The 54,318-nt window shown below is 34.8% G+C and overlaps 2 protein-coding genes across 2 annotated transcripts; both read left to right on the forward strand.

Annotated features, from left to right (window-relative positions):
- Nucleotides 1-28,334: 28,334 nt before the first annotated feature.
- LOC125828775 (uncharacterized) lies at nt 28,335-38,621 on the forward strand. Its single transcript, XM_049508100.1, has 6 exons — nt 28,335-28,855; nt 35,964-36,108; nt 36,716-36,976; nt 37,346-37,427; nt 37,657-37,850; nt 38,192-38,621. The coding sequence occupies exons 1-6, from the start codon at nt 28,578-28,580 to the stop codon at nt 38,516-38,518; spliced, it is 1,287 nt and encodes a 428-aa protein (XP_049364057.1). The 5' UTR covers nt 28,335-28,577; the 3' UTR covers nt 38,519-38,621.
- Nucleotides 38,622-43,151: 4,530 nt separating this feature from the next.
- LOC125828774 (pollen receptor-like kinase 1) lies at nt 43,152-45,555 on the forward strand. The gene is given in 3 exon segments (XM_049508099.1): nt 43,152-44,055; nt 44,139-44,888; nt 44,975-45,555. Coding segments are annotated over 3 exon segments (2,184 nt in total). The 5' UTR covers nt 43,152-43,202.
- Nucleotides 45,556-54,318: the final 8,763 nt, after the last annotated feature.

Consider the following 54,318-nt stretch of genomic DNA (forward strand, 5'->3'; position numbering starts at 1 on the left):
AATCTTTTTTTTGAACCTTCGTATTTTTTGAGATCTATTTGAGAAACACATCGCGTTGTTTGAATTTTTTATTTTTTTCATCATATGTTCCGATTGTATAAGAATCAGTAAAAGGTGGTTTTTGGGAAAATCGGCGCGCGCAAACCGCATTTTAGGCAGTTTTGGTTGCGTAGATCTTGAAAAAAAATACGCGGATTCAAAATTAAAAATCGCCTGAAACGGACAACCGAGGCCCGAGTTAATGGCCGTTTAAAGTTCCATAAATTCCAAAGCTACCTTCAACCTTTAAGATGCTGAATTTCAAATGGTCGTAACTTTCGGCTCGAACGTCCGTTTAACGCAATCTTATTTTTGACACCTCGTATTTTTTCGCGATCTATTTGAGAAACCCATCTCCGTTGTTTGAATTTCCTTTTATTTTTTTCATCATATTTCCGATCGTATAAGAATCAGTAAAAGGCATATCTGGGAAAATCGGCACGCGCAAACCGCCTTTAGGTAGTTTGGTTGCGTACATCTCGAAAAAATACGCGGATTCAACAAAAAAATTGCCTGAAACGGACACCCGAGGTCCGAGTTATGGCTGTTTGAAGTTAAATAAATTCAAAGCTACCTTCAACCTTTAAGATGCTGAATTTCAAATGGTCGTAACTTTCGGTTCGAACGTCCGTTTAACGCAATCTTTTTTTTGAACCTTCGTATTTTTTTGAGATCTATTTGAGAAACACATCGCCGTTGTTTGAATTTCTTTTTATTTTTTTCATCATATTTCGATCGAATAAGAATCAGTAAAAGGTGTTTCTGGGAAAATCGGCACGCGCAAACCGCCTTTAGGCAGTTTGGTTGCGTAGATCTCAAAAAAATACGCGGATTCAACAAAAAAATCGCCTGAAACGGACATTCGACGCATTAGTTATAGCCGTTTGAAGTTCCATAAATTCAAAGCTACCTTCAACCTTTAAGATGGTGAATTTCAAATGATCGTAACTTTCAGCTCGAACGTCCGTTTGACGCAATCTTTTTTTTGACACCTCGTATTTTTTCGAGATCTATTAGAGAAACCCATCTCCGTTGTTTGAATTTCCTTTTATTTTTTTCATCATATATCTGCTCGTATAATAATCAGTAAAAGACGTTTTTGGAAAAATCGGCACGCGCAAATCAACGTTAGGCAGATTGGTTGCGTAGATCTCAAAAATATACGCGGATTCAAAAAAAATCGCCTGAAACGGACATCCGAGGGCCGAGTAATGGCCGTTTGAAGTCCATAAATTCAAAGCTACCTTCAACCCTTATGATGCTGAATTTCAAATGATCGTAACTTTCTGCTCGAACGTCCGTTTGACGCAAATTTTTTTTTTGAACCCTCGTATTTTTTCGAGATCTATTTGAGAAACCCATCGCCGTTGTTTGAATATCCTTTTATTTTTTTCATCATAATTCCGCTCGAATAAGAATTAGTAAAAGGCGTTTTTGGAAAATCGGCACGCGCAAACCGCCTTTAGGCAGTTTGGCTGCGTAGATCTCAAAAAAATACGCGGATTCAACAAAAAAATCGCCGGAAACGGACACCCGAGGCCCGAGTTATGGCCGTTTGAAGTTCCACAAATTCAAAGCTACCTTCAACCTTTAAGATGCTGAATTTCAAATGGTCGTAAATTTCGGCTCGAACGTCCGTTTGACGCAAAAAAAAATTTGAATCATCGTATTTATTCGAGATCTATTTGAAAAACCCATCCCATTTATTTGAATTTTATTTTATTTTTCTCATCATATTTCTACTCGTATAAATATTAGTAAACGACGTTTCTAGGAAAATCAGCACGCGCAAATCGCCTTTAGGCAGTTTGGTTGCGTAGATGACGAAAAAATATGCGGATTCAAAAAAAAAATCGCTTGAAACGGACAACCAAGGCCCGAGTTATGGTCGTTTGATGTTTCATAAATTCAAAGCTACCTTCAACCTTTAAGATGCTGAATTTCAAATGGTCGTAACTTTCGGCTCGAACGTCCGTTTGACGCAATTTTTTTTTGAATCCTCGTATTTTTTCGAGATCTATTTGAAAAACCCATCCCATTTATTTGAATTTGCTTTTATTTTTTTCATCATATTTCTAATCGTATAAAAATCAGTAAAAGGCGTTTTTGCGAAAATAGGCACGCGTAAACCGCCTTTAGGCAGTTTGGTTGTGTAGATCTCAAAAAAATATGCGGATTCAAAAAAAAAATTGCTTGAAACGGACACCCGAGGCCCGAGTTATGTCCGTTTGAAGTTTCATAAATTCAAAGCTACCTTCAACCTTTAAGATGCTGAATTTCAAATGGTCTTAACTTTTGGCTCGAACGTCCGTTTGACGAAATTTTTTTTTGAATCCTCGTATTTTTTCGAGATCTATTTGAAAAACCCATACCATTTATTTGAATTTGCTTTTATTTTTTTCATCATATTTCTACTCGTATATAAATCAGTAAAAGGCGTTTTTAGGAAAATCGGCACGCGCAAACCACCTTTAGGAACTTTGGTAGCGTAGATATAAAAAAAATACGCGTTTTCAAAAAAAATCGCCTGAAACGGACACCCGAGACCCGAGTTATGGCCGTTTGAAGTTTCATAAATTCAAAGCTACCTTCAACCTTTAAGATGCTGAACTACAAATGGTCGTAACTTTCGGCTAGAACGTTCGTTTGACGCAAAAAAAATTTGAATTCTCGTATTTTTTTGAGATCTATTTGTAAAACCCATACTCTTTATTTGAATTTGCTTTTATTTTTTTCATCATATTTTTACTCGTATAAAAATCAGTAAAAGGCGTTTTTGGAAAAATCGGGACGCGCAAACCGCCTTTAGGCAGTTTGGTTGCGTAGATCTCGAAAAAATATCCGGATTCAATAAAAAAATAGTTTGAAACGGACACTCGAGGTCGGAGTTATGGCCGTTTGAAGTTTCATAAATTCAAAGATACCTTCAACCTTTAAGATGCTGAATTTCAAATGGTCGTAACTTTCGGCTCGAACGTCCGTTTGAAGCAAAATTTTTTTGAATCCTCGTATTTTTTTGTGATTTATTTGAAAAACCCATCCACTTTATTTTGATTTCCTTTTTTTCTCGTAATATTTCTATTCGTATAACAATCAGTAAAAAGGAATTTTTTGAAAAATCGGCTCGCGCAAACCATCTTTAGGCAGTTTGGTTGCGTAGATCTTGAAAAAATACGCTGATTCAAAAAAAAATCGCATGAAACGGACATCTGATGACCGTGTTATGGCTGTTTAAGTTTAATAAATTCAAAGTTACCTTCAATCTTTAAGATACTTAATTTTCAAATGGTCGTAGCTTTGGGCTCGAACGTCCATTTGAAGCAATTTTTTTTTTTGACTCCTCTTATTTTTTCGTGATCTATTTGAAAAACCATCCCTTTTATTTGGATTTTCTTTTTTTTTTTGTCGTCATATTTCTACTCGTATAATAATTAGTAATAGGCATTTTTGGAAAAATCGGCTCGCACAAACTGCCTTTAGGCAACTTGGTTGCGTAGATTTCGACGAAATACACGGATTCAAAAAAAGAATCGCCTGAAACGGACATCCGAGGCCCGAGTTATGGCCATTTGAAGTTTCATAAATTTAAAGTTACCTTCAATCTTTAAGATGCTGATTTTTCAAATGGTCGTAACTTTGGGCTCGAACGTCCATTTGACACAATTTTATTCTTGATTCACCGTATTTTTTCGAGATCTATTTGAAAAACCCATCCCTTTATTTGGATTTCTTTTTTTTCTCGTCATATTTATACTCCTATAAGAATCAGTAAAAGCGTTTTTGCAAAAATAGGCTCGCGCAAACCGCCTTTAGGCAGTTTGGTTGCCTAGATCTCGAAAAAACATGCGGATTCAAAAAATAATCGCTTCAAACGGACATCTGAGGCCCGAATTATGACCGTTTGAAATTTCACAAATTCAAAGCTACATTCAATCTTTAAGATGCTGAATTTTCAAATGGTCGTAACTTTGGGCTCGAACGTCCGTTTGACGCAAAAAAAAATTGACTCATCGTATTTTTTGAGATCTATTTCAAAAACCAATCCCCTTTTATTTGGATTTCCTTTATTTTTTCACGTCATATTTCTACTCGTATAAAAATCAGTAAAAGATCATTTTGGAAAAATCGGCTCGCACAAACCGCCTTTAGGCAGTTTGGTTGCGTAGATTTCTAAAAAATACATTGATTCAAAAAAAAATTCGCTTGAAACGGACATCCGAGGCCCGAGTTATGGCCGTTTGAAGTTTCATAAATTCAAAGCTACCTTCAATCTTTAAGATGCTGAATTTTCAAATGGTCGTAACTTTCGGCTAGAATATCAGTTTGACGTAATTATTTTTTTGATTCGTCGTATTTTTTCGTGATCTATTTGAAAAACCCATCCCCTTTATTTAGTTTTCCTTTTTTTTCTCGTCATATTTCTACTCGTATAAGAATCAATAAAAGACATTTTTGGAAAAATCAGCTTGCGCAAACCGCCTTTAGACAGTTTGGTTGCGTAGATCTCGAAAAAATACACGTATTCAAAAAAAAATAGCCAGAAACGGACCTCCGAGGCCCGAGTTATGGCCGTTTGAAGTTTCATAAATTCAAATCTACCATCAATTTTTAAGATGCTGAATTTTCAAATGGTCGTAAATTTCGGCTCGAACGTCCGTTTGACGCAATTTTTTTCTGATTCTTCGTATTTTTTCGTGATCTAATTGAAAAACCCATCTCCTTTACTTAGATTTTCTTTTTTTTTCTTGTCATATTTCTACTCGTATAAGAATCAGTAAAAGACATTTTTGGAAAAATCGGCTCGCGCAAACCGTCTTTAGGTAGTTTGATTGCGTAGATCTTGAAAAAATACAGTGATTCAAAAAAAAATCGCCTGTAACGGACATCCGAGGACCGAGTTATGGTTGTTTGAAGTTTCATAAATTCAAAGCTATCTTCAATCTTTAAGATGCTTAATTTTAAAATGGTCGTAACTTTGGGCTAAAACGTCCGTTTTACTCAAAAAAAATTTTTGATTCCTCGTATTTTTTTGTGATCTATTTGAAAAACCTATCGCCTTTATTTGGATTTCCTTTTTTTTTTCGTCATACTTCTACTCGTATAAAAATCAGTAAAAGGCGTTTTTGGAAAAATCGGCTCGTGCAAAATGCTTTTAGGCAGTTTGGTTGCGTAGATCTCAAAAATATACGCGAATTCAAAAAAAAATCGCCTGAAACGGACATCCGAGACCTGAGTTTTGGCCGTTTAAAGTTTCATAAATTCAAAGCTACCTTCAATCTTTAAGATGCTGAATTTTCAAATGGTCGTAACTTTGGCTCGAACGTCCGTTTGAAGCAAATTTTTTTTATTCTTCTTATTTTTACATGATCTATTTGAAAAATCCATCCCATTTATTTGGATTTTTTTTTCGTCATATTTCTACTCTTATAAGAATCAGTAAAAGACATTTTTGGAAAAATTAGCTCGTGCAAACTGCCTTTAGGCGATTTGGTTGCGTATATCTTGAAAAAATACGCGGATTAAAAAAAAATCGCCTGAAACGGACATCCGAAGCCCGAGTTATGGCCGTTTGAAGTTTCATAAATTCTTAGCTACCTTCAATCTTTAAGATGCTGAATTTTTAAATGATCGTAACTTTGGGCTCGAACGTCCGTTTGAAGCAATTTTGTTTTTGATTCCCCGTATTTTTTCGTGATCTATTTGAAAAACCTATCGCCTTTATTTGGATTTCCTTTTTTTTTTCGTCATATTTCTACTCGTATAAAAATCAGTAAAAGGCGTTTTTGGAAAAATCGGCTCGGGCAAAATGCTTTTAGGCAGTTTGGTTGCGTAGATCTCGAAAATATACGCGAATTCAAAAAAAATCGCCTGAAACGGACATCCGAGGCCTGAGTTATGGCCGTTTGAAGTTTCATAAATTCAAAGCTACCTTCAATCTTTAAGATGCTGAATTTTCAAATGGTCGTAACTTTGGCTCGAACGTCCGTTTGAAGCAATTTTTTTTTTATTCTTCTTATTTTTTCGTGATCTATTTGAAAAACCCATCCCATTTATTTGGATTTTTTTTTCGTCATATTTCTACTCGTATAAGAATCAGTAAAAGACATTTTTGGAAAAATCGGCTCGTGCAAACTGCCTTTAGGCAATTTGGTTGCGTAGATCTTGAAAAAATACGCGCATTAAAAAAAATCGCCTGAAACGGACATCCGACGCCCGAGTTATGGTTGTTTGAAGTTTCATAATTTCATAGCTACCTTCAATCTTTAAGATACTGAATTTTCAAATGGTCGTAACTTTGGGATCGAACGTCCGTTTGAAGCAACTTCTTTTTGATTACTCGTATTTTTTCGTGATCTATTTGAAAAAGCCATCTCATTTATTTGGATCTCCTTTTATTTTTCTCGTCATATTTCTACTCGTATAAGAATCAGTAAAAGACATTTTTGGAAAAACCGGCTCGCGCAAACCGCCTTTAGGCAGTTTGGTTGAGTAGATCTCGAAAAAATATGCGAATTCAAAAAACAATAGCCTGAAACGGACATCCGAGGCCCGAGTTATGGCCGTTTGAAGTTTCATAAATTCAAAGTTATCTTCAATCTTTAAGATACTGAATTTTCAAATGGTCGTAACTTTGGGATCGAACGTCCGTTTGACGCAAAAAAAATTTATCCCACGTATTTTTTCGAGATCTATTTGAAAAACCCATCCCCTTTATTTGTTTTTCCTTTTTTTTTTTCTCGTCATATTTCTACTCATAAAAGAATCAGTAAAAACCATTTTTGGAAAAATCGGCTTGCGCAAACCGCCTTTAGGCAGTTTGGTTGCGTAGATCTCAAAAAAATAAGCGGATTCAAAAAAATAATCGGTTGAAACGGACACTCGAGGCTCGAGTTATTGTCGTTTGAAGTTTCATAAATTCAAAGATACCTTCAATTTTTAAGATTCTGAATTTTCAAATGGTCGTAACATTGGGCTCGAACTTCCGTTTGATGCAATTTATTTTTTGATTCCTCGTATTTTTTCGAGATCTGTTTGAAAAAACCAATCCCCTTTATTTGGATTTCCTTTTTTTTTTCTCGTCATATTTCTACTCGTATAAGAATCAGTAAAAGTCATTTTTGGAAAAATTGGCTCGTGCAAACCGCTTTAGGCACTTTGGTAGCGTAGATGTCGATGAAATACGCGGATTCAAAAAAAAAATCGCCTGAAACGGACATTCGAGGCCCGAGTTATGGCCGTTTGAAGTTTCATAAATTCAAAGTTACTTTCAATCTTTAAGATGCTGATTTTTCAAATGGTCGTAACTTTGGGCTCGAACGTCCGTTTGACGCAAAAAATTTTTATCCCACGTATTTTTTCGAGATCTAATTGAAAAACCCATCCCTTTACTTGGATTTCCTTTTTTTTCTCTTCATAATTCTACTCGTATAAGAATCAGTAAAATGCGTGTTTTGAATGATAGGCTCGCGCAAACCGCCTTTAGCCAACTTGGTTGCGTAGATCTCAAGAAAATACATGGATTCAAAAATAAAATCGCCTGAAACGGACACCCGAGGCCCTAGTTATGGCCGTTTGAAGTTTCATAAATTCAAAGCTACCTTCAATCTTTAAGATGCTGAATTTTCAAATGGTCATAACTTTGGGCTTGAACGTCCGTTTGACGCAATTCTTTTTTTGATCCCTCGTATTTTTTCGAGATGTATTTGAAAAGCCCATCTGCTTCATTTGGATTCCCTTTTTTTTTCTCTTCATATTTCTACTCGTATAAGAATCAGTAAAAGGCGATTTTGGAACAATCGGCTCGCGCAAACCGCCTTTAGGCAGCTTGGTTGCGTAGATCTCAAAAAAATACGCGGATTCAACTAAAAAATCGCCTGAAACGGACAACTGAGGCCCGAGTTATGGCCGTTTGAAGTTTCATAAATTCAAAGCTACCTTCAATCTTTAAGATGCTGAATTTTCAAATTGTCGTAACTTTCGGCTTGAACGTCCGTTTGACGCAAAAAAATTTTATCCCTCGCATTTTTTTGATATCTATATGAAAAACCCATCCCTTTTATTTGAATTTCTTTTTTTTTTCTCATCATGTTCTACTCGTATAAGAATGAGTAAAATGCGTTTTTACGAAAAACGGCTCGCACAAACCGCCTTTAGGCAGTTTGGTTGCGTAGATATGAAAAAAAATACGCGGATTCAAAAAAAATCGTTTGAAAGGGACATCCGAGGTCCGATTTATGGCCATTTGAATTTTCATAAATTCAAAGCTATCTTCAATCTTTAAGATGCTGGATTTTCAAATGGTCGTAACTTTCGGCTCGAACGTCCGTTTGACGATTTTTTTTTTTTGATCCCTTATATTGTTTCGATATCTATTTGAAAAATGCATCCCATTTGTTTGAATTTCCTTTTTTTTTCTCATCATATTTCTACTCATATAAGATTGATTAAAAGGCATTTTTTGAAAAACCAGCTCGCTCAATCTGCCTTGTGGCAGTTTGGTTGCGTAGATCTTGAAAATATACGCAGGTTCAAAAAAAATAATACCTGAAACAGACATCTGAGGCCTGAGTTATGGCCGTTTAAAATTATCCATATTCAAAGCTACCTTCAATCTTTAAGATGCTGAATTTTCAAATGATCGTAACTTTGGAGTCGAATGTCCGTTTGACGCAAAAAAAATTCTGATTCCTTATATTGTTTCGATATCTATTTGAAAAACGCATCCCCATTGTTTGAATTTTCTTTTTTTTCTCATCATATTTCTAATCATATAAGAATGAGTAAAAGATATTTTTTTGAAAAATCGGCTCGATTAAACCGCTTTACGGCAGTTTGGTTGCGTAGATCTCGAAAAAAGACGCAGGTTAAAAAAAAAATCGTCTGAAACGGACATCCGAAGCCCGAGTTAAGGCCGTTTGAAATTACCCAAATTCAAAGCTACCTTCAATCTTTAAGATGCTGTATTTTTAAATGATCGTAACTTTGGGGTCGAATGTCCGTTTGACGAAAAAAAAATTGATTCGTGGTATTTTTTCGATATCTATTTGAAAAACGCATCCCATTTGTTTGAACTTCCTTTTTTTTTCTCATCATAATTCTATTTATATAAGAATGAGTAAAAGACGTTTTTTGAAAAATCGACTCGCTCAAACCGCCTTACGGCAATTTGGTTGCGTAGATCTCGAAAAAGGACACAAGTTAAAAACCAATCGCCTAAAACGGAAATCCGAGGCCTGAGTTATGGCCATTTGAAATTACCCAAATTCAAAGTTAACTTTAATCTTTAAGATGCTGAATTTTGAAATGATCGTAACTTTGGGCTCGAATGTCCGTTTGACGCAAAAAAAAATTTGAATCCTCGTATTGTTTCGATACCTATTTGAAAAACACATCCCATTTGTTTGAATTTCCTTTTTTTTTCTCATCATATTTCTACTCATTTAAGAATGAGTAAAAGGCATTTTTTGAAAAATCGGCTCGCTCAATCCGCCTTACGGCAGTTTGGTTGAGTAGATCTTGAAAAAATACGATGGTTCAGAAAAAAATCACCTGAAACGGACATCCGAGTCCTGAGTTATGACCGTTTGAAATTATCCAAATTCAAAGCTACCTTCAATCTTTAAGATGCTGAATTTTCAAATGATCGTAACTTTGGGCTCGAATGTCCGTTTGACGGAAAAAAAATTCCTGATTCTTGGTATTTTTTCGATTTATATTTGAAAAACGCATCCCCTTTGTTTGAATTTCCTTTATTTTTTCTCATCATATTTCTACTCATATAAGAGTGTGTAAAAAGGATTTTTTTTGAAAAATCGGCTCGTTCAAATCGCCTTACGGCAGTTTGGTTGCGTTGATCTCGAAAAGATACGTTGTTTCAAAAACAAATTGCCTGAAACGGACATCTTAGGCCCGAGTTATGGCCGTTTGAAACTACCCAAATTCAAAGCTACCTTAAATCTTTCAAATGCTGAATTTTCAAATGAACATAACTTTGGGCTCGAATGTCCGTTTGACGCAAAAAATTTTCTGATTCTTGGTATTTTTTTTAATATCTATTTGAAAAACGCATCCCCTTTGTTTGAATTTCCTTTTTTTTTCTCATCATATTTCTACTTATATAAGAATGAGTAAAAGAAGTTTTTTGAAAAATCAGCTCGCTTAAACCGCCTTGCGGTAGTTTGGTTGCCTAGATCTCGAAAAAAGACGCATGTTAAAAAAAATTGCCTGAAACGGACATCCGAGGCCCGAGTTATGGCCGTTTGAAATTACCCAAATTCAAATCTACCTTCAATCTTTAAGATACTAAATTTTCAAATGATCATAACTTTGGGCTCGAATGTCCGTTTGACGCAAAAAAAATTATAATTACTCATATTTTTTCGATATCTATTTGAAAAATGCATCCCCTTTGTTTGAATTTCCTTTTTTTTCTTCTCATAATATTTCTACTCATATAAGAATGAGTAAAATACATTTTTTGAAAAATTGGCTCGATCAAACCGCCTTACGGCAGTGTGGTTGCGTAGATCTCTAAAAAATATGCAGATTAAAAAAAAATCGCCTGAAACGAACATCCAAGTCCCGAGTTATGGCCGTTTGAAATTACCTAAATTCAAAGCTACCTTCAATCATTAAGATGCTAAATTTTCAAATGATCGTAACTTTGAGCTCGAATGTCCGTTTGACGCAAAAAAAAATTTGATACCATGTATTTTTTTATATCTATTTGAAAATTGCATCCTCTTTGTTTGAATTTCCTTTTTTTTCTCATTATATTTCTACTCATTTAAGAATGTGTAAAAGACGTTTTTTGAAAAATCAGCTTGCTAGGCGGTTTGGTTGCATAGATCTTGAAAAAATATGCAGGTTCAAAAAAAGATCGCCTGAAACGGACATCCGAGGCCCGAGTTTTGGCCATTTGAAATTACCCAAATTCAAAGCTACCTTCAATCTTTAAGATGCAGAATTTTCAAATGATCGTAACTTTAGGGTCGAATGTTCGTTTGACGCAAAAAAAATTCTGATTCCTGTAATTTTTTTGATATCTATTTGAAAAACGCATCCCCTTTGTTTGAATTTCCTTTTTTTTTCTCATCATATTTCTACTCATATAAGAATGAGTAAAAGACATTTTTTGAAAAATTGGCTCGCTCAAACCGCCTTACGGCAGTGTGGTTGCGTAGATCTCTAAAAAATATGCAGATTAAAAAAAAATCGCCTGAAACGAACATCCAAGTCCCGAGTTATGGCCGTTTGAAATTACCCAAATTCAAAGCTACCTTCAATCATTAAGATGCTAAATTTTCAAATGATCGTAACTTTGAGCTCGAATGTCCGTTTGACGCAAAAAAAAATTTGATACCATGTATTTTTTTATATCTATTTGAAAATTGCATCCTCTTTGTTTGAATTTCCTTTTTTTTTCTCATTATATTTCTACTCATTTAAGAATGTGTAAAAGACGTTTTTTGAAAAATCAGCTTGCTAGGCGGTTTGGTTGCATAGATCTTGAAAAAATATGCAGGTTCAAAAAAAGATCGCCTGAAACGGACATCCGAGGCCCGAGTTTTGGCCATTTGAAATTACCCAAATTCAAAGCTACCTTCAATCTTTAAGATGCAGAATTTTCAAATGATCGTAACTTTGGGGTCGAATGTTCGTTTGACGCAAAAAAAATTCTGATTCCTGTAATTTTTTTGATATCTATTTGAAAAACGCATCCCCTTTGATTGAATTTCCTTTTTTTTTTCTCATCATATTTCTACTCATATAAGAATGAGTAAAAGGCATTTTTTGAAAAATTGGCTCGCTCAAACCGCCTTACGGCAGTGTGGTTGCGTACATCTCTAAAAAATATGCAGATTAAAAAAAAATCGCCTGAAACGAACATCCAAGTCCCGAGTTATGGCCGTTTGAAATTACCCAAATTCAAAGCTACCTTCAATCATTAAGATGCTAAATTTTTAAATGATCGTAACTTTGAGCTCGAATGTCCGTTTGACGCAAAAAAAAATTTGATACCATGTATTTTTTTATATCTATTTGAAAATTGCATCCTCTTTGTTTGAATTTCCTTTTTTTTTTCTCATTATATTTCTACTCATTTAAGAATGTGTAAAAGACGTTTTTTGAAAAATCAGCTTGCTAGGCGGTTTGGTTGCATAGATCTTGAAAAAATATGCAGGTTCAAAAAAAGATCGCCTGAAACAGACATCCGAGGCCCGAGTTTTGGCCATTTGAAATTACCCAAATTCAAAGCTACCTTTAATCTTTAAGATGCGGAATTTTTAAATGATCGTAACTTTGGGGTCGAATGTTCGTTTGACGCAAAAAATATTCTGATTCCTGTAATTTTTTTGATATCTATTTGAAAAACGCATCCCCTTTGTTTGAATTTCCTTTTTTTTTCTCATCATATTTCTACTCATATAAGAATGAGTAAAAGACATTTTTTGAAAAATTGGCTCGCTCAAACCGCCTTACGGCAGTGTGGTTGCGTAGATCTCTAAAAAATATGCAAATTTAAAAAAAAATCGCCTGAAACGAACATCCAAGTCCCGAGTTATGGCCATTTGAAATTACCCAAATTCAAAGCTACCTTCAATCATTAAGATGCTAAATTTTCAAATGATCGTAACTTTGAGCTCGAATGGACGTTTGACGCAAAAAATATTTTGATACCATGTATTTTTTTATATCTATTTGAAAATTGCATCCTCTTTGTTTGAATTTCTTTTTTTTTTCTCATTATATTTCTACTCATTTAAGAATGTGTAAAAGACGTTTTTTGAAAAATTAGCTTGCTAGGCGGTTTGGTTGCATAGATCTTGAAAAAATATGCAGGTTCAAAAAAAGATCGCCTGAAACGGACATCCGAGGCCCGAGTTTTGGCCATTTGAAATTACCCAAATTCAAAGCTACCTTCAATCTTTAAGATGCAGAATTTTCAAATGATCGTAACTTTGGGGTCGAATGTTCGTTTGACGCAAAAAAAAATCTGATTCCTGTAATTTTTTTGATATCTATTTGAAAAACGCATCCCTTTTGTTTGAATTTCCTTTTTTTTTCTCATCATATTTCTACTCATATAAGAATGAGTAAAAGACATTTTTTGAAAAATTGGCTCGCTCAAACCGCCTTACGGCAGTGTGGTTGCGTAGATCTCTAAAAAATATGCAGATTAAAAAAAAAATCGCCTGAAACGAACATCCAAGTCCCGAGTTATGGCCGTTTGAAATTACCCAAATTCAAAGCTACCTTCAATCATTAAGATGCTAAATTTTCAAATGATCGTAACTTTGAGCTCGAATGTCCGTTTGACGCAAAACAAAATTTGATACCATGTATTTTTTTATATCTATTTGAAAATTGCATCCTCTTTAAAAAATACGTAGGTTCAAAAAAAAAATCGCCAGAAACGGACATCTGAGGCCCGAGTTATGGCCGTTTGAAATTACTCAAATTCAAAGATACTATCAGTCTTTAAGATGCTGAATTTTCAAATGATCGTAACTTTGGGCTCGAATGTCCGTTTGACGCAAAAAAAATTTTGATTCCTCGTATTTTTTCGATATCTATTTGAAAAACGCATCCTCTTTATTTGAATTTCCTTTTTTTTTTCTCGTCATATTTCTACTCATATAAGAATGAGTAAAAGACGTTTTTTAAAAAATCGGCTCGCTCAAACTGCCATAATGCAGTTTGGTTGCGTAGATCTTGAAAAAATACGCAGGTTGAAAAATAAATTGCCTGAAACGAACATCCGAGGGCCAAGTTATGGCTGTTTGAAATTTCCCAAATTCAAAGCAATCTTCAATCTTTAAGATGCTGAATTTTCAAATGATCGTAACTTTGGGCTCTAATGTCCGTTTGATGTAAAAAAAATTTGATTCCTCATATTTTTTCGATATCTATTGTAAAAACTCATCCCCTTTATTTAATTTTCTTTTTTTTTCTCATCATATTTATACTCATATAAAAATGTGTAAAAGGCATTTTTCAAAAAATCAGCTCGCTCACACCGCCTTATGGCAGTTTGGTTGCGTAGATCTCAAAAAAATACGCAGATTGAAAATAAAAATGGCCTGAAACGGACATCCGAGGCCTGAGTTATGGCCATCCGAAATTTCTCAAATTCAAAGCTACCTTCAATCTTTAATATGTTGAATTTCAAATGATCGTAACTTTGGGCTCGAATGTCCGTTTGACGTAAAAAAAATTTGATTCCTCTTATTTTTTCGATATCTAATTGAAAAACTCATCCCCTTTATTTAAATTTCTTTTTTTTTCTTATCATATTTTTATTCATATAAGAATAAGTAAAAGGCATTTTTTCGAAAAATCGGCTCTCTCAAACCGCCTTACGGAAGATTGGTTGCGTAGATCTCAAAAAAATACGTAGGTTGAAAAAAAAATAGTTTGGAACGGACATACGAGGCCCGAGTTATGGCCGTTTGAAGTTTCCAATATTCACAGCTACGTTCAATCTTTAAGATGCTGAATTTTCAAATGATCGTAACTTTGGGATCGAATGTCCTTTTGACGCAATTTTTTTTTGATCTGTCGTATTTTTTCGAGATCTATTTGAAAAACTCATCCCCTTTATTTGAATTTCCTTTTTTTTTTGTCTCATCATATTTCTACTCATATAAGAATGAGTAAAAAACATTTTTAAAAAAATTGGCTCGCTCAAATCGCCTTATGGCAGTTTGGTTGCGTAGATCTCAAAAAAATACATGTTGAAAAAAAATCACCTGAATCGGACATCCGAGGCCCGTTTATGGCCTTTTGAAGTTTTCAAAATTCACAGCTATCTTTAATCTTTAAGATGTTGAATTTTCAAATGATCGTACCTTTGGAATCGAATTTCCGTTTGACACAAATTTTTTTATGATTCGTCGTATTTTTTTGAGATCTATTTGATAAACTCATCCCTTTTATTTGAATATTTTTTCTCATCTTATTTCTTTGAAAAATCGTCTCGCTCGAACTGCCTTATGGCAGTTTGGTTGCGTAGATCTCAAAAAATACACAAGTTGAGAACAAAATTGCCCGAAACGGACATCCGAGGCCCGAGTTATGGCCGTTGAAGTTTTCCAAATCTACAACTACCTTCAATCTTTAAGATGCTGAATTTTCAAAAGATCGTAACTTTGGGTTTGAATGTCCGTTTGATGTAACTTTTTTTTATTCGTCGTATTTTTTCGAGATCTATTTGAAAAGCTCATCCCCTTTATTTCAATTTCTTTTTTTTTTCTCATCATATTTCTACTCATATAAGAATGAGTAAAAGGCATTTTTTGAAAAATCGGCTCGCTCAAACCGCCTTACGACAGTTTTATTATGTAGATCTTGAAAAAATATGCAGGTTGAATTTTTTTTTTGCCTGAAACGGACATCCGAGGCCCGAGTTATGGCCGTTTCAAGTTTCCCAAATTCACAGATACCTTCAATCTTTAAGATGCTGAATTTTCAAACGAACGTAACTTTGGGCTCGAATGTCCGTTTGATGCAACTTTTTTGATTCGTCATATTTTTTCGAGATCTATTTGAAAAACTCATCCCCTTTATTTGAATTTGTTTTTTTTTCTCATCATATTTCTACTCATATAAGAATGAGTAAAAGGCGTTTTTCAAAAAATTAGCTCGCTCAAACTGCCGTAGGCAGTTTAGTTGCGTAGATCTCAAAAAAATACACAGTTTGAAAAAAAATCGCCTTCTCCCATGCTTGTTTGGTACTTCTTCCTAAAGTAGAACACCCAAACAAGTTAAATGAATTCTGTCAATCAGCCTTAGCAACTTCACCAACAAGATCATATCTAAGATATTGTGTTGCCGACTTTCCCCTATCCTTCCTCTGCTTATATCTTATAATCAATCAGGATTTGTCAAAGGCCGGAGTATGTCGGAGAATATAATGCTTGCCCAATAGATCATTCATGACATTAAATGGCCCAATGAAGGAAAAAATGTTGTTATCAAGCTTGATATGGCCAAGGCGCATGACAGAGTTTCCTGGTCTTTTACTTGAATTGTGTTGAGAAAAATGGGATTTGGCGAAATCTGTATCGACACTGTTTGGCGTATTATGAGTAACAATTGGTATTCGATTATTATAAATGGCACTAGACATGGATTTTTTCATTCAACCAGAGGTCTCAAGCAGGGAGATTCGATTTCTCCGGCCTTATTTATTTTAGGTGCGGAGGTGCTTTCTAGAATGCTTAACCTTCTTCATCAACATCAATATTATAAAGGTTTCCAAATGGAACCTAGGGGGCCTCAGATAAATCATCTCAGCTTTGCGGATGATGTCATTATCTTCATAGCTACTAACAGATCATCTATTCAACTTATTATGAAGACTTTGGAGAATTATGAGGCAATGTCTGACCAACTTATCAACAAAGACAAAAGTCATTTCATGGTTACTAGCAAAACTTCCCCGGAGACTGTTGATATGATAAAGAATGTTACAGGTTTCAATCAGAAAAATAGTCCTATTATATACATGGGATGCCCTCTGTTTATGGGAGGACATAGAACTATTTACTACTTGGATTTGGTTGAAAAAGTCATAAGAAAAATAAGTGGATGGCAATCCAGAATTCTTAGCTTTGGGGGCAAAGCTATCTTAGTGAAACATGTGCTTCAATCTATTCCAATTCACATCATGGCATCCATCTCACCTCCTAGAGCAACTATTAGATACATTAAATGAGCAATTTCGGACTTTTTCTGGGGATGGGATAAGGATAAAAAGAAGTATCACTGGGCCTCTTGGGAAACACTTAGTTTTCCTTACGAGGAAAGAGAAATAGGGGTAAGCCATTTAACTCATATATGTACTTCCTTCCAGTACAAACAGTGGGGGAACTTCCGGACAAAAAACTCTCTGTGGAGCCAATTCATCAAAGCAAAATACTGTCAAAAAGCCAACCCAGTGGCAAAGAAATTTGATACAGGGTAGTCCCTAGTTTGGAAGTACATGAGCAAAAATAAACATCTTATGGAACCTCACATCAGTTGGAAAATTAATTCGGGAAGTTGTTCTTTTTAGTGGGATAATTGGCTAGGAGATGGCATACTAGCTAATTATAGTCCGGAGGTGTCCAGCCTTGATAATACCAAGGTCTCTCATTTTTTAATGGGAGGAAAGTGGAATGAAACATGGGTTAGGCATCATGTTCATCTTTTGATGGTACCTAAGGTCCTTAACACCAAGATTCATTATCAGGAAAACCTTACAAATGAAGCTATTTGGACTTATGCTGATAATGGCAAGTTCACTTGTTCTTCTGCATGGAGCTTGATTCGAAAGAAGAAAGTGCGGACTGCTTTCAACATCCTTAACTGGCATAGGAATATCCCATTCAAAGCTTCCTTCCTTCTTTGGAGGGCTATAAGGGGAAAAATTCCTACCTATGAGAATCTGCAAAAAACTGGAGTGGATCCAACTCAATGTTACTGCTGCCGTGTTCCAGGGTGGGATAATATTGATCACAATTTTGTTGCGGGCAATTTTGCTAACTATATATAGTCCTACTATGCAACTATCTTTGGCCACCATCACCTCCATCTTCCTTTTAGAAATATTATCATGAAGTGGTGGAAGTTGAAACACAATAATGAGGTTCACAAACTCATCATCCAGGCCCTTCCAATCTTTATTTGTTGGAACCTATGGAAGGATAGAGTTGCAGTCAAACATGGGGGCAACAGTCGAGTGTAGTGCGAGTCAAGTATCTTATATTCAAGGACATTTCTCATCTGCTCAACACTGCCTTTTCTTATCTCAATTGGACAGACATCTGGAAGAACTTGGTTACAATGGTGGATGGGTGTCAACATGAAATCAAAATCATTTCTCTTAGTTGGGACAGACCTCACAACTCGATTTACAAGCTAAATACGGATGGAAATGCTCTTTCTAATCCTGGAAAAATTGGAGGGGGAGGAATCTTGAGAAATGATCAAGGTAAGATGATCCATGCTTTCTCAATTCCTCTCGGAACTGGTACAAACAATCAAGCAGATGTGCAGGCTACTTTTAAAGGAATACATGATACGCTCAAATTACACCTCCTTTCAGAAGCATAAGCGATCGTTATCAAGTAAAGAACCCAACTTGTAGGTTGGGATCGATCCCATGAGGAAAATGGTTTAGACTTTACTTTTAACCAACAATTATATTCAATTAGTCAAATTATTTCCAGAAACAGGTAATAAAAAGGGGGGTTGTGCTTGTGTGAAACAAATAGCAAGACTTAATATTGTAATCAATAATTAGATTCAACTTTGGTTGTTATCAAGATAAGAGAAATAACTAGGGTACACGTGTTGCCCATAATCTCATAATGCAGTAATCCTAGTAATAGCAATCATTTTTTAGTATATTACATGCAAAGTGATAAGTTAGGTATCTCTAAATCCTTGGTCCGGCATCTAGAGAATTTCACCCCGCACCTTGGTCCGGCTACGTGTGTATAATTTACTAACCCTTACCTTTACCTCATATTAGACATCATAATCGATGTTTGGCTTAGTTATTACTTCGCACCAATCGACACTAGCCTATTAGATAGTATCACACTAAATCTATGTTGATAATTCTTTTCTTGTTAATTACCTCCTTGGTCCGGCAAGTAGTAACAAGGCGAGTTCTAACGTTGGCCACCGTTAAAAAGACTTCTAAACGAAAGAATTATCAATGCATGCAAAATACTAGTCAAGAATTGCTTATTTACTATTCATACTTTGTTAATCGATCATGGTTCCCACAACTCTAGTTGTGGATTTAGTTACTCATATTAGCAAGAACACAATTCATAATTGTAGATGGAGAAATCATGAACTTACGTAAAGAGAATAATAAACCCAGAGAATTAACTTGAATTGCAAAGCCAAAATCTTCAAAAACGAACTTGGGAAATCAATAATTGCTAGGGTTGCAAATTAATCTCCAAAGTTACAAAGCAAAAATAGAATAATAGTCTCTCACCCCCAAAAACGAGGTTTACATGTCCTATTTATAGAAAACAAATCCTAAATAAAAAAGGAAACAAATTAAGGAAAGTTTTGTTCAGGTACGCGTCTTCGATCCACGAGACTGACTTACGGACCGTCGATTGATCTACGGTCCGTAAGTCCCTTCCGTCACTCGGGACTTAGAAAATATTTCAGCATCCAAAAATCAGCTTCTCTGAAGCAAACGACGGACCAGCAGCACGGACCGTAGATCGACCTACGGTCCGTCAATCCCTTCCGTAGCTCCATACTTAGCATCTTCAAAAATCAGGTACTAGAACCCTCGCAGTCTCACTCTACAGATCAACAGTACGGTCCGTAGATCAATCTACGGACCATCAATGGGCACCGTGGTTCCACACTTGGTCAGATTTCCCTGATTTGTCCTCAACACATTCCTGCTGATCTACGGTCATCACCTACGGACCGTGAATGGACCTACGGTCCGTAGATGACCTCCGTGGATGCCTTTTTCTGCATTTTCTTCAGCTGTCTCTAAACTTCCGCGCATGAACATCTTTCCTGCAAAACATGATAAAATACATAAAAACCAATATAAAAAGGCCCTAGACACACACAACTTGTAAGTGAAATGTATTAGAAATACCGTAAACTCACGGTATATCAATACACTGGTGTGTCCAGCATGGATACAGAAGAATACACCTCGAGATTGACTCTGAACTGCTTGTTAAATGGCTCAATGCTAGTAGCAAGCCGCCATGGAAGATCACTCACTATATTAAGGAGCTTCAAACAATTACCAGCCAGCTGGAATTTTTCCAGTGCAATCACACGTTCAGAGAAAACAATGGTACCGCTGATCTGTTGTCTAAATGGAGCCACAGATTCGACACTACACAACATTTCTACACTGCCATCAGCTTCCGAGGATGGTAAGAGGAAGTTGCATGCTGGAAAAAATGGGAGTAATCAATTTTCGAAGGAAAAAACTCAAAAGAATCAAAAAGCCCCCTTGATCGTTATTTTTATTTGTATAGAAGTCTCTATACTTTATGATATCCTTTTCATTCCAACTATATCTTCGAGTATAGTTTTTTTGTTTAGGTTTAGAAGTTTTCTCTTCTTACTTTGTAAGGGGAGAGTCTCCCTTATTTACTTTTTCTAGTATCTTTGTATCGAGAGAAGTCCTCTCATAGGAGTTTTAGAAACTAGGATTCATCTTATTGTAATGGGGAAGAGTTAGTTACCCTTAGTAGGGAAACCGACTTTTGAACTATCATAGGTTTGGAGGTAAGGTTTATGTCCCCCTCTGTGTATTTTTACTTTTTAATTTATGTTAAGGCCTGGGGGTGTTGCTAAGCCCCTGACCCCCCCCCCCAAGGGTCATTAAAATAATAATAAAAAAAGCCATAGATACGAAACCCTAAATCCGAAAGCCCAAACCCAGACCCCTAAAAAAAAATTCAACACTAAACCCTAACCCTAACCCTAATCCTAACCCTAAACCCTAAACCCTAAACCTTAGCCCGTAAGCCCCAAACCCCGAATCGCGAGTGCTATACCCTAGATATTAACCACTAAGCCTTAGATACGAAACCCAAAATTTGAAACCCCAAACCCAGACCCCTCAAAAGTATAAAAAAAAATTCAACCCTAACCCTAAACGCTAACCCGCGAGCCCCAAACCCCGAACCGCAAGCGCTATACCCTAGATATTAACCTCTAAGCCATAGATACGGAACCCAAAATCCAAAACCCCAAACCCCGACCACACAAAAAAATAAAAAAAAATTCAACCCTAAACCCTAACCCTAACCCTAACCCTAAACCCTAAACCCTAACCTGTGGGCCCCAACTCCGAACCGCGAGCGCTATACCCTAGATATTAACCCTTAAGCCCTAGATACGAAACTCAAAATCCGAAACCCCAAACCCCGACCCCTTAAAAAAAATTCAACCCTAAACCCTAATCCTAACCCTAACCCTAACCCTAAACCCTAAACCCTAACCAGCGGGCCCCAAACCCCAAACCGCGATCACTATACCCTAGATATTAACCCCTAAGCCCTAGATACGAAACCCGACATCTGAAACCCCAAACCCCGACACCTCAAAAAAATAAAAAAAATTCAACCGTAAACCCTAACCCGCGAGCCCTAAACCTCGAACCGCGAGCGCTATACCCTAGATATTAACCCCTAAGCCCTAAATACAAAACCCAAAAAGCAAAACCCCAAATCTCGACCCTACAAAAAAATTTAAAAAAAAATTCAACCCTAAACCCTAAACCCTAAACCATAACCCGCGGGCCCCAAAGCCCGAACCGCGAGCGCTATACCCTAGATATTAACCCCTAAGCCCTAGATACGAAACCCAAAATCCAAAACCCCAAACCCCGATCCCTAAAACAAAAATAAACCCTAAACCCTAACCCTAACCCTAGACCTTAAACCCTAACCCGCGGTCCCCAAACCCTGAACCGCGAGCGCTATACCCTATATATTAACCCCTAAGCCCTAGATACGAAACTCAAAATAAAAACCCAAACCCCGACCCCTAAAAAAAAAATCAACCCTAAACCCTAACTCGCAATCCCCAAACACCGAACCACGAGTGCTATACCCTAGATATTAACCCTTAAGCCCTAGATACGAAACCCAAAATCCAAAAATCCAAACCCTAACACCTCCAAAAAAAAATCAACCCTAAACCTTAACCCTAACCCTAAACCTAACCCTAGACCCTAGATCCTAAACCCTAACTCGCGGGACCCAAACCCCAAACCGCGAGCGCTATACCATAAATATTACCCCTAAGCCCTAGATACAAAACCCAAAATCCGAAACCCCAAACACCGACAACTAAAAAAAATAAAAAAAATTCAACCCTAACCCTAAACCCTAAAACCTCACCCGCGGGCCCCAAACCCCGAACCGCGAGCGCTATACCCTAGATATTAACCCCTAAGCCCTAGATACGAAACCCGAAATCCGAAACTCCAAACCCGACCCCTAAAAGAAATTCAACCCTAAACCCTAACCAGCGGTCCCCAAACCACGAACCACGAGCGCTATTCCCTAGATATTAACCTCTAAGCCCTAGATATGAAACCCAAAATCCAAAACCCCGACCCTCAAAAAAAAAATCAACCCTAAACTCTAACCTTAACCCTAACCCTAATCCTAAACCCTCAAACCCTAACCCGCGGGCCCCAAACCCCGAACCGCGAGCGCTATAACTGAAACGACCCCCCAAAAAAAATAAAAAAAAAATGCCCGAAAATTTGCTTCGAAAACACCTATAATTGTAATTCCCATATATCTCAAAATCCGTGCATGATTTCGGAAATTCGACTTCATATTCTTATTCAGGGGGTCAAATTGAGTGGGAAATGGGTCTAACCCGAATTTTAGAGCAACCGTATCAAAATTCAAAAATCGCAAAAAATGCGATTTGGAGGGTCAACTTTAAAGGGGCATATCTTTTAGCACACAAGGAACTGGAAGGGACACCACCTATTAAATTAAAGCCCTTTGAGTTAGCTTTCCAATGCACTTGGTTTCACCTCATTCCGAGTTAGGATGAGGGAGTTATGACCATTTTCGTAAAATCTGTCTCGGCAGAATTGCAAATTCCAGTGAGCAAAGTTACTGTAGCGGCTGGAGACGTTTTTCTTTTATAAAAAGAGGATATGTCCCATACTTAGTTATAAATTTTTCTAGCTCCAAAACACTCAAAACCACTCTCTAAGCCCTCTTCAAAATTTCACCAAGATCTTCAACCAAATTCAAAGATCTCAAGCTCTAATTCCGGATTCAAGACTCAATCTCAAGCTTCAATTCTCCATTCCAATCTTCATCAAGGATTCTCCAAAGTTGAGGTATGTGGGTTGATTGTGGAAACCTTCCTTTCCACAAGTCCAATCATTTATCCTCTATTTTACTTCAAGTTTATGGGTCCTTATGATCATTTATGAACTCTTGAATTATGGAATTACTTCTACACATTCTATTATGGTCTATTTTTGCATATTATCATGAAATGGAATTATTATGTGATGTTTATGGTTTTCATGCTTCCATGATCAAATTATGAAGGTTGATATATATATGTATGTTGTTGGTGGGCTGATTTATATGTATTTCAGAATTGGTTGGACTTAGTACTCTTGAAAGACATAATTTTATCTACATGAACAATAGCCCACCATGTGTTTGATAAAATGTCATTTATAGAATTCTTAGGAAATGGAAGGTCCAATGTACATCCTAGGAGTCGGATGATTATATAATTATTGAAATGATGATGAAAGGGATACATGTATATGATTTCTCTATATAGTGTTGTGAGTCGACCAAGCCTAGTACAGGGGGTAGTAGGCCCGTATAACCGTATCGAGGGGTTGGTACCTTGGTTGCCTAGTACGGGGGATAGTAGGCCCGTATAACCATATCGAGGGGTTTGTACCTTGGTCCCTAGCTCGGGGGGGTGGTAGGCCCGGGTAACCACATTGAGGGGTTTGTACCTCTTTCGCCTCTCCAAGGGGGTGGTAGGCCTTGGAAATACTATATTGATGGTCACTCGCCACACATGTACTACGTCCCACTAAATATGATTTTTATGTAAGCGTCATTATATATATCATTTCATTAATGTGCTATCTATCGGGTATGATTATGCATTTTTCCTATGATGTCCATCTATTGTAGCATTGCATTGCATCCCATATACTTAGTACATTCAAACGTACTAACGCATACTCTATGCCTACATGATGTCACTATGTAGGGATCGGAGCACCGCTTGACCATCCTCATCCGCGTGGCTAATACGATTTCCTATCAAGGTTATTGGTGAGTCCTCCATTCCGGGGACGTTGCTCATGATCTTTTGCTATGTATAAGACTTTTCTTTTTAGTTATGTTTTGACTATGAGGGTGAGCCCGGTAGTTTGTCTTGGCCCCCGCTAAGTACTCATGTTTAGAGGTGGTGTTGGACAAGTTGTGTATTATGCTTGAACTTGACTCATCTATGGTATTTATGTATCATTTCTTCTTTTTTTCTCTTGCTCCCTTAGTCCCGATTTCCCCCTTTGATTATGCTTATTGCTTATGGTCATTTTAATTGCTTTTGCGACCAAGGGTGTGTAATGATACGCTATGAGGCTTGTTTGGGGTTCCTTCGGGTTCCCCATTCGCCGGTCACGTCTAGGCCCTAGGCTTGGGTCGTGACAATACCCTAGATATTAACCCCTAAGCCCTAGATACGAAACCTGAAATCCAAAACCCCAAACCGTGACCCCTCAAAAAAAAAAAAAAAAAATTCAACCCTAAACCCTAACCCACGGGCCCCGAGCCCCAAATCGCGAGCGCTATACCTTAGATATTAACCCCTAAGCGAGAGTATTATGTGATGTAATAACATGTACTCCCTCTGTCCCTAATTACTTGTCTACTTTTGAATTGACACACCTATTAAGAAACCAATTAATGACATAATATTTACCATTTTACCCCTATTAATTATGAAGCGGATGAAAAGTTCTACATTTTTCAAAGTAATTAATCATTTAATTGAGGGTATAATAGGTAAAAAAAAATATTCTTTCTTGATTTGTCAAAATTGACAAGTAATTAGGGACAACTATAAAAGGAAAAACGGACAAGTCAATAGGGACAGGGGGAGTATGTGTTAATAGTGATGTCAATAAGAATTGCCATTAATAATTGATTTGTTGGCCGCAGAAATAAATAACAAAACTAAAAATAAAGTGAAGAGCAAAAAAATGATTAAAAATTATTTATTTTGTACTTTATTTTATTTATCGAATGTCAGGTGGACAATAAAAAAAGATGTTGGCATATTGATACTTTATTTATTTCTTAGAGAAAATACATAAAAAAAAAACCACTCAACTTGTTTAGATAACTTACTTTAGTACTTAAACTACACGGACGTTAAAATACCCCTTATCATTTTTTAAGTGAATGAAAAATCACCATGAGATTATTATACCACTCTCACTTATCACATCATAGCCATGTAAGTGCCACAACATAGCCATGTCAACACCACATCATTGATTAATTTTTTTATTAATTATTTTCACAAAAATTTTTTTAACACTTCTTAAAATTAAATTACACTAAGTAATTAATTACAAATGCAATTTCTAAAATTAAAATTTAAAATAGGAATCCATTTTTATTCCCTCATACCCACCCCCTTTTTATTTTCCCCCATACCCACCCCCCACCCCCCTTCACTTCTTTCTTCCTCCTTCTTCTTCACCATTTCTAGCTCTCAACTGTTCATTGTTTTCCTCGTCATATTTTCCAATGAGCTCCACCACACATTCTGTTTCTCTTCCTTTCTTCGTCTTATTTGGTGAACCAACAAGTTTTTTTAGCTCCAATGAAAATCAACAAAATTTATAGGTGTGGAATTGACGTCAATAATAAGATGTTGGTGTTGAATTTTGTGGATAACTAAAGATGGTGAAATTGAAGTAGTTGATAGAGTTGAAGATGAAGATGGAGGAAAAAAGGATGCTTCAATGGAGAAGAAGCTTATTGGGGAAGATAATAAAATGAAGAGAAAAAAATTAAAAGTTTTATGGCCAACAGGAAAATTCATAGAGTTTAATAAAAGTTAATACATTATGAAAATAATATTTAAAATATAATTATATATGGACCTATAAAAAAATAGCATGTGTATGATTTTATAATTTTTTATTTCCTTTTTTAACTCCTTCACACGCTATTAGGTGAGTGAACTCACTCTCTTTGTCACGTCATCCCTTAGGTTTGCATTTAATTCACTTCAAAGATGTTAAGGGGGTATTTAAACGTCAGTGTAGTTTAAGTGCTAAAGTAAGTTATCCGACCAAGTTCGGAAGGGGGTTATGTGTTTTCTCTATTCCTTATGTTATACTGTAAGTATGTTATCTAAGAGGCTTAATGATAATGAAAATAAAGAGCACATTATTTAGCATTTGAAAAGGCTTTAACGTATGGATGAAAGAAGAACTCAATAAATAGTTGTCATTTACATTTTTATAATGTTTTCGACTCATCTAAATATCAGTAATTTCTTCTTTTCCTACCAAATCGATTTCTAATTTTATTGTAAAAATCACACTTTGTATGAAAGTTATCATGTCAAATTTTATCAAATACAAATTTGGTTATTGATAGTTTATTTTGGTTAAAATATATTCATGTATATTTAGGTGATGAACGAAAATTAAAACAATTAATAATTTTTTAATATTAAAAAATTCTTAAAAGAATTATAGTAGTAAAAATAAGTTTTGATTTTTTAATTAAAAACAAATTTATCAAACAATCATTTATTTCACGTGAAGCGCGGACAAATTCACTAGTTATGATATTGATAGTGGACTCTAAAACCTATAAAAATAATATTATATTTTATTAGTTAAAAAGGATGAGAAGTTATAGGAAGATTGAAGATTAAAATAACAAATTTTCAATTTATTTCAAAGTCGTTGATATTAATTCATTTATATATTTTTAAATAAGTATCCATGTACTAAGGTATTTAAATCAGATCAACACTGATCATTTTCAAAAACGTATTTTTTAATATTTATTTCGTAACTCAAATATATTGCTTAGTACATGTTTGTGCAATATTTCAAAGTTTATGTACTCAACGATACAACTTACATATATAATATTTTTATTTATTTTATTAATTAACGCAATACGCACGTGCGAAACATATATGCTAAATTAGTTAAAATTATAAAAAAAAAGTAAAATAGAAATTTGAAATCACTAGAGAACCGAGTGTCTAAAGACTAATAATTTGAAAGTTTATGACCAAAAGCATCCTTAAACAATATTTCAAACTTAAATTACATCCTTAAAATATCTTTTTGGCAGAAAATATCCTCCAAGTATTGTCAAAAAACTAAGGGATACTAAAAAACACGTGCAATTCACAAGACTATCAACAACAAAAATGTTGGGAAGATGTGAGAATAATGATTTGTTATTCTTCTCATTTACGAACAAAAAAAGTGGAACTTAATATTTTCATCTTTTCAAAGCCAAATTGTAGTTAGATTAATAACTTTTTGGGGCAATCAAATATTGAGGTGATCAAAATTTTGATCGTGTCTCGCAACAAACACCACTTCTAACAGATTCAATTGAGAACACATATTTTTCAATTGATAATTTTTTAATATTAAATCACATGAAAAGTAAATGAAATAAAATTTTGTTAATTAATTTTTTTTTGCATAATGTTAAACTCAATTGCCCCAATAAACTATGATAATATTTAGAGCAATTTTCACATATAACAAACAAAAAAATCATATTTGTATGTCATAGCAAAGTTTGCATAATTGCGCTCCATAACAAACATATATATGTATAATTCGCTATACATATACAATTAAAAGTTATGTCTATTTCGCTATACATATATACAAAAAGAAGCAGTTGTATAATTCGTTGGTTCCTCTTCAGATTTGTATAATTTCGCCGGCAGACCATTTGTATAAATTGTTGTTAGCCTCTCGTTGACAGGGGAATATTTTTATTGTATAATTATAAGTGTATAGGACGAATATATATGTATTTGCATGTGTATATACAATTTTCTCTCGCTTTATACAAACAGAAACACAATTTATACAATTCTGTTGTATAAAACGAGAAAGAGAGAAAGGCAAAAGAGAACTGGGTAGGTGAATATTTTTATTGTATAATTATAAGTGTATAGGACGAATATATATGTATTTGCATGTGTATATACAATTTTCTCTCGCTTTATACAAATATAAACGCAATTTATACAATTCTGTTGTATAAAACGAGAAAGAGAGAAAGGTAAAAGAGAACTGGGCAGGAGAATACTTTTATTGTATAATTATAAGTGTATAGGACGAATATATATGTATTTGCATGTGTATATACAATTTTCTTTTGCTTTATACAAAAAGAAACGCAATTTATACAATTCTGTTGTATAAAGCGAGAGAGGCGAGCACAGAGGGAGCAAGCGAGAGAGGGAGAGTGGCGAGCGAGAGTTTGAGGGAGAGAGACGACTGACAAACAGTTTGCTACAAGACACAATTAAATCAAAGTGTGGTTATATCATTTAATTTGAACTAATAGTTTGTCATTATGTGCAATTTTCCCTAATATTTATAGCATATCTCAGAATACAAAAAAAAATAAAATCTTGACATAATTGGGCTCCGGACTTGGCAAATGTGGGCTTATCATCTCAAATGAGGGAACCTGTGGGAAACCAAAAATAAATAAAAATAAGAATATTGGGAAATTCCCCCAAAACAAAAGAGGGGACGATGTATGGATCACCGTGAGGATGGGTTTATCCAGTTTGTAGGGTGAAGGCCAAACTTTCTCATTTAGGTGAACCCCTAGCGATAGAACGGTAGTTGTGGAAGGGCGATGCTGAAGAAATCCTAGGAGTGCTGGATTCCAAATCCAAGGAGGACGAAAATTTATAGGCTGACCAGTTGCATATAGCAAACACAGAGAATGTGCACTGCGATTTGGCCTTCACCATTAGTGTCAGAACTTTGGAAAGAGAAGATGGATCGAGGAGGAAGCGGATGGTCGTTGTCTTCGTGTACTTACGGGTATACCCTGGCGGTCATAGTGATCATACTGACATGTCATTTGCTGAACTCTCGCCTTCCATTTGCCTTGTCTTTCCTATCCGTCGTCTTCGGATTTAGAGAACGATCTGCTGCGAATCCACATGCCCAATCCAATGGTCATCCTGATCTCGCTCCCTCTGCTCCTTCTGATGTAAGGTATTTTTTCTTCTAATATAGGTAGGTTTGTGCACAACTGTAGAAGCTCCATAGTAAAACAGTAAAATAATTTCTTCTTATTGTTTGGAAAAAGAAAGACGTAGTAGCCTGTACCATGTCATTTTCGGAATAAATATTATGTTCATTGGTAAGTATTATGTCAGAAATTCATCACCAACCTCATTAATATTTAATTAAGATATTTCATGAAGAATCTTAAATAGTCAAAAGAGTAGTAGAAGCAAAATTCTAGAACCTCTAGAATGAAGTAGATGAGAAATATCTCACTAGGTCCTTCCATAACAAAATAACAGATTTGACATGTATGTGTAATCAAGTAAAAGATGAGTGCTCATCAACCAAGAAGTGAGTTATCAAGTGAGAAATAAAATAGTGCAAGTGTGCAACAAAGAGAGTTGCCAAAATGTGAGTACAAAAATTGGGGGTAAGAATTGTAAGATTGAAGCTCGTTCTTTCCTTGCAATAATAAATTCAAATTGTGAGCAACCAATTGTGCTCAAATAAAAAGAGGATTGAGAGTGAGATTATAAGAAAGAAGAGTTGATCTTTTTGACGGGCGGTTGCACTTTCCCAGGTCGAACGACTATCAATCGTGGCCTAGTGAGAAAAGGCTTGAGAGAGGGAGAAAAGGCTCGAGAGAGGAGAGACAACCATTTGATGCATGACAATGGAAAAAAGTACTATATGCTTTATGTTTCCTATATAACTACTACAACTAATAAGCAATGCATGATGATATGTGATACATGCTTTGACTTCTAAGGCTTGATAGGCCATTTTGGTCGATTTCTAGTTGATTGCCTCAACCTATCGATTGAGTGAGTTGGAGAAGAAAGTCTTAGGCTACGTCTCTATAGGTTTCACATCTTATTTTCTTGCGTTTCTACTCTTTACTTATATGCAAAGAGCCTAAGCAGTTCAAGCTATTATATTTTGTGCCTACTCTCCATTTCCACCGTTGATGCAATAGAAACTGTTAATGCAATATCTAGAGGTGAAGACATTCCCACTACTATAATTGGAGTTGATGATACTAGTGATGATAGAGTAAGAGCTCTTGCTAGAATAACCAGTGCTAGTTACTTGATTGTTGGAGGAGAAATCACTGTTAGAAATGTTCACGTAGAATCTCTTTTTCCATCCGCAGGTGTAGACTTCTTTGGATCTTATCAACTTCAGAGGTTAATCAATAGGAAAATCCCCTTCTTTTTTATCATCCTCTCAAAAATTCTTTTTGATGGGCATCTTCTACTAAAAAGAATCTTACTCAATTCAATAGAAATTAACTTCTACCCCACTGTTTTTCTTTTCAAACTAAATTGTTGGGACGTGCTTTTTGTAGGGATTCAAGCTTGCGAAATGCTTTATTATTCTTACTGAAGAGTAAAGCTTAATTGACTTTTGATACAGGTGCGAAGCAAGTCTATGAGGAAAGGATAGGAAAAAGCTCTATACAATTCGCGAGTTGTTAGTGGAATACGAGTAAGGACTTTGTTTGCCCAAGTCCCTTGCTTGAAGGACTATCGCACTTTCAGTGGTAGTGAGAATGTTCCTACACTTCCCTGTACTTCTCTTAAGTGACATCAAAATACTCTTTCAGCCGATTTGAAAGCAGTAATAGATAAGATTGAATCAAAAAGAAGGTTCACTCCTTACTTTGGGAGATTGGGGAGTTGAGATTTTTTTGCTCTTAGGTTCGCTGTAAGGCCAATAAGATCAGAAAGAAGGAGATTGAATTCTTCCTTTTATTGAGACTAACTCTAATCGTGATTTTACTCTATTGTGATACCTCCCTCTGTCGCAATAGAAATTGAGAATGGAGGTGACTTCGCTACACTTGTTTATAGTTGGAAATTCGAACTCGATGGTCTTTTTTTTTTAACTTGGTAACTTGTATTATATCACAAAACAATACATAGGTTGTATTGAAACCTTATATACAAATGTACTCCCAATTTCACTTCTCTACGACTAGATTGAGTCTAGGACATCAATAATAGAGATAGTGTCATTTGAGTATAACTGGTTACACCAAAAAACTAGAAAAAGAATGCAGTTAAGCTTAACTTTTTGCACACTGTTCACTAAGCTCTCAAAACATCTTGAATTCCTCTCTTTCCAGATAGTCCACCATATAGCACTAGGGATAATTCTTCATCTACTTTTGTCTTTTGCATGGACCCCTTCTCCCTCCCAGCTCATTAAGGCCCCAGTCACTTCCCTAGGCATGGTCCAGGGAATGCCTTTCAGGCTGATAAAAATTCTCCACAATTGTCGGGTGAACCTGCAATGTAAAAATAGATGGTTGACAGTCTCATTTGTTTCACCACATAGGAAACATCTGGAGCACAAGGTTATCCCCTCTTCATGACATTGTCCTGAGTAAGGACTGCTTTCTTAGCCATTAACCAAACAAAGCATGAAACTTTGTGAGGTATCCTACTCTTCCAAATTTGTTTCCAAGGCCATTTTGTACCCTGCTGGTTTGTTTGGTCCATTATCTTGTAGGTTTTGTTGACTTTGAACTCTCCCCTGCCATCACTTGTCCACCATAGAACATCCTCACATGTCTGCAAACCATTGAAAGTGTCCACCAAGTTGAAAAATTCAGCAACTCTCATGATCTCCCAGTCATTCAGATGTCTTCTGAAAATGAAATTTCATCCTTGTGGGGACCATATCTCTGCTATGGTACTTTGTTGGGACAAAACTAGGTTGTAAATGTCTGGGAAAAATATTTCCATGTTACCACTCTCATGCCAGTTATCTTTCCAAAATCTGGTCTTCCATCCAAAACTTTTATCTTTGAGTTGTTTTTAACTTCATTCCGCAGACTCCTGATGGACCTCCAAAGGCTAACTCCATAAAGAGTGGTCACTTCTCTAGTAATCCAGTTGTCCTCTTCCTCATATTTGGCTCCAATCACCTTCCTCCACAACAACTGGTTATTATTTGCATACTTCCATAACCATTTCATACTTAGGGCCTTGCTTTGGATTTGTAAATTCTTTATCCCCATTCCTCCATTCTTTTTTCCAGTTATCACCTCCTTTCATTTTACCAAGTGAAAGCTTTTTTCTCCTTGTTATCGTGCCGCAAGAATTTTCTCCTGATGCTATCCAACCTCTTGATGACCCCTCCTGGAATAGGAAAGAGGGACATCATATAGGTTGGTAAGGCATCAAGTACTGAGTTGATTAGGGTCAGTCTACCACCATGTTTTTGTTTGGAAACTCAAACAGAAATCTCTCATCATTCAGCTCGTATATGTTCATTCCGAAGACGGTCTTCCAGTTGGAAGACGACCATCTTCTTAAATCTGCTAGAGTTGGCCTCTCTGTAGGCTTCTCACTACAAAACCTACTAGACATCTAGATAAAAGGTCGCCTTTCTGCGCTCCTATTTTATCTAGGATTTCTACAGTGCCCCTCATATTTTTTATCTCTGCATTGTGTAAATTCCTGGATTGCCATTTACTATCTTGAATAGGAGTAGCGTAGGGGTAATCCAAGACCACCCTAGTGCTAGGTATTTTCACCTTTACCTACTAACATTTAATAAATCTGTCAATCTTCAAAGCAATGTCCAACCACCCAGCATTCAATGCCAACTCTGGTATTATAATTCCAGACCTTCCCCATCTATATAATGTTATGATGTTTATGAACCTCTCATGTATATTATGCTTTCTTGTGCAGTAGTGCTCTGACTCATTCTCAACCATTCTCCATCTTCATGTCTCCTTCTTTTTCTCCTTGGATGCTTCTCTTAAGCATTGGCAGATCCATTCTGTCACCTTCCTACTCATAGAAAATTTGTGCATCATCTTTCTGCTTCTCTCTACCCATTCGTACCATTTGCCTTTGTCATTATCCCATCTGGTGATATCGAAAGACTTAAAACCTGCATTGAAATAGATTCGATTTTCCTCCATTCTATCAGAGAGTGGTTTATCAATAATCACAGTGGGTGATTATTGTTGGCTTGAAAGAAAAGGGTTGATTCCGGTGGGAGTAACCGGAAAAGCTGGGCTTCTCTCTCCTAGGAAGTAGGAGAGAGAAAGGATATTGGGAATACTATTGACTTTGCTCCAGATGAAATAGAAGCCATTTTTTGGCATCCCTTCTCCAGATGTCTTATTCCTTGCCTTAGTAATGTGCAATCAACTACTTGGCACCTCCCTTATTCTCTTGCTACTTGGCACCTTCCCTTATTCTCTTTCCTTTACTTTTATATCTCCGGGCATAATCGTCATTTGAGTTGTCTTTTTTTTGTACACTTAAAACTTCCTCGGATGGATCCTCTATGTTCTTGTTGTCTAGTGTGAGTAAGGCGGGTTCTGGGTGTTGCTTTCGAGTGGTCTAACGAATCCTTAGTCTATTGGCCTTGACCGACTTAATGGTTGATTGTAGTCCTCTCTACTCTTGCCACTTGTTGAGTCAAATGGTTTTTGCTTCTTGTATGTTCTTACAAGTACAACTATGACACCTGGCCGGTGAACAATTCAAGTTGGATTGCAAACTATATAAATTTTCTAAAGAATAGTTAGACTTGGGCATCACTTAAGTAGCTTAGCTACTCTTTTGCCTATGAAGATCAGCTAAGAGCATCTTCTAGTTCTAATAGGCCTAGAACAAAGGATGATTTCTAAACGAGTCCAAGGACTCAATGAATGTTGGAACTTTTGCTTGCATTGTATTATTTGGTCTATGTACCTGAATTGATAACATTCGAGATTATGTAGAGACTCATACAAAATTTTCCTTTGAACTGTTTGAAAGTTGTCCATTTTTGCCTATGAAGATTAGCTAAGAGCATCTTTTGGTTCTAATGCCTAGAACAAAGGATGATTTCTAAACGAGTCCAAGGACTCTATGAATGTTGGAACTTTTGCTTGCATTGTATTATTTGATCGATGTACCAGAATTGATAACATTTGAGATTATACAGACTCGTACAAAATTTTCCTTTGAACCATTTGAAAGTTGTGCTTTTTTGCTTATAAAGATCAGCTAAGAGCATCTTGTAGTTCTAATAGGCCTAGAACAAAGGATGATTTCTAAACGAGTCCAAGGGCTCTATGAATGTTAGAACTTTTGCTTGTATTGTATTATTTGGTCTATGTACCAGAATTAATAACATTCGAGATTATGCAGACTCATACAAAATTTTCCTTTGAACCGTTTGAAAGTTGTCCATTAAGTCATGAGAGTACGAATGGTTTCTTTTTCATTTTCAGGAAGAAAGAAGAAACCAAAATCTTGGGCTATTGATTTGGCAGAACAAAAGATGATTTCTTTCTGCCATTTGTCTTTTCCTTCTAGCTAAAACTCAGATAGATTACTTACTTTTGAGAAAGGGTAATAGAGGCCTTTGTAAGGACGGTAAGATTATCCCAAGTGAGAATCTTACTACCCGACATAAGCTTTTGGTGATGGACTTGGATTGAGCGAGCAAGTAGGAAAAAGATTAATTTTCGACTAAGTAATCAATGAGGTAGCTTGACCCCTGCCCTCTCTCCGTAAATGAGAGAGAAGTTGATGACGATGGGGCCTTGGAGGAGTTCTGGAGATGCGTACAACATGGGGGATAAGACAACTAGTTGCATTAGGGAAGCAACTAGAGAGGTACTATAGGTGTTGAGGGGTAACTTTGGTGGTCGGGAGGGGCGAGGGGGTTGGTGGTGGAATGGAGAAGTTCAAGGCTAAGTGGAAGCAAAACAAATGCTTATGCAAAGTTGGTAAAATGAAGGACGAGGAGGAAATACGAACGCATAAGGAAATCTATAAGGCAACGAAAACGGAGGCTAAGTTAGCGGTTAAAGTAGTAAAGACGACAATTTTCAAACAACTATATGCTGAACTAGGAGACAGAGGCTGAGATAAGAAACTGTAAAGGCTCGCGAAGGCTAGAGAGAAGGCCCGAGACCTAAATCAAGTGAAGTGTATCAAGGATGAAGAAGACATGGTGTTGGTAGAAGAGATCCTTATTAAACAAAAGATGACAAACTTACTTCTACAAACTATTGAACGAAGAAGGGAATAGAGACATTGTGTTAGGTGATTTGGAGCACTCTGAGAGATATCGAGATTTTGGGTATTGTGGGTGTATTAAGGTTGAGGAGGTTAAGTGCGCTTATAGTAGTTAGTGCAGGGGAAGAGCGACCAGACTAGATGAGAGTCCGATGGAGTTTTGGAAAAACATAGACATGAGTAGACAAGTATGATGTGGTTAAATAGTTTATTTAATGTCAATTTTTAAGATAACAAAAATGCCCGAGGAGTGGAGGTGGAGGTGGAGTACAATGGTTCTGTTGTACAAGAACAAGAGTGATATCCAAATTGTAACAATTGCATGGGTATCAAGTTGCTCGGCCAAACTAAAAAAGTTTGGGAAAGAATCGAGCAGATGAGGGTGAGGCGAGATGTGTCAATTTTTGAGAACCAGTTTGTATTCTTGCCGAGGCTATCTACTACAAAAGCCATCCATCTTGTGAGGAGACTGGTGAAGAAATATTGGGAAAGGAAGAGTGACTTACATGTGGTATTCATTGATTTTGAAAAGGCTTACGACAAAGTCCTGGAGAGAATTCATTTGGAGATGCTTGGAAGCAGAGGTGTACCAGTGGCTTACATTAGGGCGATAAAGGACGTGTATGATGGAGCCAAAACTCGGGTTAGAACGATGAGAAGAGACTTGGAGCACTTCCCAGTTGAGCTGGGGTTGCACCAAGGATCAGTTCAGGTTGCAGGGTTCATGGTTATGAAAATAATTTGTATTATCCTTTTGAGGAAATAAAGATTTCTTTCAACTAAATATTTAGCATTTTATTTTTTTTGTTTATTGTCAGGTGTACCCAGGCTCTTCGAACTTGAAATAGATGATTAGATGTCTCGTCTTGAAGAGCGACATATTGGTAGGACTCCTTGTGAGTTGGGCTCACTATTGCAGTATATGAAGAATTTCCATGCTCTAGTAGTAGATATGGTTCACCTATGTGTGCCTTGTCTTCAGTTGCTTTTAACTTGCAAATGTGGCTGTATTTGTTAGTCCCTAAGCATCCTAATATCTCATTTATTATTCTCAGGATCACTACAGTGATATCTGATCTAGATCTGAAGAATTTGATTGATGTCGTAAATAAGAAATTTCAAGCTAATGAGAAATGGGAAGATGTCATTAACCGGAGAACAGATCGTTTTTCCTACTGTGCACAGTGTTGTAAACTGAAGGTGCTTGCTCCGATTATCTCTTTATTTACTGTGTTTTTAATATTATAGCGTTCTCTGCTTTTATCTCTTAGGGACTTGCTGAATTGCCTATTTTCTCAGAATTCAGAATAGCATATTTATGCCTCATGTCTGAACCTATCAATAAGCTGGGCTTGTAAAGAAACAGAAGAAGTGTGTCCATTAGGTGAACTATTAATCACAAAAGTGACTTCTTTCACCTTTTGTTAATGTACTTATTTACCTTTGAAGCTCTTAAAAGAAAATGGAGTAACCAACTGTAGGCAGAGCTCCCATTGATACTTATAAAGGATCTAAAGTGACTGAATGGGGTCAAAGAACAGAATACAAAACTTGCAAGCCTGTATGAGCATGCATATTCATAAGCACGAGCACTTGTATCTACAGCTGTGCAATAAATGATTCTTGGTTTCACCTTCTGTTTAATGCTATTTTATTATGCGAAGTGATACAAAGTATCTGGATTGCCTTATTTTAAATGTATTTATTTAGTAATTCTTATCGTTGTCTAACTTATCGAAAAAAGTTACTACTATCTGTATCAGTACTGAGGTGATGATACCCATGTTTGATCTCTTCTGTTCTGCAGGATGCGCCTCTTAAATATCTAAGTGTCACTGTATTTGAAAATTGCTCTGTTGAGATGATAAGAGATTTTTACATGGACAATGATTTCCGGAAAATTTGGGACAAAACCTTGATTGAGCATAAGCAGTTGCAGGTGGATTCAAGCAGTGGAACTGAAACTGGACTCATGATAAAAAAGTTTCCATTATTGACTCCCAGAGAGTACATATTAGCGTGGAGAGTGTGGGAAGGCAATGATGGATCCTTCTACTGTTTTACCAAGGTAGTACTTAATAAAGTTTGACATTGAGTGGACATCAAGCTCTCGTAGAACTGACTCTCCCAACTTAACTCTAGAGAGATATCTTTCTCAATGGTGCAATGTCTTCTGTTAAATAAATATTGCAGTTAGAACTTGTTTAGAATTCTTTCAATTGGATGATACCCCCCACCCCACCCTCACCCGTCACCCCACCCCCCACACAAACCTAAAAAAGTAAAAGAGATAAGAAGGAAGAAGCGTTTGGTGTTCTCACATAAGTTTTCATCATTCATGTGTCCCAACTCATAATTGTATCTATTCTTGTTTCAATTTTTCCTGTTACATATCTTAGTTTATGTATGCTAAATTTTGGCGTTTTACTGCTAGTAGGAATGTGAATATCCTTTGGCACAAAGAAGGAAGAAGTATGTCAGGGTTAGGCTCTTTAGATCTGGTTGGAGAATCAAGAAAGGTAGGTTTTTGATTTGTTCCTTGTTATTTTTTTTCCTTGTGTGAAAAAAACTGATTTAAGCATCTCATGACAGCATATACATAGTTGGAATCATGACTCATTTTGTGATTTTTTTTGTAATTCTATCAGGTTTCTAGGAATAAAAGTAAAATATTATGGTTTTCTGTAGTACTTTTAGGAATCTAGGATGGTGCAGTACTGAGTTGTTTCATTGTGAATTTTCCTTCAGTTTCTGGTAGGAATGCCTGTGAGATCCAAATGGTACACCAAGAAGATGCTGGTCTTAACGTTGAAATGGCAAAATTAGCCTTTGCAAAAGGCATATGGAGCTATGTTTGTAAAATGGATGATGCACTTCGCCAATACGTTGACCACCATTCTCAATTGACTTCAGGTGTGAATGCTGTCACGTTAATTCAAAAGGTGGGAGCTATGCTTCTTTTAAAGTTCTTAATTGTGGGACTTTCACTATTCTTTTTGTTAGGAAATGGAAAGTTAAGTAAAATAGATGATAAAAGACACAAATCTGGCAGTGACCGTAACAGAAGCATTTTCCTTATCGAAGTCATTTTTCTCCCTTTTTACTTCAATGGCCTCCCTCCCTCCTAAAATGATAAGAAAGTACAAGGATAACGTGCTGCTACTATTGCCTACGTGGATTAATTAGCCTTCCCAATATGAGTAGAATAATGTATAACGTGCTGCTTGACAAAATTTTTTGATCTTCCCTTTCCTAACCCCTTTCCCACCCTCTTCAAATGAAGGTTCCACTTGGGTTAGACACCTTGGACCACACAAGGGGCTTAATCAATCCAGAAATCTGCACGAGTAGTGACTATTGCGGTGGAGTGTCACATGAATGCAATGCTAGGGAACAAAGAAAAGAGCCATCAAACAATCTGGTGCCAAATATGCTAATGCTCCTGGGTGGTGCAATCTGCATGTCTAGAGGGCTCTCTAACTTGGGATCAAAGGTTGCCATGGCATGTATCCTGAGTAAGCTTGTGAAACTCAATGGTATGAGAAGCAAAAACTTACAGAGATTTAGCCAGATAGAGGTTCAGACACGCGTAGAATGCGATGATAAGTGAAGATGAGCTTCAGTGCGGCTACTCAAGTGTAACCTCTTGAGTAGGAATGCAGCTGTGCATATTTATGTGGTTTCAAGAAACATATGTTAATATTTTATTTTTTAAAATTTCTCCAATTACCCCTTTCGCTATTGATACATGAATGTGGATTGGACGATTCTCTCGCTCTAATCTTCTTTGTTATCGAAAGCTTTTAAGCCAGTGTCATTCAATTATAAGTGTTTTGTCATATTATTGGATGATTAACTAGCGTGATATTGCTCTATTATGCTAAAATTATAATGTTGGATTTAATATAAAATATATTTTTAGTATCATAAATGTATACATTGTGTGAAATTTAATTTTTTAATAACATTTGTGAGTGGTAGCTATGACCAAGTGATATTGTAATATAAAAAGAAGAGCAAAATATGAAATTGGTGCATTCGATGTGGCGGTTTTCACCAAGATGCCTTATGCAAAGTTCATGAGGAGCTTGCTGATAAAGCTTAAAAATATCCTTGGCTATGCTCATATGCATATTAGAGATGATTTACAATTCTGGGTCATCGATCATTATAGACTTTAGCTTCTTGAAGAAGGAGGTCCAAGATGCATCACTCACTTTGTTCACCACAAAAATGCAATTAGATAATATGATTTTCTGTATCCTACTACACAACAATAAACAATAAGACACCCTCATATTTACCATATAAAAGTGTATCATCAACGACCATAATCTTTTTCATGTGGAAATATCCCTGAATGCAAGATTCATAGTATAAGAAATTGTCATCATCCTCATGAACCATAATGATATTCGTGGAATGAGCATTTAGTTGGTTAGCATAATCATGTTCTTAGATATTACATCTCCCTTCCAATACTTTCAATAGCTTGGATTGCAATGCAGCTCCCTTTAAATAGTCCTTTCGATTTTCTTTGTGCTTGGCCCATTGCTGTCAATAAATCAATTCATATAGATGTGGTATTCTTATATCACCTTACTGGTTGATTTTCAATTTCAGCATTTGCAGTCTCCTTCCCTTCACCCATGTAATCACTGTTAGGGTTTGCCCTATTTTTGATATCTTATTTGAAATTTTATTTTTTTCTAAAAGAAAAGACAAAACATTACCATAAATGTTTTTTAATATATTTTTCTTCCAAATCTGAGTTATTCTTTCCTTTGAGGAAAAAATTGGAGATCTATAAATTGAAAATTCATATTCTCATAGCATAAAACAATAACATCCACAATGTAATCGTTAAAAGAGTTTTGTTTATGGAGAGATTTTCTCCTAAACATATTTATGTTTTTCAATATTAGTTTTATAATATGTAGGTCGTTGGACAAAACTATGCTAATAATAAGTCTTTAGTATACTTTTATTTGTCGTCTGATTTGTTAACCATATGTTTTGCAATTGTAAGCTTCTGCATGACGCCCTAATCACTTTCGAACCCAATAAGTGGTATCAGAGTACATAGTTCAAAGATCTAATGGTTCAATATTGAAGATAGGTTCAAGTGATTTCAAATCAATTTGCAATCAAAGTGATGATAATGAAGATTTTTGTGCTACTACATGTGGATAAATTTTTCAAATATATTTTCAACAATATCCTGCTGCTGCATCCCTTAGAACAAAATTATTTTTCAACTCATGCTTACTTTTAAGCATGAGCTCCAACTTTCAACCCCTGCAAACTTTAATGTTCGAGCTCCACTTTTAACTCATGTATCTTTACTTTTAACGCATGAGCTCTACTTTTAACTCATGCATTTTACTTTTAACGCATGAGCTCCACTTTCAACTCATGCATATTACTTTTAACGCATGAACTCCACTTTCAACCATGCTCATAACTTTTAACACATGGTTCCAATTTTTAACTCATATCAATTTTAAATCATGGTAAGTAGCAGTGATACATGAAGATTGTATGAAGAAAGAGATTATCAAGCATATGAAGAAGACAAATCAAGTTTTGTCAAGAAAATTCAGTCAAAATGGGAGATTTGTTGGGGTTTTGCCCTAATTTTTTTACCTTATTTGAAGTTTATTTTTTCCTAAAAGAAAAGACAAAGCATTATCATAAATATTTTTACTTTTCATAAAAGGAAAATATATTTTTCTTCAATATCTGGGTTATTCTTTCCTTAGAGGAAAAGTTTGGAGATCTATAAATTGAAAATCCATATTCTCATAGCATAAAACAATAGCATCCACAATATAGTCGTTAAAAGAGTTTTGTTTATGGGGTGATTTTCTCCTAAACATATTTATGTTTTTCAATACTAGTTTTATAATATGTAGGTCGTTGGACCAAACTATATTAATTAATAATATGTCTTTAGTATACTTTTATTTGTCGTCTGATTTGTTAATCATATGATTTGCAATTGTAAACTTCTGCATGACGCACTAATTACTTTCGAACCCAACAATCACTACCTACCAAACATACTCCGCTATCAATATAGTAAACCTACATGAGCACAATAAGAAAGGATCCATGTCAAAGGAGTTTTGAGTGTGAGATTACATACCTAAAGACTCGTATCGAAGGAATTTTGAGCAAGTGTTAACACTCATACCGTAAAATAACCATTTGAAAAGAGTGACAACCCGCTATAGCTATAACAACAATTCATTTTAAAGAATAATTTCAAAATAATTAATAAGGATAAAAACGAAAAGTAATGTCTAATTAATGTCTTAATATTATTTTCTTAAAAAGGTGTACTTATTTTGAAATAGAGGGAATACTATTTAGGACTTTGACGTTAGGATTGATAATTTTTGAATTTAAAGTGGTGATGTAAAAAATAATGTCTATTTTGAAATGCCTATTTAAGGTTTGAGAGTGGCCTTTGCCATTTGTTTGACTTAACACAGTTTTAAAAACAAAGGAAGACTTTTGAAACTTGTAGTTTAAAATAGGATAAACTACTTTATTAGACAGACATCACTAACATGTATACTAATTTTACCTCTACTTTCAAACAATTACATATATTACCATTTTTAATAATTTATACCATACACTATTAAAAATACAATCAAATACCCACCTCCCTTAAAATTAGGATTGATTAATTATCTTTACAGTAAAACTTCAAAATTAACATTTTTAATTAAAAACAATTATCTTTCTCTCAGGGAATATGAGTTAGGGTAAAACTCTCTTCCTCTTTCTCCTCCCTTGATCAATAGTCAGTGAGAAGAAACACTACATTAAAATAGATGTTCTACAGCTTGTCAACAGACACGTCAAACTCCTACCCTTTGATTTTCTCACTCTCAAACCAATTCCCCACATACTCATAATTTTTCTCACGGGGAGATACCTCTCGCGCATAGAGATAATGGGTATAGTTGTAAGCAGAGATTTCAAGCTCAATAGATTTATCACATTGTCGATAGTGTCGGTTACATACTCAACCAGGAAACTTCGCGTCACTTCTTCCGTCGGATCTAGGCGCTATCAATGTATCTTATTAAGTATGTATGTATCTAATAAATATATTGAAGATTTACGCATTATTGAAGATTTACGCATGTATTTGACACAGTTTGTTATGTCATGTATTCGAGTGTTGTCATATGCATCTATCTTTTATCATGTATCTTAATATGATCATATGTATTTGTTATGTTATTACAATGTATCTGACGATTTTCGTATTTATCCGAAATACATGTTTTTGGATATAAGATATGAAATTAATACTTGATACATCAAATTATATATATAAAATATACATGAAATAATATTAGATCATATAAATAGATACATGAAAGTAATACTAGATACAGATAACAAATACATGAAATTAATACTAGATACAAATAACAAATACATGAAATTAATACTAGATACATATAACAAATACATGAAATTAATACTTATGAATGTATTTGTATGATACTCATGTATCTAAATGTTTAGTTTATTAGATACATTAAATAATAAAATGAAATTAATCAAATTACGTACATGACCAAGATATACATGTTTTTTTGTCTTTTATTATTAATATTAATGAATTTATTATTTCAAAGAATAATAAATAAAATCAATTAAACATAGATACACTCCTTAATTTCCACCTTACATTAAGAGATTTAGTTAATTTAAATTTTCAGAATTAGTTATCTATACATTTTGAAAATCCTTAATTACTCATGTAATTAAGGAAATCTATTACAATCAATTAATTCAAACAAATAGAATATGTATCTCATTTTAAATATGATAGAGAAAGTAATATTTGAGAGTACCATGAATCTTAATAATTAGAATCTAAACTAGTAGTATTTAATGTAGTTTGCTCTTTAAAATAAGTGATAGATATTTGTGTTATTAAAGTGAACATTTTACAGTTAAATTGTCACTTTTTTTTTGTTGACTAAAAAGGAAAGTAAGTTGATAAAATTATGTTTCGTGAAATGAAAACATTTAATTTCAAATAAACTAATGAAATGCTTAATCAAACAAAATTTTGATTAAAATAAAAAAAGTAAGAAACCTGAATTTTTGACTTAATATTCCTTAATTTCTAATTAAAATTCCTGAACACAATTAATATTATTTATTTAAAAGGGATGGAAGACATTGAAAAAAGTAATTAATGTAATGAAAACCAAAAGAAAAGCCGTAAAAATCTCTGGTTAGAGAGGTGTGCAGTGGTTATGCCACAAATTGATGGTGGTTTGTTGTGGTTAGGCAAAGGAAGGATGATGACGGAGGTGGAGGATACCGGCCGGTCACCAGTTACGTTTGCATGTTCTTCATCATCATCATCATCATCATCATCAAGAAGAAGATCATTATGTCGTCACTTGATCATTTTCCTTGTTGTTGTTGTATCCTTGATCACATTTGTATCGGCTCAACCGGACGATGACGACACCGGCCCAGATGATCATCATTATCTTCCCGATGCAAAGAGCTCTTCGGAGGCCCTCTTCAACTTTAAAAGCTCGCTATCTACATCTTCAGGTAAAGGAAAAGATGTTCTCGGGTCTTGGGTTCCATCGACAAGTCCCTGTACCGGGAACAATGCCAATTGGTTGGGAGTAATTTGCTTCGAAGGGGATGTATGGGGTTTGCAACTAGAAAACTTGGACCTCTCAGGGGCAATTGATATAGATTCATTGCTTCCTTTGCATTTCCTCCGGACCCTAAGCTTTATGAACAACAACTTCAAGGGGGGAATGCCTGATTGGAACAAACTTGGTGCCCTCAAGTCATTGTACTTGTCCAACAATAACTTCTCTGGTCAGATCCCCGATGATGCCTTCAAGGGTATGACTTATCTCAAGAAACTTTATTTGGCGAACAACCAATTCACTGGTAACATTCCCACCTCCCTCGCTACCTCCTGCCCCAGGCTCTTCGAGTTGACCCTCGAAAACAACAAATTCATTGGTTCTATACCTGATTTCCGCCGTGGCCTTCTCAAACTCCTCAATGTATCCAACAACCAACTCGAGGGTCCAATCCCTCCTTCTCTTTCTTTAATGGATCCAACAACATTCGCAGGTATATATAAAATCATTGGTTAATTTAATTATGTACCGATCTAGCCTTTTTAATTTATTATTATACATATATATACATGACAGGGAACAAAGGCATGTGTGGGAAGCCTTTGGAATCAGTTTGCAACTCCCCAATTCCAGAAGCAAATACTACTACTCCGCCTAACAGTCTCAACTCTACCATCAGTACCCAATTATCTGGTGATATAAATAAGAAGTCTCCCTCTCTCCTGAGTAGAGTGATGTTGATCATTGCAGTTTGTTTGGTGGTCTTATGTCTCGTGATTGTGTTAATTCTTATCATTCGCCGCCGCAGCAGCAGCAGCAGCCAAAATAATTCACAACTCACCAGCCGGGCTGTTGAGTCAAATAATATTGATGGGGATCAAAACATGACCTTTTCATCATCAGATATGACGATGAGCGGCAATCCAACTTATGCAAGACACGATAACAATAACAAGGCAGTAGAGGCACCACCAGCAGCAGCAGCAGCACCAGGCGCAACGGTGGTGGGTAAGTTGTCCTTCGTTAGAGATGACAGGACAAGATTTGATCTACAGGACTTGCTAAGAGCATCCGCGGAGGTGCTTGGCAGTGGGAACCTGGGGTCCTCTTACAAGGCACTACTTATGGATGGCCAAGCCGTTGTGGTGAAGAGGTTTAAGCAAATGAACCATGTCGCTAAAGAAGACTTCCACGAGCACATGAGGAGGTTGGGCAGACTAAGCCACCCGAACCTACTCCCCCTTGTCGCCTATTATTATAGGAAAGAAGAGAAGCTGCTTGTTTATGACTATGCCTCCAATGGTAGCTTGGCCAGTCACCTCCATGGTATGTATATGTATATTAATTAATTAGAGTATATACGTGAGTTTAAATTATTAATTAGTCGGCTCTGTGTGTGCGTATATATGTAGGCAATCACTCTAGGCTGGACTGGTCAAGCCGCTTGAAAATCATAAAAGGAGTTGCAAAGGCGTTGGCCTACCTTCACAATGAGCTCCCAAGCCTAGCACTTCCGCATGGTCACCTCAAGTCATCAAATGTACTTCTGGACAAATATTCTAATCCGTTGTTGATGGATTACACATTGGTGCCCCTGGTGAATCTTTCCCAAGTCCAACATCTTCTAGTGGCTTACAAAGCTCCCGAGTATGCACAACAAGGCCGCATCACAAGGAAGACTGATGTTTGGAGCCTTGGGATTCTAATACTAGAGACCCTCACCGGTAAACTCCCAACAAACTATCTTGCTCTCAGCACTGGCTATGGCACCGAATTGGCTACCTGGGTCGACACCATCATTAAAGATAATGAATCGGCTTTTGACAAAGAGATGGACCAGCTCACTCATCAAGGACAGATCCAAAAGCTCTTCAACATTGGAGTGGCTTGCTGTCAAGAAGATTTGGATACAAGGTGGGATCTCAAGGAAGCTATTGAAAGTATACAAGCCTTAAATGACAAGGTCGACGATTAAGTTGATGTTGGATTTTAATTTTAACATCGATCGTACGTACAACAATACATATACTCAACCCCATTAGTTAATTCCCCTCTCTATATTTATATGTGCATTACATATCATGTTTGTACACATTTTCATTGTATAGTACTTCTCTAAATTACTCAAGGCGTAACTAGACTTGCATGCCAATCGATCGGTCTCTCACTCCTTAAGTATTCGACCCTACCATTTGCAAGTATATATGTACATCTAGAACTTTGTTTAGCTCTAAAATTTTCTGGTTTAATGGGTTATGGGGTCGTTTGGTTTATCAATGATTAAAAACAATACATATTTATTAGTGGCGACCCATGACTGTCACGGCAAAAGACGCCTTTTGTGGCGAATAAACTTGCCACTAAAAATAAACAAATACGCCACCAAAAAGTTTTAGAAAAAGGGCTTTTAGAAATCCAATATCAATGTTGACAATTATTTTCAATTATACCTTTAAAAATATTATGTAGTTCTAAAAAAAAAAAAGACTTGTAACTGTGAAGCTATAAGATATTATATCTTGCGGATTACAAAATAATAAAAAAAGTAAAAGTGACCGAGATGCGAGGCACTCTTCAGGCCAGCAGCTTTGCTCAGCATTTTTTGCCGTCGTTTCAGCTGACCTCTAATTCAACTAGTTTTCTTTTCCGAGAATGAACTAGCCTAGAGGAAAACAATAGGAATAATTTAATATAAGGGTGACTAACGGACAAGTGGACTCATGACTAGACCGATTTTTGCTTGTGCCGGAACGACCCACATAAAGCTGGAGCATTGGGTTGAGTTGGGCACTTTAGTGGACTGTACGCGCACGGGTCAAAGTGGCGTACCAGACGCACTGAAACTATCAATAGCTGCTTAGTCTCGAGATTATTGTTATCACATCATTAATATGAGATAAAAATAACACTATAATCTTAGGGTAAATTATCCCGCAATCTTATTTCAATAAAATATAGGATAAATTCATCCTAAAATTTATTTCAGAATTGATTATCTCTTATCCCTCCTCATACCAATGAGACCTTAAGCTTTTAAAATTTAATCTAAATATTTTTCTTCATATTGTCAATGACTATTTTTAAAAAATAATTCAAATTTAATAAATTATAAAGCAACTAATTAAGCAATGGTAGCTCTTTTCTTCAACAACATCAGAAAACACCACCCATGCATGTTAATGTATTTTTGTGATGAATTGACTGTGAAAAGAGGAGATGTGTTTTATGGAGGGTCCTGTTGGTGTTTTCTGGTGTTGTTGTTACTAGTTCTTATCGTGGAGGCTGCTAGTCAGAAAAGAATTGTAAGCGAGATGTTTTCTCCGGTGACTAATGACTATTCACATTTGGTGTTTCTCACAAAAGAAATGTTAAAAATAATATTTCACCCACACAAAAAATGAATTGTTTTTTTTTTTTTTTTTTTTACAAATATCAGTTTAAGTTATAATGTTAATTCATTAATAAAGCTTATGTTACAATCTGTTTTTAAAACTAAATTAAAAACATTCCATTGCTTGGCTATTTGTTAATTTTGAGAATAATTAATAGGAGTCGTCACATAATTTTAGGAAAATTAAGAAACTGTTTTTAAAAAAAAAACTTTTTTTGGAAGAAAACCTTTAAATAAATAAACAAGAAGCGGATAAGGGTTCAAACAATCCTCGAAGAAAGGCTTTAAGCACCTTAAAAAATCCACTAATGCACGGTTGACAAACGAAATTAAAAATTTGGCTAACTTTAAAAGGAAAACTTTAAATTACTTGTGAAAAATAAAACTTATTTAAGAATTAACAAAAAATGACAGGATATGGGAAATTCTTAAGTCATTCTTATAAAGTCCCAAGTTTGTTTAAAAGACAAACTAATTATTTTAAGAAACTTAACAATTTATCCGAGTAAAAAAATTAAACTAAATAGTAAGTTTAAATTCATAAGCATGGATTCAAAGCTTTTCAATAACTGTGAAAGAAAATGAATGCTTCTTAAGTTATTTTGTAAGTTTAAATATGCTCTAACTAAAACGAGTTTAAAATTTTGAAAACTTAAAGAAAAACGAGTAGGTGTGCAAAAACCGAACCGATCAATAAATTGAACTGAAAAAAGTGTTATTGATTTATTGTTAATGGGTTATTGGGTTAACGGTTATTTAATGATTTTATAAAAATATATATATAGGGTTATTGGTTCGATATTGGTTTTTTAATATTGGGGCAATCAATAACCCATTAAAAACATAATAATTTACTATTTTAATTTTAGTCATACACAAATATCAAACAAAAAATATTAATATAATCACTATATTAGATTATAACTATAAGGACCCTACACAATTAATACTACTTAACTCAGCTCTCTGCATTTACCCTTTAGGTTTTAATATTACTTTAGTCTTTTAGGTTCACAATGTCAAAACCTAAAGAACTAAGAATGATGACGGCTAGGTTTGCAACAAAAACGTAGGGTTAGGCAACGGCTAAGGCTTACTATACTAAGTATATTTTTTGCACTCAACTTTGGTTTATTGTTTAACTTTATCCTCGCCGTTAAAATAAAGTTAATTTTATTCCTTTCGTTACTAATTTCACCAAAATTGAAATCTCCAAAATTGACCCAAATTACCCGAATTTTTTTAAAAAAAATATATTCCCTATTTTAACTCAATGCCCCGCCCCATTTAGGATAACCCAATTCCCTGTTACCCATTCCCATTTACCCATTCTCTCTCTTTGAATATATAATCTCCTTTTCTCCCGAGATGGTCATTGAGACTATTGAGAAGGTGGTTGAAAGTCTTGGTGCATCTGATATTGATTCTCGACTAGAAGAGCTGTTAATTGATGGTATCCTTTATGCCTTCCAAGAGCAAACCAATGACGATGTCAATGTGATGCTTAACGGATTTGGTGCTGTTGTGAATGCCCTTGGCCAAAGAGTTAAGCCATACCTTCCTCAGATTTGTGGTACTATAAAATGGCGACTGAACAACAAGAGTTCCAAGGTGAGACAGCAAGCTGCAGATCCGATATCCAAAATTGCAGTAGTTATGAAGCAGTGTGGGGAAGAACAACTAATGGGCCATCTTGGTGTTGTCTTGTACGAGTACTTGGGAGAAGAATACCCAGAGGTTTTAGGATCTCTACTGGGGGCTCTCAAGGCTATTGTGAATGTTATTGGTATGACTAAAATGACTCCTCCAATTAAGGATTTGCTTCCTCGGTTGACCCCTATTTTGAAGAAACGTCATGAGGAAGTCCAGAGAATTGTATTGACCTTGTTGGTCGAATTGCAGATCGTGGTGCTGAATTTGTTCCTGCAAGGGAGTGGATGAGAATTTGTTTTGAGCTTCTTGAGATGCGTGCACAAGAAAGATATCCGCCGAGCAACAATGAACACATTTGGGTATATTGCTAAAGCCATTGGACCTCAGGATGTGCTCGCAACATTGTTGAACAATCTTAAGGTGCAGGAACGTCAGAATCGTGTATGTACGACTGTCGCAATTGCTATTGTTGCAGAAACTTGTTCTCCCTTTACAGTCTTGCCTGCCTTGATGAATGAATATCGTATGCCTGAGCTTAACGTCCAGAATGGTGTCTTGAAATCCCTCTCCTTCCTTTTCGAGTACATCGGAGAAATGGGCAAACTTCACAATTCGGGAGAAAAAGGAGATTATCTATTCAAAGAGAGAGAGATGGGTAAATGGGAATGGATAACAGGGCATTGGGTTAATCGGGTTATCCTAAATGGGGCGGGGCATTGGGTTAAAAATAGGGAATAGGTTTTTTTTTTAAAATTCAGGTAATTTGGGTCAATTTTGGGGATTTCGTCTAATGAGGGGTAATTTTGGTGAAATTAGTAATGGAAAGGGTAAATTAACTTCATTTTAATGGCAGGGTAAAGTTAAACAATAAACCAAAGTTGAGGGGTATTTTTGATCCTCTTCCCTTTTCTTATTGGTTAAATTGAAAACGGAACCGTTAAAGACCAAAAACTGATAAACCGAAAATCGATAACAAATATGTTATTGATTTGGTTATCGGTTAAGCATATTTAAAATCGAAAACCGAACCGATAATACTTCAACCATATATAATTGGGTTTGAACCCAAAATCTCGTTTTCAGCTTTCTTGAGCTCCTATTGCTACATTTAATCCCAACAATATTAACTTTCTTTTAATCGACTTAAAGGGGTTGACTTGAGGAAGAAATGTATGCAAGGAAATGGGAGTCATATGGACTCGTTATCAAGCAGTTCAAGCACAAAGAAATAAAAGAATCAAGGATTAGAGAGTTCAAAAGAGGAACCTCTTAAAATATAGTAGACATAAACTGGAAAAAAACAAAAAATTGCCAATATATGATCAAAGTGAACTACTGCATTATTAACCAAGAAAATGACTTAAGCTTGACTACACAAAAAATAATTAAACAAATGCAATCTTAACAGTTTATTACTCGGAAGGACTAAGCCCAAATACTTTGACATCCTTTAGGGATCGTTTGGTTGTTGTGAGGGATAAGAGAAATTAATCTCGAGATAATTTTGAGTGTCCTTTAATCCTCGTTTGGTTGCAAAGGATGGATAAACTTATCTCAGGATTAATAATTAGTACTAGGATAAGTAATCTCTCCCTTAGTGTGGAATAGTAATCCCAGGATAATTTATCATTGGATAAAGTATGCAAAATAACATAAATACCTCCTTAAATCTCTTTTATATACCACTTTTACATCATGTACATTAACATAATTTTTAACAACATTCACAACCTTAATTAATTATTGTTTATGATAATATTTTTTTTTAATTATTACATTTTATAAATACAATTTTTATTTATGAATATATTATGAGTTGAATTTATTTGCCTAATTCTTATGTTCATTTATATTTTAATTACTCTTAAAATGTTCACTTCACTACTAAATTACATATTTTTAATTAATTATTTTATTACTCACTTAAAATTATATTTTATATATCAATTAAAATGTAGATAACTTTAATAATAAAGTTTATTCAACTTAAATAAACTTAAAATGAAAGTTTTATTTTTAAGTTAAATAAGATGGAAGTTTTATTTTTAAGCTAAATGAGATGAAAGTTTTATTTTAAAGATAAATAAGTTGGAAAAATTATTTTTGAGCTATATAAGATGGAAGTTCTATTTTAAAGTTAATAATAAAAAAACAAGGAACAATCATGGAAATGCACACCAAAAAATATTTAAGTTAAATAAAATGGAAATTATATTTTTAAGAATGAATAACTAAACCCACAAAGAAAATGTTTTAAAAAAATAATTAAGGCGGAGGTATTTTTGTAAACAATCAACTTATTTTTAGAAATTTTGCCATGAATATAAGTTTGAATATGACACACCAAACAAGCAATAAAAACTACTCCCAACATAACTAATTTCAGTATAACTTATTCCGACATAATTCATCCCAACATAACTTATCACAGCATAACTTGTATTCAAACCAAATGAACCCTTTGTGATTTAGGAAGACTTTTTTTTGTTGGGGCAGGCCAACATGTATCAGTTTTTACAAACATATGATGAGATGATATCGAAATGCAACTTATCACTTAAAGAAAACAAGATCAAACAAAATTTGCCAACGAGGTACAAGAAAAGTTCATGCAGACCTCCTTTAATTGCTCATAATAGAGACTAAAAGCGAGAAGTGAGCTAATGACTTTATATTTAATCAAATTTGGACCTATTCTAGTTCTAGAAATAAGACAAAGACTTGGCAAAACTAAGCACCTAAATACATATTCTTGAGCACATACATGAATCATTATCAAATTAACACAACATTTAGACAAATTGAAATTCATTATAAGCAGCAAATGATATAACGAGGTTAGCATTATGGTGACCAAAAACAATCACAGTTATCAAGGATATATATGGTAGGATGTCTACTATCTTAGTATTCACAACACATTATTTATAAGGAACTTAAATAACAGTGAATTAGCAAGAATCTCCTTAGTCAATAAACATCATTGGTAGGTGTAACTGATACGATTCATGAGGAAGAGAGAAACTAAACAAACAAATTCATATTTAGATTGATTTAGTCATCACAACAGGGAGTATAGCCATAACTCATAAGTCAATATAAACTAGCTACTTTAGTTCTCAAAATATGAACAGTAGCCCTTCTCTTTTTCTGAAATATTACTACAAGGTCTGAAATCATCTTAGAAGTGATAAAGCAATCAAAATAAGACAGTCTTGACCATTGAATCTCTTCAATCATATATATATATATATATATATATATATATTACTATATATAATAAGTGGGAATATCTACTACTTAGCACATGACAAGTGTTGGATGATATGTGCTTAGATAGTGTTGTACATTCTTCTGTTATGGTTGTACCTTTAAAAATTTATATTATTGGACAATTTAACACCATTAATTACCTACCTCATTTGGGCCCATTTATATATATATATAAAAAAATAAAAATAAAAAATAAGCCACAATGCAAAGATTTTTATAGTATTTAGTTACATTATAACTATCTTGTTAGCTTTCAACCAAAATGAGTACTTCTTTTAAATAATAAATATGTCATTGTATGAGCTATTTATTACTCATTCCTTTTGAATTTGTTAATCTGATTTTGATATGACACATAGTTTACGAAAGTAAATTAGATTTTGAGAAAAAACATTAAGTGATACTTGAAGTTGTCCCAGATTTTCAAAAAGACACCTTAACTTTGCGTGCGTCCTATTACCCCACAAAACATTCAAAATCACAATAAATACACATTTTTTACACAATATTTCCACTTTGGACAAAAATATCCTTCGAATGTGCAATTTCTTAAAAACAAAAAGTCGGACCCATTATTGATATATTGAAGGATGCTTTGGTAATTTCCTATGATGAATTCGTTTTGTTTGTTTCTTTTAATTTTATTTTACTATACTAAATAATTGTATAAAATATTATGAATCACGATAATTAATTACTTAAATATTTAAAAGATATAAAAATATATAAAAGATCTGATTGACTCTTCAAATTTTACCGGTGACACATAAATTGGGACAAATGAAATAATATATATTATTTGAAAATTTCTTAGAAAGTACTATAAATTACAGTAATTAACAGCTAGAAATATTTCAAAGACAAAAAATTGATTGAATCTCAAAAAAAATTTAGTACTACATAAATTGAGAAAGAAGAAATGACCTCTATTATTTGAAAATGACGTAAAAGTATTACAAATCATACAATAAGAATTAACAATTTTAAATTTTAAAAGACTTTAATGCTTTATACTTATTCTATTTCCACTTTGGACAAAAATATCCTCCCAATATGCATATTTTTTTAAACAAAAAGTGGGACCCATTATTGATGTATTGAAGGATGCTTTGGTAATTTTCCTATGATGAATTCGTTTTGTTTGTTGTTTAATTTTTTTTAAAATAATTGTATAAAATATTATAAATCACAATAATTATTAACTTAAATATTCAAAAGATATAAAAATATGTAAAACATCTGATTAACTCTTCAAATTTTGTCGGTGACACATAAATTGGACAAATAAAATAATATATATTATTTGAAAATTACTTAGAAAGTACAATAATTTACAGTAATTAACAATAGAATATTTTAAAGACAAAAAAAAATTGATTGAATCTCAAAATTTAATTAGTACCACATAAATTGAGAAAGAAGAAATAACCTTTATTATTTGAAAATTGCGTAAAAAATATTACAAATTATACAACAATAATTAGCAATTTAGATAATGATAAGGGGTAAACTATCCATTGTTTTCATAAAATGCACAAGTATTGTAGGACATTCCAAAATAGTATAATAGACAATAATTATTGAACGGATGGAGTAGGATTAAGTCTTTCTTTTAGTACTTTTCTCACATTAATTAATTTCTCTCAGCATTCAATTAGTGAATCTTTAGTAGAATTAATTAGAATACTTTTTACTTAATACAATAAAAGTTCAAATAAGATTAACATAAGGAAAAATAAAAAAAAATCCTAAAAATCTATCAATATATTAAACAACATACAACATATATAACAAAAGTTCTAATAAGATTAACAAAAAGGAAAAAAAAAAACAAAATTCTTAAAAATCATCAACAAACTACATACAAAATAAAAAAAAACCTATTCCAACAAAAGAATACATAAAGTTAAAATAAACTTTAAGAATTCTAGCATCTTAAGCATATTGAGGCAAACATTTTAATTTAATGTCATTTCTCTCCAAAGAAAGAAAGGCATTGAATATTTTAATTTAATGTAAAATTGAAATTTTTGGGGTTATGAATATAAAAGGTTTGAAAGTTATGAATATTATTAATACTAATTAAAAGTATAATTTATGAAGATGAAGAAGTGTGAGTTATGAAAATAACTTTTAAAAATAATATAATTGAGAAAAATTCAAAAAAGGAGAAAAAAAAAATGACAATGAAGGTCATAGAGAACGCCACATCACCGTTTAAGGTAGCTCTACTGATAATTGTGAAGAAAGCATATTAATGGATTAAAAATAAAAAATAGGTAGTTAAACCCTAAAATATTATAAAGACATCTATAAAATTTGGTTGAAGCTCAAAATCTATTAGTGTCATATAAATTAGGATAGAGGAAATAACATATATTATTTGAAATAACATGAAACGTACTACAAATCACACAATAATTAGCAACTTCAAAATTT

This window comes from Solanum verrucosum, unplaced genomic scaffold (genome assembly GCF_900185275.1).
Source record: "Solanum verrucosum unplaced genomic scaffold, falcon-dt-bn FXZP01000495.1, whole genome shotgun sequence".
In the NCBI taxonomy this organism is placed as follows: Eukaryota; Viridiplantae; Streptophyta; class Magnoliopsida; order Solanales; family Solanaceae; genus Solanum; species Solanum verrucosum.

What these genes read in the sequence shown, in the direction of transcription:
- LOC125828775 (XM_049508100.1), top strand. Translation starts at nt 28,578, where the DNA reads ATGTGCACTGCGATTTGGCCTTCACCATTAGTGTCAGAACTTTGGAAA. An exon ending in TGGTTGGAGAATCAAGAAAG is followed by an intron (nt 37,428 to 37,656) that starts GTAGGTTTTTGA and finishes ATTTTCCTTCAG; the next exon opens with TTTCTGGTAGGAATGCCTGT. An exon ending in CTGTCACGTTAATTCAAAAG is followed by an intron (nt 37,851 to 38,191) that starts GTGGGAGCTATG and finishes CTTCAAATGAAG; the next exon opens with GTTCCACTTGGGTTAGACAC.